This window comes from Salmo salar, chromosome ssa12 (assembly GCF_905237065.1).
Source record: "Salmo salar chromosome ssa12, Ssal_v3.1, whole genome shotgun sequence".
Lineage (NCBI taxonomy): Eukaryota > Metazoa > Chordata > Actinopteri > Salmoniformes > Salmonidae > Salmo > Salmo salar.
In genome coordinates this window covers 30,086,745-30,149,500 of record NC_059453.1, presented here as the reverse complement: position 1 = coordinate 30,149,500, position 62,756 = coordinate 30,086,745, and the positions used below count along the sequence as shown (strand labels likewise).

General features: G+C 44.5%; 6 protein-coding genes across 8 annotated transcripts; 3 read left to right on the top strand and 3 right to left on the bottom strand.

The window, feature by feature from the left end:
• The first annotated feature begins 5,748 nt into the window (after positions 1-5,748).
• Positions 5,749-8,426, top strand: LOC106564731 (rho-related GTP-binding protein RhoU). Of its 2 annotated transcripts, XM_014131026.2 has the most exons (4): positions 5,749-6,372; positions 6,964-7,022; positions 7,159-7,188; positions 7,800-8,426. In XM_014131026.2, exons 1-4 carry the CDS (start codon positions 6,120-6,122, stop codon positions 8,295-8,297), a joined length of 840 nt encoding a protein of 279 aa, XP_013986501.1. In that variant the 5' UTR covers positions 5,749-6,119; the 3' UTR covers positions 8,298-8,426. The 2 variants fall into 2 exon arrangements, with proteins under 2 accessions (XP_013986501.1, XP_013986503.1); XM_014131028.2 differs by lacking the exon at positions 7,159-7,188 and having other exon boundaries at positions 5,752-6,372.
• Positions 8,427-12,078: 3,652 nt separating this feature from the next.
• Positions 12,079-21,965, bottom strand: LOC106564764 (centriole, cilia and spindle-associated protein-like). The gene is made up of 4 exons (XM_014131106.2): positions 21,806-21,965; positions 20,646-21,052; positions 19,339-19,700; positions 12,079-15,622 (listed from the first exon to the last, which is right to left on the bottom strand). Exons 2-4 carry the CDS (start codon positions 21,007-21,009, stop codon positions 15,443-15,445), a joined length of 906 nt encoding a protein of 301 aa, XP_013986581.1. The 5' UTR covers positions 21,010-21,052; positions 21,806-21,965; the 3' UTR covers positions 12,079-15,442.
• Positions 21,966-22,802: 837 nt separating this feature from the next.
• Positions 22,803-27,143, bottom strand: LOC106564730 (actin, alpha skeletal muscle 2). The gene is made up of 7 exons (XM_014131025.2): positions 26,890-27,143; positions 25,003-25,142; positions 24,367-24,691; positions 24,092-24,253; positions 23,768-23,959; positions 23,486-23,667; positions 22,803-23,340 (listed from the first exon to the last, which is right to left on the bottom strand). The coding sequence occupies exons 2-7, from the start codon at positions 25,129-25,131 to the stop codon at positions 23,197-23,199; spliced, it is 1,134 nt and encodes a 377-aa protein (XP_013986500.1). The 5' UTR covers positions 25,132-25,142; positions 26,890-27,143; the 3' UTR covers positions 22,803-23,196.
• Positions 27,144-29,268: 2,125 nt separating this feature from the next.
• Positions 29,269-45,652, bottom strand: LOC106564728 (nuclear pore complex protein Nup133). The gene is made up of 26 exons (XM_014131022.2): positions 45,416-45,652; positions 45,200-45,315; positions 44,972-45,075; positions 44,635-44,739; positions 44,218-44,349; positions 41,723-41,893; positions 41,469-41,624; positions 40,800-40,870; positions 40,524-40,671; positions 40,072-40,222; positions 39,578-39,723; positions 39,264-39,355; positions 38,620-38,783; positions 38,372-38,466; positions 37,125-37,349; positions 36,739-36,861; positions 32,930-33,029; positions 32,453-32,710; positions 32,081-32,214; positions 31,502-31,660; positions 31,193-31,328; positions 30,853-30,971; positions 30,245-30,325; positions 30,087-30,151; positions 29,785-29,873; positions 29,269-29,537 (listed from the first exon to the last, which is right to left on the bottom strand). Exons 1-26 carry the CDS (start codon positions 45,541-45,543, stop codon positions 29,401-29,403), a joined length of 3,405 nt encoding a protein of 1,134 aa, XP_013986497.1. The 5' UTR covers positions 45,544-45,652; the 3' UTR covers positions 29,269-29,400.
• Positions 45,653-45,880: 228 nt separating this feature from the next.
• On the top strand, positions 45,881-49,761 carry LOC106564729 (TAF5-like RNA polymerase II p300/CBP-associated factor-associated factor 65 kDa subunit 5L). 2 transcript variants are annotated; one of them, XM_014131024.2, is made up of 5 exons: positions 45,881-46,072; positions 46,578-46,719; positions 46,954-47,058; positions 47,245-48,023; positions 48,196-49,761. In XM_014131024.2, exons 2-5 carry the CDS (start codon positions 46,581-46,583, stop codon positions 48,991-48,993), a joined length of 1,821 nt encoding a protein of 606 aa, XP_013986499.1. In that variant the 5' UTR covers positions 45,881-46,072; positions 46,578-46,580; the 3' UTR covers positions 48,994-49,761. The 2 variants fall into 2 exon arrangements, with proteins under 2 accessions (XP_013986499.1, XP_013986498.1); XM_014131023.1 differs by having other exon boundaries at positions 45,883-46,072; positions 47,242-48,023.
• Positions 49,762-50,317: 556 nt separating this feature from the next.
• On the top strand, positions 50,318-62,147 carry LOC106564727 (calpain-9). The gene is made up of 19 exons (XM_014131020.2): positions 50,318-50,664; positions 51,708-51,777; positions 52,046-52,164; positions 54,216-54,349; positions 54,621-54,789; positions 55,072-55,241; positions 55,354-55,431; positions 55,605-55,765; positions 56,061-56,218; positions 56,393-56,601; positions 56,817-56,853; positions 56,935-57,015; positions 57,477-57,534; positions 57,785-57,849; positions 59,107-59,175; positions 59,313-59,391; positions 61,219-61,335; positions 61,502-61,560; positions 61,701-62,147. Exons 1-19 carry the CDS (start codon positions 50,494-50,496, stop codon positions 61,725-61,727), a joined length of 2,031 nt encoding a protein of 676 aa, XP_013986495.1. The 5' UTR covers positions 50,318-50,493; the 3' UTR covers positions 61,728-62,147.
• The last annotated feature ends 609 nt before the right edge of the window (positions 62,148-62,756 follow it).

Here is a 62,756-nt window from a genome sequence, read left to right as displayed (position 1 = left end):
GGCCACGACACGCCTTCAGACGCGGCCAGACCCTTACAAGCCATCTGCCACTACCCAAACGTCGTTTTTTCCTCTCCCCCCTCCCTCCTCCCCATCTTCCCTCAAGCGCACGGGTCTATATGCCACTGTCCACTGGCTGGCTCTGTCTACATTGAACTGGAAGTATGTTAAAGAACCTGTAACGGTATGGCTATGCTGGGCCATATGGCGAGGGGAAGCCAGAAGTTTTCGTCCCCGAAGAGTAGACACCACATGGTAGCTCATGGGAACGTAAACACGGCGCGCATCACACGATATCGATCATATTAAGTGGTGTGGAGAAGATGATTAGCTGGAATGGGGTGACTGTTACCAAGTGATCAATCGACATACTATTGATTCTTTCTGAGCATTCAGACTGTTGGCACATTCAAATCGTCTATTTTCTTTTCCAAACTCTCATCTAGGCTATAGCTTCTGTCTCATGAAAAGAAAACGTTGTATGTTCATTTTTCAGCACAAAGAAGATTGGCGACTGAAGGGCAACTTTATATGTCTTATCAGGGCTGAGATAGGCCTAATACCAGCAACTCATCTTCTCTGGTCGGGGTTCTCTCCATTTCCATCATTTCTGACCCCCCTGTTTACCTGCTGAAATCCTTGGACTCTGCAGGAGCAGCGCGGCCTTTGTGTCCAGATCAGATTACTATGGCCAGCTGCTTGAAGGGGGGCACAGGCCAATCCATGGGTGCCCCCTAGTCGTGCTGCTGTCACATTTGCATATGTTGTGGCTGAGGACGTGCTGGGCTTAAGTTTGGGGAAGAGTGCCGCAATAATTACGCGGTGGCCCCTGAAGACGCGCCCGCGCGTGTGTGTGGCGCGAGTGGGATGTGTGGGAGTGTGTGGGACAGAGAGAGAAAGGGAGAGGGACAGAGGAGGGAGGGGGGAGGAGGAGAAGGCGTCGACGTTTTTCAAGGAGCAGTGGCCTGTCGCGTGCCAATGTTTATAAAAACACATCTGCCACGTTCCCCCGGGTAACGCCCATGCGTTGGCGCATTAGAGGATATGCGGTCCCTATGCATAAATCGATAATTCAACATCTGATCATTTGTATGACACATTTCCACACACAACAAATACTCATGGTGATATGTGATAGAATCAGTGCATAATCAATGCAGATATAGTGAAGTGAAGTACATGGAGTAGAAAGTAGTTTTTGATAACCCCAACTCTTTAGTGTTGATAACTCCAACCATGACATGGAAATAGGGGCTGATTAATTATTGTATCATTCTAGTTTAGTTCTAATAGGAATTACCCCATGCATGATCTTTATTGCTTATGAAAAACTGTGTGGAAAGTATGGCCAGTGGCGGTTCTAGACCATTTCAACTGGGGGGCCCAAGCTGGGGCCAGTTGTACTGTTCGAGGGGCCAGTTACATTAGACGTTATTGTTGTCATATCGTTTTCTTCACTGCATTGCAGGCATTAGCAGGCAAAATACCATGTTCATAATCATCATCGTTGCCACTGTCTAATAATGGATGTAAAAAAAACATGATAGCAAAAATGTGTTATGTAAAAATTATTTCATACTCCACATTTAGGAGGGCCATAAGGGGCTCCAAAATTGTTGTCACAGGGGCACTGCCCCCCCCCCCACCCCCAAACCGCTAGTGAGTATGGCCGTAGTTTTGTAAAGATGATCATTTGTAGTACCTTAGAGATTTTTTCAGTCTTTCTCAATTCTGAACCAGTGCAATCTGGATGAAATTGTCTGCCACAATCTATGAATAGAGAGACCTTGTGAATGGGAAAGTGACACCTCTCTCTCTTTCTCTCTCTCTCTCTCTCTCTCTCTCTCTCTCTCTCTCTCTCTCTCTCTCTCTCTCTCTCTCTATTTCTCCCGTCACTCTCTATCTCTCTCCACGACATCTGCCAAGCCATGAACAGATGTAGGCACCTGCGTTGTCGGCCCACATATGCACACATGTCCCTTTCAACCTCTCTGGGACCCGGACCAATCACAATGGGATAGACCAAGGGTGTGGTAACCAAATACTCCCTATCCCCCCAGGACACACGCTCTGTTAGAGGCATTGTCACAAGCAATATCATGTGGCCAGGCCAAACAATCTGTTCTAAGACTGTTCATTTGAGAGATGGGGTTTGTAGCTATGTAATAAAGGGGCTATATAGAGTTTCTTGTTGTTGTTGGAAGTTGAAGTAGTAACACCAAGGCGTTTGATTTTCTCATGTTTTAGAGACTTGAATAGAAAAGCATAGAGAAGCAATGGAGCTGTATTCAGCCTAGTTTATCATGCTGATCTCCTAAGTGGCCGTTTGGGTAATTCTGGAGTGGCCAAGCCAGTGGCAGCAGCAGGCAGGTGTTAGTTGAGGTTCAGTAGAGGAGGCTGATGGGAACAACAAGGAACGGGGTGGGGGGGGGGGGAGCAGGTTAAAGACAGAGGAGGGTTTTGTTTCGTCCCCATTGTGTGTGGATAGCTAGCTAGCGTTAGCACTACACCTCAGGAATGCTCCAGCCCCTTCCCTGCTGCACCACGACCATTAGCCTCTGTCCCAAGAGGAAGGAGGGGAGCTTGGGTGGAAGGTGGAGGGGGGTGAGAGTAAGCTAGGCTACGTGGTGTGGAAACCAGCAGGGTGGCTATAGAAGGGTGTATGGTGAGGGGGGCCAGTTTAGAAGCAGTGTCCTCTTCATAAGGGGTTCCCTCCAGGGTCTGTCCAGAGACCCCTGTCCTAAATCACTGCCCCCAGGGGAAAGGCCCTCCTTTGTGAGGAGATGGGCCTGCAAGCTGGGATGCCAGCTGCCACCTCTGTAGCGTCACAGTCTCCACTATGACAATGCTTCTCTCACTGGACACACTGGCCAGGCCAGCAGAGCCCATTAAATAAAGGACTTGTAGGAACTCCTAGAAGGGCTGCAGGGCCACAACATGTTTTTTGGCTAAACGTTAAGGATGACAAACTACCATGTGGGATATGGTGTATGAAATAATAACCTCTAGTGATATCGATTCTCTCTCTGTGGTGAATAAAATGGAGTGTCTGTAAAGACAGACGAGTCACGATTTGGATGTTATTACATCATGAGATAATCAATAAAACAATGCTATAAAGTGGTTTCTGGAAGCTGTAGTGAACTATAGGGCTGTATTGACTGTTGTCTTATTTCTTGAATTGAATTGAATGGAGTTAAATGATCAAGGACAACATTTAAGTTTGTAAAGTAAACATAACAACACATGAGAAAAGCACAGAACATTTACTTACAGTCAAAACTATATTTTGGAAGGATGGTGTGTATCCCAAAAAGCATCCTCTGATTTGAGACTTTGAGACTAACAGCTGGTGAAGAAACACTGAAAACAAAAGTAATAAAGCGTATCGCATCCACTAAATTATAAGATGACATTGAGTGTACCATAAGTCTTCCTCACTACAATATTAGACGTTATATAGCCTAAAAGTGAACGTGATATAAAGTACAGCAGATCTCCAATCATGCTCATATAAGCATTTAGGCATTTGTGTATGATATTCCCATCCATAGCTCAGGGAGTTTGTCCCCCCATTGTATGGAGCTCTAATGGTGATTCTAATGATGCCTTGTCCATCTTTGATAAAAAACAGCACGCCCCTCATTAAAGACCCAGGGCTGGTTCTCATGGCCCTCTCCCCGTCCCCGGAGCTGGGTGGACAGCAGGCGCGGTAGTCGAGACAACACCGTGGCACACGCCTGTTGACCGAGCCACAAAGCAAAAGCGTGTGACACACCGCCCCAACCCTCTCCCCAACCCCCGCCCTGGCCCCATTGTCCCCCAGGGTCCCGCAGCACAGGCACAGACAACCTACCCCCCACCTTACCCTCTGTCCTAAACCCATACCCCCTCTTCCTTTAGAATCAATTTTACCAATCAGCTGATCCCTAGCTCTCACACCACCAGGAATTTTAAGACACACCCTCCATCCTCCTCCTCCTTTTTCTCCCCCCCCCGCCACCTATTCTAGTAGCCCACCCCACCGGACCCCACCCTACCCGACCGACCCTGGGAACATCAGCTGCTAAGGTGGAAATCCATCATTGTGTGTAAGAAGGTTCCCCCTCTGCACATTGCACAGTCATTACCATACACCATACAGGGGAGGAGGAGGGGTGGGGCTTTAATTCACTGATTCGCATGCAGACAGTATTTCTTGGGAGGGTGGGGCCGGGATAGCTGGCTGAGGATGGAGATGGGGCAGGTTGGTTTGATGGGGATGGAGATGGTGCTGGTGGTGGTGGGGGGGGGGGGGGGGGTACAGAGGGTTTTACGGCTGCCGGGGTCAGTCCTGTCCTGGGAAAGTTGGATTTTCCATTTAAATCAGCACATGTTGTGGCCTTCTGGTGGCTGCGTGAATGCCTCACGCTGACAGATGGCCGCAGCCCATAACTATAGAGTCCGAGCGCCCGGTCCCCGAGGGATACAGAGAGAGATGGAGAGAGAGCGAAAAGGAGAGAGGGAGAGAATGCGTCGCTCAGCTGATCCCATCAAAAAGAGAGAGAGAGAGGGTAGAGCACGAGGGAGGGATAAAGATAGGGAAGGAAGGCAGGAAGGAGGGAGGGCGGGGTTGGGGGGAAGAGTCCCAGAGCCCCTTAATCCCAATCCCTAAAATTGAGTAAATATATTTGCCAGCTCTGTAAACCTTAAAAGGGCGCCTGGCGCTCCCTAAAGGTTCTGATTAGGTGTCTAGTCTATCAGCTTGTAGGTCTTTGGGAAGATTGTTTGTCCACGGGTAGAATAGGGGCTTTGTATGATGATGGTGTTCACAGAGGATCGGTTTATAGTACCATCTAGTAGAACTGGGGTGCTGGCTGGTCATCAGTCCTCATTGTGTGATGCTACCTTTTGTCTTTTCACCATGACTCTTCGTTAATCCTATTAATGAAACGAAGTCATCGCCTGGTTAAAGATCCCACGTCTCTGATTTGCATATTTTAGGAATCTTCTTTGAATAAAAAGTTTAAAAATCACTGGCACTGGTAGACAATGAAGCCCTGAGATGCCCGTCACCATATACGTATATTGTGGAAATGAATAACAAGGGCTTCCTCTACAACTATAATATAATAGATTGAGAATGGATTTTCTATCTACTATAGTTCTTACTTTACAGGATTTTGTAAAGCAGTATATCATTCCCTGTACTCCCACTTGGTCTCACTCCTCACTGTACACCCTGTTTCGCTGTTGCTCTGTGCATACTCTCACGACCACTCACTTCTGCTGTGGCTCTACATGCAAGTTTTCTGTTAATTAAGAAATATGTTCAACTTTGAACAGCATATAAATAGTCTAGTGATAGAAATCCAATTTTTCTATCAATTCTACAGCTAATACTCCAGTCATGATTTCACATCCCTGCCATTCTGCTAGGCCTAAGGTCTACCAAGAGGCACTATGTTATGGTATGCCTGTGTCAGGGTTAAAAGTGATGTGGGAGTCCTCATTGACTTCATGTAAGGATAATGCAACTTTGTTAGAGATAAAAACGTGTTTCGTTTGATGGGCTACAAAATCTTCTTATGTTGTTGCTAAAATTGAACGAAAAAAAATCAAACATATTAATATTCAGTGGACCGTATCCTTAAAAAATAGATAAACAAAAATGTGTAGACCTACATTGGTCTCGATATTCACCATATTTCCTTGTGTAAATGACAAAGTGGATCACATTATTTACGACAGGGGATCAGAGTTTCAAATGATCTTAGTTTGTTTCACTTTGAAAGCCCTTGGACACGCACCGCATCTCATGTGGCGCGCAGTAATCCTCTTACAACTATTAACACACCAGATGCAGAGGATGCCAATCAATAGACCATGCGGCGTGGAGAAATTTAATGGCAGTCTTGTGTTTACTGTATGCTGCACGAGTTCAACTGTAGTTTACCTGAATTATTATTTCTCAAAATGTATATGACTTACTGACAGAAACGGACAGTCAGGTGCGTGCTGGTTCTATCAACTTTGGGAAGGGAACCAACATATGGGATATCAAGGTGCAGAGACCCAGGCGGCTCTGGCATTATTTAAGCGTTATTCCCCGTGGATTAAGCCAGTTATTCGACGGCAAAATGCTTCCACAAGATATAAGAGTGCAGAAACCCCGTCGGATCTCGGATTCGGCTCCACCGGTACCACCACGGCGTGGCAAGAACAGAGACTCTCCTCTTTCAACGCGTGGGTGGTCGGGCTCCGTACCTGGGCGGAACGTGAACTGCGTCCTCGTCGGAGATGGAGCAGTGGGGAAGACAAGTCTTATCGTTAGCTACACCACAAATGGTTATCCGACAGAATACATTCCAACAGCTTTCGATAACTTTGCAGGTAATTTGTGAGAGAAATCGGAAAACCGAAAACGTAATTTATTGTTAATTTGACCGCTTTTGTCACAGATTTTACTCATGAATTGATTTTTCCACATGTTGCATTTTATAAATGTTTTCTTGTTTTTGTTTGTTGCTTTTGTGTGTGTGTATTCTTTTAGATCTCTCTGAATCAATGATAGGTTACTATTTGATATAATTTGATGGTGCAAACAGTGGCGGTTCTAGACCATTTCAACTGGGGGGAAAGCTGGGGCCAGTTGTACTGTTAGAGGGGCCAGTTACATTAGACGTTATTGTTGTCATATCGTTTTCTTCACTGCATTGCAGGCATTAGCAATAATGGATGTAAACAAAGAACAATAGCAAACATTTTATGTAAAAATGATTTCATACTCCACATTTAGGGGGGCCACAAGGGGGTCCAAAATTGTTGTCACATGGGGCACTGGCCCCTCTCCCCCAGAACCGCCCCTGGGTGCAAAGTAAACGTCACTGATGCATAGCGCTATGACAGGTAGGCATTGAACAGGTGTCTGTCTAAATGCTGCACCATCAATAACAAACCTGTGTACACTCTTCTTCTTCTCAGCTATGGTTGTGGTGGACGGGAAACCTGTGAGACTGCAACTCTGTGATATGGCAGGCCAGGTGATTCAAAGTTTTGTTTTTGAATCCAACACTAAATGAGTGTTAGTAACCTATAGACACATTAACAAGGATATCCTACTGTAGTGGTAGAGCTAACACATTATTCTTTCTTCACATGCTCTGCTCAAAATGATAGAAATGGGGGATGGAGGATGACACTATTAATGTAAGCCGTTCTCTATCAGTGGTCAGTAGTTTGTTTAGATTCCACAGCTTCACTTATCCCAACATAGTTTGCCTCCATATTCTACCCCGTGTCTTGGTTTCCCCCTGTAGGGATTCCCCTGCACACCCTCCCCTCTCTGATCCTGTGTCAGTAATTATCACCCCCTGGCAGAATATCTCTCATAGTCGTTGCCTCCCCCTTGATCCTCAGACTTATATCGCCCCCTGTAGGAGGTTCCTGTCCGGGCCCCCAGAATCGATACCTTCTTTTGTCCCCTCTGGCTCTCTGTGCTTTATCGCCCCCTTTTGGACGACTCTCACAGACCTTGCACTTCCTGACTCGTGCCCAATTCCAAGTCAACTCTTCCCTACTCCTTAATAGGCACCTTTGTAGATCTGTTAGGATTGGATAGGTGTAATAATCAATATGCCCTCAACTCAGAGAGGGAAATGGACGTATTAGTGGACCATATTGCTAACCATCCAGTAGTCTTTTCAGAATCAGATATACATGGTATGCCATAAGGTCAGGGCTAAGAATCAATTTGGGATTGGTATCTCTGACCCTTCCACTTCCTCAACTTGAGACTTTTCCATTTCTGTCTCCTATAGGACGAGCTGGACCGGATCCGCCCTCTATGCTACCACAATGCCGATGTCTTCCTGCTCTGCTACAGCGTGGTGCGCCCCTCCTCCTTCCGCAATGCCACCGACCGCTGGGCGCCCGAGATCCGCCATCACTGCCCCGGGGCACCCATGGTCCTGGTGGGGACCCAGCTGGACCTGAGGGAAGACGTCCAGGTGCTGGTCCAGCTGGCCAGGAATCGGGAGCGGCCCGTGGGCACCGAGGAGGCCCAGCAGCTGGCGAAGGATATTGGGGCTGTGTCCTTCGTAGAGTGCTCGGGTCTGACCCAGAAGAACCTGAAGGAGGTGTTTGACCAGGCCATCTTGGCCAGCATCCAGCAAGCGGAGAACGTTCAGCAGCTCCAGCAGAGGCAGAGCCTGAGGAAGAAGACCCCGGATAAGATCAAGAGTCTCTCTGAGACTTGGTGGAAGAAGCTGAGCTGTGTTGTTGTGGCAGGAGAGTGTGTGGGAGGAGAGTTTGTTTGAACCCCGAAGCAGCTGTTTAGGATTTGACATTTTTCTAAGCTTGTGTTTAGTCTTTAGTTTATTTCACTCCATATATAATATCACTCAGGAAAACAGACCTGGATCAATAACATGTTGGAAAATGTACATGTATTATCCAAAGACTCATGGAATTATTTAATATCTAAAAAGGAGAAGCACTAGAAAGAATGATCAATGCTGGCAAGATAATGAAATGCGGAGATTCAGCGTTAGTGATACCTTATGTTAACTACGGGTAGGACAAGGTTTTGTGTTCCAAGGCCTTGACGAGGGCACAACAAGTCTGAATTGATTTGAGTTAGCAAATCCAGTAGCTGGGGAGACTACTAATGAAATGACTGGCTTCACAATGACCTCTGTGTCATTCTGTGTAACCCCCATCAAGGGTCGAAGGTCACCATTGGAGAACGTTGTGGAGGATAACAAGAAACCAGCCAGTAGAAACTGTAACGCCAAACCATAAACTTACTTTGTGTCCGCCATTTTGACAAAGTCTCTCAATGTTATTTACTAACCTATATCGGATCATGTACAATGATCGCTCTTTCAAGTTCAAGTAGTTCCTGTATCAGTTGTTGACATTGCTGGACATCCCAACCAAACACAGCTAAAGGATACTGTAGTTTCCCAGTCAGATTGACTCTAATCTGACTAATCTGCAGATCAATTGGTATGGCTTTCCCCCCTGGTCAGGTCTGTTGTGGAGATGAATCGTAGTGGTTCTCTGGTGGAGGCTGTACACAGCTTTCTAATAGGACGAGACAGGACCACCTGGATTGGATTAGCTGGGCATATGGTGGCTGACCCAGTCCCCTGAATCCCATCACACCTTAGCCCTGCTCTGATGTCAACCAAGACCATCTGCCTTGGAAGACTAAGCAAGACTCAGACCCTGTCACCCTGCTGCTGGAGCTTTACCATAAAGAGAACAGCGATCACTGGGGAACGGGGTTTATATCACTAGAGATGCATTCCAAAGAAGCGAGATAAGTTATTTATTATTGTTAATTGGTAATTTATTATTGTTAATTGGTAATTTATTATTGTTAATTGGTAAATACTATCTGCAAGTGGAGGTATTTCTGAAGCACACTGAAAGAATTTAAAGGATTTAAAATAAAGTATGATAATGATAGAAAACATGAAAGCTTTTACTGATTATTGATATAAAGTTAATGATAAGAATACTGATTTTGTCCGGCCCTAGTGATTGCTATCTTATTTTTTTGTTATAAATTAAATGTTTATTTCTAATGTTTTACATAGTTAATGCCTCCAATATTCTGTAGTACTCTTGATGTTTTATTATTGTACTGTCCCTATTGACTTACTGGCGGAGGAGAGGACAGGTGCATGAACTCACTTAATCCCGTCACCAAGAGTTGAACAGCTTGAGAAAGTTGACATGCTGGTGTGGTTAACTTGTGAGGCATTTGGCAGGGACAGCTGGCAGCTTCAAATTCATATTCACTCATCCATTAGTTGTCTGTTCCAACGTGTACTCTGTTCCAAATATATCAAATATTCTTTGTTTTCTAAGTTATAAGAAAATCATATATGTCCATAATGTAAAACCTGTTCAATTTTGAGGGAGTTTGTGGAGAGAAAACCCTGCCATCTTCTGTTGTTGTGACTGACATTCGCTGCCACTAGAGGTCCCTAAAGCATTACAAATGCTGAGCTGTAGTTCATGCTCCACAAAGCCTCAAGTTGCCGAAGGTCAGCACATCTCTATCACCTCACATATCTTATTAGTGGCAGAGATCTCTTTATTCTGTTTCCAGGTCTGAGTTTAGAGAAGACATTACACAGTGTCTCAGATCTTCACACTATCTGAATTTCAAGACATCAATTCATCATTCAGTTGCCTAATCCGTATAATATAGATATTTACTGCACTGTACTGTAGGTCGACACCTATTCCTCAACTATGTAGCACAACTACATAGTGGCTCCAAACAGCAGGCTTTATAGTATTCTAGATGTACTATTGAGTGCCTCTGCCTAGACGCAACAGGCTGTTTTTAGAGGACCTGGCTGCTCTGGCGAAAGGGGGATATTTCCATCCCCCCTCTTAGCTGTGCTCTTCAACTTGGCATACAGCTCTGACTAGCATTAAAGACCTAAGTCAAAGACCACAGCTCTGTTCTGCCCTCCTGTGGATCAGCGGCTCCATTTCAAGCAACCACTGCATTTATGGACAGACACAACTCACTGTTGTTGACGCTGCAATTCTCTCTCTAATTTACCCAGCTTCGACCATTCAAGCTATTCATACTGCTGCACCACTCCCACTCCCCCATGCAATGTCCCAGAGCCCACTCCTTTTCCCAAGACACATTTTTCAGACACTGTCAATTAGGGAGGGGTCCTTCTCTGCTGGCAAAGGAATATGTGGGGGGGCTATATTTAACACCCAAAGCCCCCCCCCCCTTCAGTCCCAGGCGGCTGGTGGTGTTCCTGAAGGCACCTATTTTGTCCCTATTGCGGTTTGAAATGCCAGGTGGCTTTAAATAGAGCGGGAAGATGTCTGGAGGGTGGAATTCTCAAGTAGAATGTGCTTGGCTCTGATTGAAGGACTCACTGTATGCAGTTGCTTGTCTCTATTACTTTGTAATTCATGTATTACTTTGTTAACGGGGATTTGATTTTATTGACTTCTGACACTCACGCGCACATACAGGAAAAGATAGCCACACTCATAAAGATAAAGGAAGTGTTTGTCTCTTTTAAACAATCAGAAGAGAACCATCACACTCTCCCAAAACCCGCAAATTCAATTTGTTTGTCTCTTTTAAACATCCATGTGCGAGCACACACACACACACTCTGTCTCTCTCCATCAGCTGCTGGAGGTGGGTATGTGTCAGGTTGGTATTTATAGCCAGTGCTAAACCCTTTGTCAGGAGATCTGCATACTAAGAGGCCCTTTGTCTGAACCTAATGATGTATTATGTACCAGAATTCACTCATCATACATAACATCTGAAATGTCCTGTCTAGTCTGTCATTGTGTCAGGCTGACGACTTAATACAAAAGCCTTGTGAGCGCTGTGGTGGTCACCTCACTGGGATCATACAGTACTCCGTATCTTACACTGGGACACATGGGTCATAGAGGACGATAACGTCAGAAGTATTCTAGAGGGAGAATATGATCTGGTATGTGATTCTAACGTTTCACTGAACCTTTCCATTACCATAGAGCGCAGATGACCTTACCAAGCAAGAAGTCATTTAACTAAAAGACAAAAGTGACATAATGGAGTGTCTCGGAATATCACAATACCTCACTAATGAATCAATATGGTAGTAAATTAGAGTACTTGTTTTGACTAAAACAAGTAGTTATATATTTCTCACATTGATGGAGTTTGGTGGGACTATCCATAGATTACCCATAGTAGCAGGATACTATCCATAGATTACCCATAGTAGCAGGATACTATACATAGATTATCCATAGCAGCAGGATACTATCCATATATTATCCACAGTAGCTGGATACTATCCATAGATTACTGTACTCTACCCTTAACCCTGGTGCCAATGCTGGACAGTGACATCAGATAGATCTCAGAGCAGCAGTGTAGAAAGGGCTGTAGGTTGAAATATCCTAAATTAGGAGTGAAATCTAATTAAAACCAATCCTGTATAATATCACTGGTATTAATTGATCAAATGGTGTCCTTAGGGGTCATGCAAAAACAGTGTTGTTGTTTATTAAAATGCCCATATAAACAAAAGCAACCAACTCAACTATGCAAATATGATTTTAATTCACAGCAATGTTTCAAAGTGGATGAAAATATATATAATTGTGCATGTTTTCAAATACAAATACAGTGATCAAAAATGTAAACATCTGTTGAAATAAAACACAAACATGGTTATATGTACCATGGTATGATACACATATCACTTTTGGTCAAATAATATCTTATGCAAATCAAATCCACACATAAAAATAACTCAAATCGTTGTTCAGAGAGCGCAAACAATTAATGTCCTATATAAAACAATCAATTTAGTTTTGAATCAGTGTGTTCCAAACCCATGAAACAGTACATCACATTTCCTCACATTGTAGTTACAGTAAGACTATAGACAAATCATTAGTGTCTCTTATTCCTTCCTGAGAGATGGTTCTTGGAATGAACATATTCATAAAGGAATGTTGTCGAGGACAATGAATACACAGACACTAGTCAAACCTGTGTGTGATATAAGCAGCCACTTCAGATTTCATGACTAGGTCATAACCTGACATTAACTCCTATAACTTCTTATAAATAATGCAATGTTCAAGTAAAGAATGACTCGGATGTTTTGCCAATCCATGATGACATAGGAGGGAAGTGTCACATGACCAGCAATGGATCTTTGACCACTCTGAATAAAGATGACCGTAAGATAATGCCAGTCTAATCTTCTTAACAGTGAGCTCTCTCTGCCCATACAACCACAACCAATCACACACACTAAAGACTCCCCTCTGGCAGACACAAGGGAAATCTCATCAGATTGTACACGCATTAGTCAATTAAAGCCACGCCCATTTCAACACTCCAAAAAACTGCTGGTGTCCTACAATGTTCCCCGTGAGACGGTCTGGAAACGTCGTTCCAACGTTCTTTCAAGGAACCATTCCTAAGCTACGACAAAGGTGAAAGTGAATGATTTGGTGAGTAAAAACATTCTGAGTGAATAGCACGATGAATAAGCATTGTAAAAAATAGGAAAGGTATGTAAACTGAGCATTATTCACAACCGACAAACAACCAAGCTTTCAAATATAACACTTAATTTCTGTCAAAATAGCCCTCAATTTAAATTACAGATACAGAACTTGGTACTGACATCACAATTCAGTATGAATAACTGTCAGATAAGTCAATCTACGTAACCCTGTCAAAGACAAATGTGATGGTGAGTGACATACTCTAAAAAGTGTATTTGGTAATGTAGCACATAAGGAAGGGCATTTCTTTACCACATTACATTGCAATTTCATTCTGTCCACTACAATACTGAGGCGGTGAGTGTTTGTGATTGTAAAATATAAGACGACCCTAAATTAGAGGGCGAAGCTGCCAAGATGTGGCCTCGTACGAACCATCCTGATCTCGCAAGCTCACATTCTGTATCCTTGTAGCGAAACAGAATGTGAGCTCGCGAGATCAGGATGGTTCGTACGAGGCTAGCCAAGATGTAAAGAAAAAACATACAGGTGTGAGCGCAATAACTATGTCATACAATGTCTAACAGTATCTTTCTCCAACTTTACAACAATTTCCATGGTACTGTTGATAAGAGCTTTAATTAAAATATTAATAAAACCATCCTCTGGAATGCACTCTTGATTTAGATTTGCAACAAAATACAATAAAGCTAATGCAGGATATTAGCCCGCTAACAGTTTCTTTCTCTGCAGCTCTATGTCACAACTCCTTGGCTATGGCTTTTAGTAGTTTGTAAATACTGTAATATCTAAAACAATAATTGTTTGGTCCTTTCATCTAACTCAGGGGTTTTCAACCTTGCTCCCGAGTGGCACAGCAGTTTAAGGCACTGCATCTCAATGCAAGAGGTGTCACTACATTCCCTGGTTCAAATCCAGGCTGTATCACATCCGGCCGTGATTGGGAGTCCCATAGGGCGGCGCACAATTGGTTTGGCGGGGTAGGCTGTCATTGTAAATAAGAATTTGTTCTTAACTGACTTGCCTAGTTAAATAAAACATTTAAATTCTTCCCCAGGGACCCCCGCCCAGGTAAACCGGCGACCCAGGGACCCCCATCATACGCTTCCTTTTTCCCCCCGCTTGTCTTGTCTTATCATCAGGTGAATGGCAAGGAGAATTAATCAACATTTTTAAATGAATAGATTTGGTAGATAGTTTTTCATTATTTTGACCTCCCCCCATTTAAATTGGAAGAGGAAGTGTAACATTGCCTATTAGCTAGAAAGGTAACTCGAAAAAAATTAGGGATGAATGTGTTCACAAAATTAAATGTCCAAGACAAGAAAGCTTACCAGCAGTGAGTGTAATTAGCTCCAATGAGTGTAATTAGATCGAATGAGTGTAACTAGCTCAATATTAGGAATAGAGAAATAAAGTTAAAAATACAAATCCAATTGTTAGTAGTTACTGTCTTGTCTCATCGCTACAACTCCCGCACGGACTTGGGAGAGGCGAAGGACGAGAGCCATGTGTCCTCCGAAACACAACCCAACCAAGCCACACTGCTTCTTAACACAGCACGCATCCAACTCGGAAGCCAGCCACACCAATGTGTTGGAGGAAACACCGTACACCTAGCGACCAGGTCAGTGCACACTGCCCGCCACAGGAGTTGCTAGTGCACAATGAGACAAGGATATCCCTGCCGGCCAAACCCTCCCTAACCCGGACAACGCTAGGCCAATTGTGCACCGCCCCATGGGCCTCCCAGTCACATCCGGCTGCGACAGACCCTGGGCTCAAACCCAGAGTCTCTGGTGGCACAGCTAGCACTGCGATGCAGTGCCTTAGACCACTGCGCCACCCAGGAGGCCCCCTATTCTCCTATTTTCTACTGTAGCTTTTTGTATATATATTATTGCGGACCCCCTGCAGTACTCCCGGTTGAATACCCCTGATCTAACTTTTGGATTTCATGCAGCTGCCTTTGTGATATAGCCTGAAATGACATAAGCAACACAGAATGTCAAAGATGCCACCAAAATAAAGCGAAGTGTAAAGACCATCATCATGCTTGGAATGTCTAATAATACAGTACAAATCATACTCTGTGGTCAGCAGCATAAAAATGTACAAACCAGTCCAATTTCTAGAGGCATAACTACATATCTTGCAATATTCTACTATGATTGTGTCATCCCTTGTGGAAGAAAAGTGGCATATCGCCAACTCAGCGATCACCTTAACAAATCAACCATACCTTATGATTAGGGCCCTGAGTTCTTCCTAGTCAGGTTACGTGGCCTCAGGGCCCTAATTGGTGTCTAAACCAATCCAATAATTTTGTTCTGTTAACCAATCCTCAATAAGGAAACATGGTGTTAAAAATAGAATGGTCGACGGGTGGTGGTGGTGGTGGAATACCCATGATCCTTGTGCTCTACCTCAACCGGGCAGAGAAGCAGCGCATGTACTCGGTCATCCAACGGTCATCCACCACGGCCAACTCCGACCGCCGTATCTTCTCCAGGTCGGCGGACCGTGCCCTCCTGCGGTCCACGTTCCAACAGCGTTTATCCGACTCCCGTCTGGTCTGGACGCATGCGTCGGATGTGCGACTCTGTAGAGAGCGAGAGGTGCCCGGGAGGTTAGGGCAATGAGACAGGATAGGCACTTGGCGCTCACTTCTGAAATACATACCACTCTTCTATTATTGATAGTTTCTGGGGGGAGTGTTGGATGATGAGATACGTTTCTCTGGTATCCTTTCCATGAAAATGTGCCAAAAGACTCACAATGCCCTCCTATCTATTTTCCCTGAAATAACTCAATCTTATTTGCAGAATAGATGTTTGACGCACAGTAAGCCTGCATTACATAAGCAACACAGCTTTCAACCAGTATTCCTATAATGTTAGCCTCTTTTGATCATTATACCGTGGCCTAAGAAACAAACAAAAAAAATATATATTTTTTTTATTCCACCTGTATTTAACCAGGTAAGCTAGTTGAAAACAAGTTCTCATTTACAACTGCGACCTGGCCAAGATAAAGCAAAGCAGTGCGACAGAAACAACAACACAGAGTTACATGGAATAAACAAGCATACAGTCAATAACACAATAGAAAAAAAGAAAGTCTATATACAGTGTGTGCAAATGGCATGAGGAGGTATGGCAATAAATAGGCCATAGTAGCAAAGTAATTACAATTTAGCAGATTAACATTGGAGTGATACATGAGCAGATGATGATGAGCAGATGATGGTGTGTAAGTAGTGATACTGGTGTGCAAAAGAGCATTAAAGTAAATAAAAACAATATGGGGATGAGGTAGGTAGATTGGGTGGGCTATTTACAGATGGACTATGTACAGCTGCAGCGATCGGTTAGATGCTCAGATACCTGATGTTTAAAGTTAGTGAGGGAAATGTAAGTCTCCAGCTTCAGCGATTTTTGCAATTTGTTCCAGTCACTGGCAGCAGAGAACTGGAAGGAAAGGCGGCCAAAGGAGTTGTTGGCTTTGGGGATGACCAGTGAGATATACCTGCTGGAGCGTGTGCTACGGGTGGGTGTTGTTATCGTGACCAGTGAGCTGAGATAAGGCGGAGCTTTACCTAGCAAAGACTTGTAGATGACCTGGAGCCAGTGGATCTGGCGACGAATATGTAGCGAGGGCCAGCCGACTAGAGCATACAGGTCGCATTGGTGGGTGCTATAAGGTGTTTTGGTAACAAAACAGATGGCACTGTGATAGACTGCATCCAATTTGTTGAGTAGAGTATTGGAAGCTATTTTGTAGATGACATGGCTGATGTCGAGGATCGGTAGGATAGTCAGTTTTACACGGGTAAGTTTGGCGGCGTGAGTGAAGGAGGCTTTGTTGCGAAATAGAAAGCCGATTCTAGATTTGATTTTGGATTGGAGATGTTTGATATGAGCCTGGAAGGAGAGTGTACAGTCTAGCCAGACACCTAGGTATTTGTAGTTGTCCACGTATTCTAGGTCAGAACCGTCCAGAGTGGTGATGCTAGTCGGGTGGGCGGGTGCGGGCAACGAATGGTTGAAAAGCATGCATTTGGTTTTGCTAGCATTTAAGAGCAGTTGGAGGCCACGGAAGGCCACGGAAGGAGTGTTGTATGGCATTGAAGCTCGTTTGGAGGTTAGTTAACACAGTGTCCAAAGAAGGGCCAGATGTATACAGAATGGTGTCGTCTGCGTAGAGGTGGATCAGGGAATCACCCGCAGTAAGAGCGACATCGTTGATATATACAGAGAAAAGAGTCGGCCCGAGAATTGAACCCTGTGGTACCCCCATAGAGACAGAGATGGGTGGGATTCGAAATGGTCAGTGATCTGTTTATTAACTTGCTTTCAAAGACTTTAGAAAGGCAGGGCAGGATGGATATAGGTCTGTAACAGTTTGGGTCTAGAGTGTCACCCCCTTTGAAGAGGGGGATGACCGCGGCAGCTTTCCAATCTTTAGAGATCTCGGATGAAATGAAAGAGAGGTTGAACAGACTGGTAATAGGGGTTGCAACAATGGCGGCGGATAATTTTAGAAAGAGAGGGTCCAGATTGTCTAGCCCAGCTGATTTGTATGGATCCAGGTTTTCCAGCTCTTTCAGAACATCTGCGATCTGGATTTGGGTGAAGGAGAAGCTGGGGAGGCTCGGGCAAGTAGCTGCGAGGGGTGCGGAGCTGTTGGCCGGGATTGGGGTAGCCAGGAGGAAAGCATGGCCAGCCGTAGAGAAATGCTTATTGAAATTTTAGATTATCATGGATTTATCGGTGGTGACCGTGTCACCTAGCCTCAGTGCAGTGGGCAGCTGGGAGGAGGTGCTCTTGTTCTCCATGGACTTTAAAGTGTCCCAAAACATTTTGGAGTTAGAGCTAAAGGATGCACATTTCTGTTTGAAAAAGCTAGCCTTTGCTTTCCTGACTGACTGTGTGTATTGGTTCCTGACTTCCCTGAACAGCTGCATATCGCGGGGACTATTCGATGCTTATTGCAGTCCGCCACAGGATGTTTTTATGCTGGTCAAGGGTAGTCAGGTCTGGAGTGAACCAAGGGCTATATCTGTTCTTAGTTCTACATTTTTTGAAAGGGGCATGCTTATTTAAGATGGTGAGGAAATTACATTTAAAGAACGACCAGGCATCCTCGACTGACGGGATGAGGTCAATATCCTTCCAGGATACCTGGGCCAGGTCGATTAGAAAGGCCTGCTCGCAGAAGTGTTTTAGGGAGCGTTTGACAGTGATGAGGGGTGGTCGTTTGACCGCGGACCCATAGCGGATGCAGGCAATGAGGCAGTGATCGCTGAAATCCTGATTGAAAACAGCAGAGTTGTATTTGGAGGGCAAGTTGGTCAGGATAATATCTATGAGGGTGCCCATGTTTATGAATTTAGGGTTGTACCTGGTGGTTTCCTTGATAATTTGTGTGAGATTGAGGGCATCTAGCTTAGATTGTAGGACTGCTGGGGTGTTAAGCATATCCCAGTTTAGGTCACCTAACAGAATGAACTCTGAAGATAGATGGGGGGCAATCAATTCACATATGGTGTCCAGGTCACAGCTGGGAGCTGCGGGGGGTCTATAACAGGCGGCAACAGTGAGAGACTTATTTCTGGAGAGATTAATTTTGAAAATTAGAAGCTCAAACTGTTTGGGCATAGACCTGGAAAGTATGACAGAACTTTGCAAGCTATCTCTGCAGTAGATTGCAACTCCTCCCCCTTTGGCAGTTCTATCTTGACGGAAAATGTTGTAGTTGGGTATGGAAATCTCAGAATTATTGGTGGCCTTCCTAAGCCAGGATTCAACACGGCAAGAACATGGCAAGGGTTGGCGGAGTGTGCTAAAGCAGTGAGTAAAACAAACTTAGGGAGGAGGCTTCTGATGTTAACATGCATGAAACCAAGGCTTTTCCGATTACAGAAGTCAACAAATGAGAGTGCCTGGGGACACGCAGGGCCTGGGTTAGCCTCCACATCACCCGAGGAACACAGGAGGAGTAGGATGAGGGTACGGCTAAAGGCTAGCAAAACTGGTCGCCTGGTGCGTTGGGGACAGAGAATAAAAGCAGCAGATTCCTGGGCATGGTAGAATAGATTCAGGGCATAATGTGCAGACAGGGGTATGATGGGGTGCAGGTACAGTGGAGGTAAGCCCAGGCACTGAGTGATGATAAATGCAAGTCTGGTACTGAAATAACATCAAATGGAATGAATAGCAAACATTTTAATAACCTCACATATGCCCAGCCTCTCTCACACACACAGTCACACACACACACACACACACACACACACACACACACACACACTCGTACCTCATTTGTAGACCTCCTAGCAGATGACGCATGTCTCTCTGCCCAGTCGAGCCGGGACGAAGGTTGTCTGTTCTCCTTCTCTGTGGTGATGGCTGGGGGCTGGCTCTTTGCTCTGGAGGGCTTCCTGACAGGCGCAGGCTTGATGTCGTCACAGGAACAGTCCCTTTGACATGGTTCTGGGTGAGGGACACAATGGCGGTGGCGACGCTTAGGCTCAGTCTTCACCGGCTCCTCGTCTGATGACGCCTTGTCTGCTGGTCCCTCATCTGTTGACGTTTCAGCCGCTGGACCATTTTGTACTACTGACCCGTTAACTGTCCCCTCATCTGGTTCGTTTAGGCCCCCGTTCTCTATTACAGACTCTTTGAATGAGCAGAAAGTGATGTAATTTTATTATACACTATACTGAGAAAAAACAAGAAACCCGCACACTGCTCTTGATAGTATCACTGCTTAGTATCACTGCTCTTTAATAAGCTTAACGTATCGGCCTCACGGCCTTTGTCGGAGATTTAATGAAAAGCTCTGACAAAATTCAAAAGGCACTCGCACATCTGAGCTATCTTTTTTGCAGGTGCATGGTAACAGTTGAATAAAATGAGAAAAAAGAAGAAACCCATACACTGCTCTTGATAGTGTCACTACTCTTTTGTCAAAAGCTCTGATGAAGGCCGTGAGGCCAACACGTAAAGCTTATTAAAGAGCAGTGATACTATCAAGAACAGTGTGCGAGTTTCTTCTTTTTTCTCATTTTATTCAACTGTTACCATGCACCTGCAAAAAAAGATAGCTCAGATGTGCGAGTGCCTTTTGAATTTTGAATTATACACAATACCAAACATTAGGAACACTTTCCTAATATTGAGTTGCACCCCTTTTGCCCTCAGAACAGCCTCAAATCATCGGGGCATGGAGGTGTCGAAAGCGTTCACAGGGATGCTGGCTCGTTCAAAGGCACTTAAATATTTTGTCTTGCCCTTTCACCCTCTGAATGGCACACATACACAATCCATGGCTCAATTGTCTCAAGACTTAAAATCCTTCTTTAACCTGTCTTCATCTACACTGATTGAAGTGGATTTAACAAGGGACATCAATAAGGGATCCTACTGTAGCTTTCACCTGGATTCATCTGGTCAGTATGTCATGGGAAGAGCAGGTGTTCCTAATGTTCTGTACACTCAGTGTATAGACCTAACAAATTAAGACCTTTTAACTTTATGTTTGAAGCTCAAAAGCATAGTCTTATTACAATAGGATCAACATGCAGGTGTATAAAAGTATTTGCAATAGTAGAAGATAGATACCTGTGGGTGGTAGTGCATCCAAGAGGGTAAACTCCTTGGCCTCCAATTCTGGTTCCCCATTCACAGAAGGAGGCTTCGGTTCCGGGCTCTCCCTTGATTCTGACTTCACTGGTGGTGTCTGAAGTTTGATGTCTAAAAGCGCCACTTTATTCCTCACCTTGGGGGTCGACCGCCCACTGGCGCTGGAGTCTGACCCGGTTGAGGTATCCCACCCCTCCCAGAACCACAGAGGTTTGTGAGCGTGCTCCATCACCCGCCTTGTCAACCTGTACTTCACTGAGTCCTCGTAGCACTTGGAAAACGTCTCCCATTTCGGCTCTTTGAATTTCTTCATGTACTCCGTACGGATTTTCTTAGTCACCATGATTCCTGTTATTGCTTAGGTCCAATTTTTATTAGCTCACAAACTATGGAGGAGAGGAGAAAAGAGAAGTGTTATCACATACATAGCCCTACAATGCAACAGTAACTAGGCCTACGTTTCTATATTTGGTGTGGAATGTGTTGGTGACAGTCCCGCCACAGATCTAAAGCCTGTAGCAACCCAGAGCAATCCAGTGCACCTGGGCCTTCTAGAATTACCTGTCCGCGTTTCCCTCCCTCGAATACAGTAACCCATGCCGTTTGATGGCTATCTATACGCTGTGCTCCATAACGCCCATCTGACGCTAGAAATATACACATAATCTATATGTAGTAATAGCATCGTTATTACAATGTTATTTATGCCTAGCATACTATAACAGAATAGATGGGGATAGTGTAGGCCCTATGTAGCCTAGTTATATAGTTTATTAAGAGCATTTCCATTCATAAACCAGCCATGGCCTAAATAGTTTCCACGACAAAAATCAGTTTTGTGGTTTATCTGCTGTTTCTGTTGCCCAAATATGGCGCAGCCGAGCCTGCTATTTGATTGAGGCAGACATTGCTGACGCCAATACGGCCGTCTTTATCAAAACACTGTGCATGGGTCTATCAATACAGAAATGTTATTGTTAGTCCACATACCAAAAGTTATTTATTAAATGTAAATACTTAAAGGTAATAGGGTGACGAAAACATGCACAGCTGGTGGCGTCGACGTTTGCTTCTACTTGCGCACTATAGTGGTTGTAAACACGACCAGAACAGGTTATTACCCGTGCATATAAGCTTACCCCTCACCCGGACTTCATTATGGAGAATTACAGAACAACATAATTTTCACTTCAAGTATTCCGCCATTATAACAGTCTGTTGTTGCGCATATCTTGGCATTGAATCGTCGTCAGAATATAGCCCTCTCAACCCTGGCATTAAAGATGTTTCTCCATTAAAAGCTATATGAAGTGCAATGCGCATGCCCAGAACTGCATGGTACTGGCGCGCGTCTCTTCCTAGGACGTATTTTATTCTACAGCGAGTAATTGCTTCAACAAGTGTGTCATTTTTTGTTGTTGTTGAGAAACGAGTACACATGGTAATGCAAATTCTGTGGGGGTTTTTCACCATCAAATGTATTTTTTTCAGTTGTGAAATATCAAATGATTAGCTTGCTCATGTGATTTAAAATCAACATCAGTATTGGTATTGTAGTCGAATGGCCAAATTTGGTGACAAAGACGATCTGCTGTGAGCATGGATTTGCTGTGACTACCTCCTTGGTGAAAGAATGCTATGTCATTGTTTAGTATGAATCTAACACAGAAACTACATTAATTCCCTCTCAGTTCAATAAAATATAGGCAAATGTTTGTTGAATAAATAGTTATGGAGAACAATTCGTATTTTAGGCACATTGATAATATTATTGTAAAATAGAGTTAATATCACAAAAGGAGGTCTGCTCAATGATTTATAACCTTATATCCATGACATTGTTTGTCTTGTCAGGGACCTTTAGAACAATTTCCTTAAACACTTGGCGGCCTACTTGAGCTCATTGTTTGTCCTTCCAGTTCCAGGTAGTCATGTTCTTCAAAACATTGAAAGGCATCCAAATTGAAAGTGTCTCATAATGTTTAGGCTATTTATGTTGCTATGTGCCAAAAATGAATTAATCTTTGCCCTAATGGGTTTTTAATGGTTGCGCATCATAAAACGCACACCAAGGCCTATTTTAAGTGTTGGTTGTGTTGTAATGCACCTCAAAAAGAACAAAATAACAGAAACACGTTTGAAAATAGATGGTTTTTATTTCCTATGTGGATCTCTTGATGGTTAGTAGTTGATAATGTTTGGCTCGAGTACAGATAGCACGTACTTCTGAGCCATTATCGGGTAACCAGAGAAAACAACGTTGTGGTCACCCTCTGTCCCTCTTGCTTGTCCCCAAAACAGACTGTGCTCACCAAAAAATACCAAATGATGGACGATCAATAAATAACATTTATGTACATTTTACATTCACATGTTGGTATTTTTTCCTCACACGTCGTGATATTGACGTCATTCTCTCCGTTTGCTGAGCTTTCGCTGTTACAATGTAACAGTTGTATAAAGTTGTCCCTTGATCGCAAGTCGGTGTGCCGTTGTTGCTTGGATCCTGAGCGAGATGTTGACAATGCATTTAGAAGCACTTGCGATGGACAATGCTGGGACCTGCCTCATCGTATTCCTGCTTGGTGATCCACATTGCCTGGAAAGTGGACAGGGAAGCCAGGATGGAGCCACCGATCCAGACGGAGTATTTACGCTCAGGTGGGGCAATGATCTATGCCAAGTGAGAAAAGGAGTATTAGATACTGGGTACCATAGGTAGCACAGGTAACACAATGACAATGAAACAATTATGCAGACCTATGTCATCACTTTTAACTATTTTACTGTGCGTAAAAGTATTGTTTATTTGTAATTACCTTGATCTTCATGGTGCTGGGGGCCAGGGCAGTGATCTCCTTCTGCATACGATCAGCAATACCAGGGTACATCGTGGTACCGCCGGAAAGCACATTGTTGGCGTACAGGTCCTTACGGATATCAATGTCGCACTTCATGATGCTGTTGTAGGCAGTCTCATGAATACCAGCGGACTCCATACCTGTGCAGTTATACAAAGATCAATATGAATATTCAACTACTCTTTAGGCCGAAGATTTTACGTTGGATTATATTATAGGCCTATAACGGTAAATACGCACCAATGAAGGAAGGCTGGAAGAGGGTCTCTGGGCAACGGAAACGCTCGTTACCGATGGTGATGACCTGACCGTCGGGAAGCTCGTAGCTCTTCTCCAGGGAGGAGGAGGAGGCGGCGGTGGCCATTTCATTCTCGAAGTCCAGGGCGACATAGCACAGCTTCTCCTTAATGTCACGCACGATCTCACGCTCGGCTGAAATGAGACATTTCCGTTAATGCGTAAAAGTATATCCCCGTGCGTCTGCGCTTTTGTGCGTAAAACGTTATAATACTTGGAATTGATCAAACAAGCATTTCTATGCAAAAACACAAAGTTCATGCTCACCGGTTGTGACGAAAGAGTAGCCACGCTCGGTCAGGATCTTCATGAGGTAGTCAGTCAGATCGCGACCAGCCAGATCCAGACGCATGATGGCGTGGGGGAGAGCGTAACCCTCATAGATGGGGACGTTGTGGGTCACACCATCACCGGAGTCCAGCACAATACCTAAACACAGAAAACACCACAATTCAGTAAATCAGACAACCCAACCATCAACAACTTGAAATACAAATAACGAGTTGTGTAAGAAAAAAGGCGCGAGCGGGGAAAGTTCTTACCGGTGGTACGACCAGAAGCGTACAGGGACAGGACAGCCTGGATGGCCACATACATGGCGGGAACGTTGAAGGTCTCGAACATGATCTGTGTCATCTTCTCTCTGTTGGCCTTGGGGTTCAGGGGGGCCTCAGTGAGCAGGGTGGGGTGCTCCTCGGGGGCAACGCGCAGCTCGTTGTAGAAGGTGTGGTGCCAGATCTTCTCCATGTCGTCCCAGTTAGTGATGATACCATGCTCGATGGGGTACTTCAGGGTCAGGATACCCCTCTTGCTCTGAGCTTCATCTCCTACGTAGGAGTCCTTCTGACCCATACCCACCATCACACCCTGGAAGAGACAGAACAAGCCCATTGAGACACCGGCAAGGACATGGCGCACACGCCTAACTACACATTATCATCTAACGGTACACTACACCTTGGACACTAAAACGGCACGTCGCACCTAACACATTACACGTTAGCACTAGTAAACTATCCCTAAATGCATTATTTTTTACTTGAATTCGTATATATTTGCCAATATGCTTTTACGCATATCTTTGTACTTTGGATATCATAGTAGGCTATATCATGAGACAAGGTATGATGCCTTAATTCACATGACTTGCCATAGCTAGGAGTGGTGTTTTTACGTACCTGGTGACGAGGGCGACCGACAATGGATGGGAAGACAGCCCTGGGGGCGTCGTCGCCGGCGAAGCCAGCCTTGACCAGGCCGGAGCCATTGTCGCACACAAGAGCGGTAGTCTCGTCGTCGTCACACATCTTGGTGGGTTCTGAGACAAGGTGCAAAAGGAGCACACATTTATCATACAGTATACTGTAAGTAGCCTACTTACTGCAAGATCTCTCACTGACATTACGCAACTACATTCTATGCGTAAAAACAACATTCTGTGCGTAAAAACGATACTTTCAGATGTATTGCTGATGCATCATGTATACTCACTGAAGATTATCCACTCGTAACAAATTATCAAACAGAATGAATCACATTACACTGAGAGTTGACTAAGAATGCATATTAGGTTACCTACATCAGTGGTTACCAAAGTGGGATCCACAATGTATTTTCTTAACCATTAGATCACAGGTGTCAAACTCATTCTACGGAGGGCCGAGTGTCTGCGGGTTTTCAAACCTCCCTTGTACTTGATTGATGAATCAAGTTAACTCATTAGTAAATAACTCCCCTCACCTGGTTGTCTAGGTCTTAATTGAAAGGAAAAAACAAAACCTGCAGACACTAGGCCCTCCTACCTTAGATGCACTACATGAGCCTGGGATGCTCGCAGGGATATTGGTATCCACAGTCTCCATCAATGATCAATTTTTCACAAAATTATTATTGTATTCACAAAAAAATGTTGTTTTCTCCAAAAATGTTGTTTGCAACATAAATGCAATATTTAAGCTTCATACTGCAGAATTATTTCACTACCCCGTGGCCATGCACTGCAGAAGTCATAGTAAGAGTTGTGCTTGTATGCTATTTTATCGCATTCTAAAGTAAGAGTTGTGTTCACGAGTATGACAAAAATAACGTTTTAGTGTTCTAATTACGTTGTTAACTAGTTTATAATAGCAATAAAGCACCTCTGGGGTGTGTGGTATATAGCCGATATACCACATCTAAGGGCTGTGTCCAGGCACTCCACGTTGCATTGTGCATAAGAACAGTCCTTAGCAATGGTATATTGGCCATATACCACACCCTTCATGCCTTAAGGCTTAAATATGACACCGTAGTCTGACACGGTGGTCTCGGTAATTTTACCAAAGTGATCATAGGCTACACATTACACATTGACCACAAACATTTCAAAGATCGTTTCACTGAGTAATTTTACATTACATATACGTTTTATATTAATACGTATTTCAGATAATGCACATCATCTGGTTAAATAGATTGATAATCAATACACATATTGGGTAACCTATCTTATAGGATAGCTATAAGCATGTAATGCAGTCGTTCCAGGAATTTTTGATTCAATACAAAGTTGTGGATCTCTTTCTCTTCTTGCTCTCACCTGCTGACATAACAGGTTTTCCAATATCCAATAGACCTATTCAATATTTTGTCTGACATTATCTTAATAAATCAAATGAACTACCAAAATATAATTATATATTTTTTTATCTCAAAGACCAATTATAATTTATTAATTAAATCAACATATTTTTTTTACATAGACGCATTTTAGCCTATATTATGCAGGTAGACTAAGGTATCAAATCAAATTAATTTTAATCCAATGTCTTCTATTATTATAATAATAATTTGACAGAGGTGAAATCTGTTTAGTTTACGATAGTAGGCTAAAAGTTAAACTGAGCCGGTGATTGGCTGCCAAGTTTCACTGACTGTCACAATACTGTGTAGATTATCTTTGATTTGTTTAATTCCTTATTCAGAGTCCATGATGTAATGTCCCAGAAAGAGAAAAAAATCCACTCCTCGTATTGACCTCCTCGTGCAGCAGCGTGGTGTAATATTCCACGGACCCGTTCACTTACCTGGTTTTCTTTTAGAAGAAGCTCAGTTGCAGAACTTTACCACTGCTGGTTCCAGCTAAGGACTGATAGCAACTGCCGTCAACCTTATATACCCGACGCCATCCACCTTTTTTCGTCTCCTGACAACCATTAGGAATGTCCATCTATTCCACAGGAATTCTCCCGACCCCTTCATCCATATTTGGTTCTTGGGACGGGTGCGCACTGGACACTCCCGTAGACGAGCGCGAAAGAGCTCAGGGTCGCACTTCGTAATGCGCAGGACGGTCCATATATGGAGAGGTAGTCCCGAATCCAAACTGTAGCGCTCGGCCCGTGTATGGCGAGCGGAGGGGTGTAATCCGTCGGACTCCTGCATGGCATTTTGAACACAGGCGCGCTTCGACGCAGGACTACACACGTCCATACTCCTTGTGCTATGACAGCATGCAATGCCAAATCATTCAATGATGCAAGGATATTGATTGTGGCTTTATTTTTTAAATCTCTTTGCAAATGACTTGCTTTCCGAGCGCACCTCGTCAAGGTAGCCCATGTTCTATTCATGTTATTTTATTGGTTTATGTTGATTCCTTTACAGCTAGAGCAGGTGCGATTTTATAAGGGTTGTTTAATGGAACACTACAAGTTATTAAACAGTGAATATCCCCGTGTATTTTACCCGGTTCTTTGTCAGATGCATGTTATTTTAATTGATAAGAACATGTCAAGTATAGCATTTTTTGGGGCGGGAATTGTCTCTCAAATGGTCTTTGAAATGTGTGTTTATGTGTAGCTGTTAGTCTAGTAATATTTTTTGTACAAAAAGTTTGAAAACCCATTTAAAATTACAATTAAAATCTCTCTCAAACTTTTCACAAGGGTCATGATTTAACATTGACTTTATTCTGCAGCATCAACAACAGCAAATAGAGGGGGGGGGGGGTTGTGTCAAGTTTGAGATGAGGGCGTTTGTGGTAGCTGGTCACTTGTAACTTCCGCATTTACTACAGTGGCCATGGTCTAGTTTCTCTGAACAGGGGGTAGCTCTGAACAGGGGGGCTAGGTGAAAGCAGATAGGACCCTAGCCATGCACAGTCGAACAGCTGCAGCCAGCCACCAAGGCATGGACAATTCCTTTTTTGTAGCCCCAGCGTTTAAAAAAAGCATCTTTATAAACTGATATGTTTGTCCAACTGCTAACTCATCACTGCCAAGGTATCCAACTAAACATACTTGTGGAAAGGTATTTTAGTACAAGAAAACTAAATGTTTAAAATTGCATTATCCAACTTCCATTGGTCCCTATAATTTTTTTTTTAGCTTTGATAGGAATGTTATTGATGGGATAGCCTACTTCAAATACCAATATTAACATTTTTTACATTTGTCATTTAACGGACGCTCTTATCCAGAGCGACTTACAGTAGTGGTTTATTATCGTACTGGTCTCCCGTGGGAATCAAACCCACAACCCTGGCGTTGCAAGCGCCATGCGGGACCAATACTCAGGCTCGTAAATGTAATCTCCATACCAACCATACACAACACCACCATCCACGGAGGCATTCTACAAGCCAGACAGGAAGTCCTGTAATAAAATATTCCAAACCTAGAGCTCCCACACAAACAATCTGTCAAAGATCAGTGAAAGTCTCTACTAAGTAGTGTCAGCATCCATATGACAACTACTCAAAATAGTCATTCAAGACTATTGATAAGGTTTGAAAGAGTATGCTTAGAAGCCTATCAAAAGCACACTTTCTCTGAGGGAGTTCTTTCAATCCCCCCATATAGGGCTACTGAACTTTCAATCCCCCTCCCCCATAACGACAGTGGTGGTAATTTATTGTGTATGTCCCTAATTTAACCTCTATTTTCTATTTTTAGGACAAGACACAGTGGCCATCTGCTTCTGCCATTGGTGAAAGTGGATCAGTTGCAGACTCCTCGAAGGGTTGGAGGAGACACTTGAGGAGTCAGGCCCCGCTATTTAAACAAGAACCCAATACAGTTGGCAATGTAGGCTACAGCACCCAATGGCTTGCTGCAGAAATCCAATAGCCTATTATGGCATGTTAGTCAATGAGTGTGGCTTGTTGTTGAGTTGGATGTTGTGTTAATTTTGAGCGGCTAGTATAGGTATATTTTCCACGAGGTGTGTACTGTTTCATCTATCTGGTCCTAGCCTAATGGCTCCAGTTGAATCCATGACATTTACTCTCCTGACTTTTACTCAAGCAATTATCACAGGAGATATAGGTGTATTGGAGATTCAGGATTTGTAACTACATATGTTGCTTTTTCCCAGGTTATTGAGGTAAGGAAATAAAACAATATATTTTGTTTTTCAAAAACTTAAAGGAGTCTTGTGAATGCCAAAATCAAAAGAAAAGAACATTTACAGAAATATGACTTTTATTTAGAAAATGCAACACGTTATCTTTTTGTCAAACAAACAGTAAAAATGGAAAGTAAGGAACAAACCAAGTGCAACCTGGGAGACACAGTTGTGAAAGGGGTCAGGGGTCATCAGATCTGTGCTTGCAGGTAATGTTCATAGTTGGCCCGCAGTACAAACTCAAAAGTGGGCTTTGATTTCAAAGCCTCCATCTCGTCCAGTTGAAGAAGGTCTTTGAAGTCAGGAAGGTAGGTCTGTAGAGAAACACCTGGAAAACAACAAGAGAAGACATTCTGAATAGGTTGGAATGGTCATAAAGAGGTACATAAACAGAGCAGTGACACTCAATAGCCTTTTCAATATTTTGTAATTAATAACAAAAAATATTACAACAATCTCCTAAATATTTCTTAAGTAACTCTTGAAATGTGTTGTTAACAAACAAATTAACTGATGAGAATACAGTGAAATCCTTTGGTCACACACCGAGACAAAATGGCTACTGCAGTGCTTACCTTCTTGTATGAGCTTGAGGAGGATCTTGACAAAGATGCTGTCCTTGGCTGCCTCCAGAGGGTCATCGTTCCCATCAGCAGACGACCAGCTGTGAGCAACACAGCGGAAAGGAAGCTCAATGCAAACTTACAGTAATAACAATAATGCTTATTAATTCATTGACAGCGTAAATAAATAACAAAAATATAAGATAAGTGTCAAACAGCGTATTTACACCTTTCAAATATAGAATTAGGAAATTAGCAAGAAAGGGAGTAAGAGTGAGATATTAGAAGGATTAGGGCCATTGAGCGGTACTTACTCGTCTTTCTTGAGGGCCTTGCAGAAGATCTCACACTTGAGTCCCTCAATGTCCACAGCGTCCTCCTGCAACAAGAATATGGCCCATATCAGTGAACCCTGACAGACCTGATTAATCAACCCTGAGCTAATGATTCATGCTAGCGACAGTAGGACTACCTCGTCTATGTACTCCAGTAGATCCAGAGCCTTCTTGAAGTCATACTCATTGGCTCGTCGATTGTCATCACAAATATACAGCTGGTGAGAAGAGAGAAAAATGAGGTCAGTCCATTGGTATTTGTGGGAGTTGTATTTTGGGGTTCAGTTGGTGACAGGAGGATAGATGTGTGTGTTGTATTGTCATCGTGTGTCTGTGTGGTGGCAGGTATGTGGATTTATGTAGAGTTGCTGGTTGTGCGACTGTGCGTGTGTGGTCTACATAAGCTATAAGGCATGAGGGGGTGTGGTATATGGCCAATATACCACAGCTAACGGCTGTTCATAAGCATGACACAACGTGGAGTGCCTGGATACAATCCTTAGGTGTGGTATATTGCCCATATATCACAAACCCCTGAGGTGCCTTATTACTATTATAAACTGGTTACCAACGAAATTAGAGCGGTATAAAAACATTGTCATACCCGTATACGGTCTGATATACCATAGCTGTCAGCCAATCAGCATTCAGGGCTCGAACCACCCAGTTTATAATGGTGCATTGATAAGGTTGTCTGTGTTGGGTTATGTGGTAATGTGAGTGGTCCACTGATGTGTGTTCTTACATGAATAAGGTTGTGAGCGCTGAGCAGGGGCATGGTGTCTGGGTTCTGTTGTTTCTCCTCCAGCAGCTGTTTGGGCAGAGTCTCCTGGTGCAGCAAGAACCTCTCCTGCTCTACCATGTCTGTAGGATGACAAGGAAAACACTGGTGATATCCCTGCAGAACTCACCAATTACACAACCCACAGTGAACAGAGGTTTCCTTGCTTCTTTTGCATCAAACAGGGTCTGTTGTCTTAGGGCTAAATACTAACACAGTTTGAAATACATGTTCATAATTCCCATTGACAATAATGTATGATTTAAGTGAGAATTAAGTAGCAGTATCTCAAGTAGCCCCTTACCGTCTACTTGTTTCTTCATCACAGCCTCAGGCATGTCTGATGCCAGGGCAGTCAGTTTACTGAGAGCCAGCAGGGTCTTCTTCTTCACAAAGTAACGCGTCTCCATGTTGGCCTGGCCATACAGGGTTTTGTGGGCCTGGGGAGTGATGGTCAAATAAATATCACAAATGCAACACTGTTTATATTAACATGGGAAACTAAACTATGTCTACTGTAAGTCTTTTCATATGAAGCAGCATGTTCACAAGTTAGCTACTAAGGTCAACTGATGTGTGTGTGTATGTGTGAGAGAGTGTGTGTTCCACTTACACTGCTGAAGTCATGTACGTGGATGTGGTGCAGCCAGCTGAGGTGTTCGTGGGACTGCAGGAAGCTGGCCAGCTGCCGGTGCTGGGCGATGGGCTGGGAGAGCAGCTTGCCCCGCTTTCCCTTCTCCATGTACCAGCGGAACAGGAAGTCCGCAAAGTTCTACAGGAAGTGACATGGAAATTAAATGAAACACGCAGCATTTTTGGAATCCTAATCTAGTCCTAGCTTGAGAAATAACAACATTTTTATCCCATAATGGGTATCAATGTATGATTTACGTGTGCAGTCTTAGTAACGGCAGGTAGGCTAGCGGTTAAGCGCGTTAGGCCAGTAACCAAAAGATTGTTGGTTCGAATCCCCGAGCCGACTAGGTGAAAATTTGTTGATGTGCCCTTGAGCAAGGCACTTAACCCTGATTGCTCCTGTAAGTCGCTCTGGATAAGAGTGTCTGCTAAATAAATAAAAATGTAACATGCAAATATCTGTGTTCTTATTGGACCAGTTCAAGGAGTACCTCCCCATTTCAAAATTTCTCCAACTAATGAACACCACCCAGGTTTTAGAGGATTAGTGTCTAACCTGGTCGGCGAACTTGGCCATGTAGTGCTGCAGTCTATTCTGGTTGTCAGTCTGCTCACACATCTGGACCAGGATGTCAAAGTCACAGTACTTCTCTGCCAGTGCCGCCACCCACTGGTACTGACCCAGCTCCACTGGAACATAAAGAAAAGTTAACACCCTTAATATTATTTAAGTGTACATAATACCTTTATAATGGAAGCAATAAGCAGTCAGGCTTATATTTTTCATAAATTATCAGCTACATTTAGCTATAAAATGTGTAATTCAACTGTAATTCCACTTATTTTGTATTCCAAAATGTCTTGACCCGGTAACCAAACACTCAAGCCAAAATGTCCGCCCGGTATTTTGCGTTCAACCTCCACTCACACAGTGGTGCGAGCAGCTCAGAGCGGCGCTGCGTGTACTCCATCTCCAGGGTGTTGTAGCGGTCCTGCTGGCCCGGCCGGCCTGGTCTCAGTGAGGTCAGCTGGGAAACGTAGCCTCCCAGGAGCACGTCCAGCAGCGCTGCCAGCTGCTCGTTCAGGCCATTGCGCAGCTCCGAGTCGGCGTGAGGGTACACGTCACGCAGGATCACCTCGTGCTGGCGGGCGATGACGGTGCGCACCCCGCCCAGACCGCTAGAGGCTGTGGGGAGAGAAAGAGACAGGTTTAGGGATTAAGGGCGCATCTCAATTGTCTTACATTTGGGAGACTCTAAATTCTTCTCCTTCATCGCAGTGAAAGGGATCTAGCGTATCACTTTCACCTATCCTGTCTTTTCAGATCAGTTGACATTAACAAAAGGAGACAAGGCGTTACAAGAAGTTACTTTAGATTACTATGTGTGTTCAACAGGGAATGTACCGGTCCATGGGATGTATTCTGGCTCAGCAGGGGTGCTCTCTGAGGCTCTGTACAGTGAGGCCTTGGTGTCTCTGTACTGACCAGCAGCCTGCAGCATGTCCTGGAATACAACACACAAACGTACACAAATTACTGACTGTGCCATTACAAGAAATACAACCTCACAAGCAACATGACATACAGATGAAGTCAGAAGTTAACATACACTTTGGTTAGAGTCATTAAAACTTGTTTTTCAACCACTCCACAAATTTCTTGTTAACAAACTATAGTTTTGGCAAGTCTGTTAGGACATCTACTTTGTGCATGACACAAGTACTTTTTCCAACAATTGTTTACAGACAGATTATTTAACCTTTATAACTTACTGTATCACAATTCCAGTGGGTCAGAAGTTTACATACACTAAGTTGACTGTGCCTTTAAACAGCTTGGAAAATTCCAGAAAACGATGTCATGGCTTTAGAAGCTTCTGATAGGCTAATTGACATAATTTGAGTCAATTGGAGGTCTACCTGTGGATGTATTTCAAGGCCTACCTTCGAACTCAATGCCTCTTTGCTTGACATCATGGGAAAATCAAAAGAAATCAGCTAAGACCTCAGAAAAAAAATTGAAGACCTCCACAAGTCTGGTTCATCCTTGGGAGCAATTTCCAAACGCCTGAAGGCACCACGTTCATCTGTACAAACAATAGTACACAAGTATAAACACCATGGGACCACGCAGCTGTCATACCGCTCAGGAAGGAGACGCGTTCTGTCTCCTAGAGATGAACGTACCTTTGTGCGAAAAGTGCAAATCAATCCCAGAAGAACAGCAAAGAACCTTGTGAAGATGCTGGAGGAAACCGGTACAAAAGTATCTATATCCACAGTAAAAAGAGTCCTATATCGACATAACCTGACGGGCCACTCAGCAAGGAAGAAGCCACTGCTCCAAAACCGCCATAAAAATGCCAGACTACGATTTGCAACTGTACATAGGGACAAAGATCGTACTTTTTGGAGAAATGTCCTCTGGTCTGATGAAACAAAAATAGAACTGTTTGGCCATAATGACCATCGTTAGGTTTGGAGGAAATAGGGGGAGGCTTGCAAGCCCGAAGAACACCATCCCAACCGTGAAGCACGGGGGTGGCAGCATCATGTTGTGGGGGTGCTTTGCTGCAGGAGGGACTGGTGCACTTCACAAAATAGATGGCATCATGAGGGAGGAAATTATGTGGATATATTGAAGCAACATCTCAAGACATCAGTCAGGATGTTAAAGCTTGGTCGCAAATGGGTCTTCTAAAATGGACAATGCCCCCAAGCATACTTCCAAAGTTGTGGAAAAATGGCTTAAGGACAACAGAGTCAAGGTATTGGAGTGGCCATCACAAAGCCCTGACCTGAATCCTATAGAAACATTTCCGGGCAGAACTGAAAAAGCGTGTGCGAGCAAGGAGGCCAACAAACCTGACTAATTTACACCAGCTCTGTCAGGAGGAATGGGCTAAAATTCACCCAACTTATTGTGGGAAGCTTGTGGAAGGCTACCTGAAACATTTGAACCAAGTTAAACAATTTAAAGGCAATGCTTCCAAATACTAATTGAGTGTATGTAAACTTCTGACCCACTGAGAATGTGATCAAAGAAATAAAAGCTGAAATAAATCATTCACTCTACTATTATTCTGACATTTCACATTCTTAAAATAAAGTGGTGATCCTAACTGACCTAAGACAGGGAATTTTTACTTGGATTAAATGTCAGGAATTGTGAAGAACTGAGTTTAAATGTATTTGGCTAAGGTGTATGTAAACTTCCGACTTCAACTGTACATATATGAACAAAAATATAAACGCAACAGGCAACAATTTCAATGATTTTACTGAGTTACAGTTCATATAAGGAAATCAGTCAATTGAAATAAATTCATTAGGCCCTAATCTATGGATTTCACATGACTGGGCAGGGGTACAGCCATGGGTGGGCATAGGCCCACCCACTTGGGAGCCAGGTCCAGCAACTGGGGAGCCAGGCCCAGCACGAGGTGCACCTGTGTAATGATCATGCTGTTTAATCAGCTTTTTGATATGCCACACCTGTCAGGTGGATGGATTATCTGGGCAAAGAAGAAATGCTCACTAACAGGAAAGGTAAACAAATTAGAGAGAAATACATTTTTTGTGCGTATGGAACATTTCTGGGATCTTTTATTTCAGCTCATGGACCAACACTTTAAATGTTGCACTTATATTGTTGCTCAGCATATATACAGTGCATTCGGAAAGTATTCAGACTCCTTGACCTTTTCCACACTTTGTAAGGTTACGGCCTTATTCAAAAATGTATTAAAATACATTATTGTTCCTCATTAAATCTACACGCAATACCCCATAATGACAAAGCGAAAACAGGTTAAGACATTTTTGCAAATTTATGACAAATAAATACCTTATTTACATAAGTACTCAGACCCTTTGCTATGAGACTCAAAATTGAGCTCAGGTGCATCCTGTTTCCATTTATAATCCTTGAGATGTTTCTACAACTTGATTGGAGTCCACCTGTGGTCAATTCAATTGATAGGACATGATTTGGAAAGGCACACACCTGTCTATATAAAAGGTCTCACAGTTGACAGTGCATGTCAGAGCAAAACCCAGCCATGAGGTCGAAGGAATTGTCCGTAGCGCTCCGAGACAGGATTGTGTCGAGGCATAGATCTAGGGAAGAGTACCAAAAAATGTCTGCAGCATTGAAGATCCCCAAGAACCCAGTGGCCTCAATCAGTTTGGAACCACCAAGACTCTTCCTAGAGCTGGCCGCCCAGCCAAACTGAGCAATCGGCCTTGGTCAGGGAGGTGACCAAGAACCCGATGGTCACTCTGACAGAGCTCCAGAGTTCCTCTGTGGAGATGGGAGAACCTTCCAGAAGGACAACCATCTCTGTAGCACTCCACCTATCAGGCCTTTATGGTAGAGTGGCTAGACTGAAGCCATTCCTCAGTAAAAGGCACATGACAGCCCACTTGGAGTTTGCCAAAAGGCACCTAAAGGACTCTCAGACCATGAGAAACAAAATTCTCTGGTCTGATGAAACCAAGATTGAACTCTTTGGCCTGAATGCCAAACGTCACATCTGGAGGAAACCTGGCACCACCCCTACGGTGAAGCATGGTGGTGGCAGTATCATGCTGTGGGGATGTTTTCTGCGGCAGGGACTGGGAGACTAGTCATGATCGAAGGAAAGATGAACGGAGCAAAGTACAGAGAGATCCTTGATGAAAGCCTTCTCCAGAGCGTTCAGGACCTCAGAATGGGGCGAAGGTTCACCTTCCAACAGGACAATGACCCTAAGCACACAGCCAAGACAATGCAGGTGTGGCTTCGGGACAAGTCTCTGAATGTCCTTGAGTGGCCCAGCCAGAGCCTGGACTTGAACCCGATCCACCATCTCTGGAGAGACCTGAAAATAGCTGTGCAGTGACGCTCCCCATCCAACCTGACAGAGCTTGAGAGGATCTGCAGAGAAGAATGGGAAAAACTCCCCAAATACAGGTGTGGGTCTGAATACTTAGGTAAATGTGATATTTTTTTGCATATATTTGCAAAAATGTCTAAAAACCTGTTTTTGCTTTGTCATTATGGGGTAGTGTGTGTAGATTGTCAAGGGGTCTGAATACTTTACGAATGCACTGTAGATACACAGTATATATAAGCACACCATATGATCAAAAGGCAACCATACACATGCATGGAAGATACGTGACTAACAATATGGATGTGGATACAGAGCCTGCACTGCCTGTGTTGTGTACCTTGATGATGGTGTTGACACTGAGCACCACTTCAGCCCACTTCACAGAGTCCACAGGGTTCTCCTTCAGAGTCCTCTCCTCCTCTTCTAGTAGACACTCAAAGACTGAGGAGATTTGAGACACCTACACACACACACACACACACACACACACACACACACACACACACACACACACACACACACACACCTCTTAATAACCTCACCTGAGGCATAAGACAGAAGCTTCCCACAATCCCAAAGCTAATGTTTTGACATTGAAAACATGATTTTATGATTTAAATTGGAATCTCAAATCATCTAAATTGTGTGAAGACCCCAACTATTATCTCTGTCATTGTCACCAGACCCCAACTCTGCTGGGGATATTATCTCTGTCATTGTCACCTCTCTGAAGAAGATGTCGGCAGCCGTGAGGCTGGTGGACACGGTTGCGTTGCTCTTCCTCAAGGCAATGAGGATGGCGCGATTGATCAGCTCGCCGTGCTTGGCGTGGTGGTTCTTCAGCGTCATGGCCGCCTGTAGCTTCTCGGCGTGCTCACACAGCAACAGGCGCGTCGCCATGGGAGACGAGCGCACCGCGGTCTGGCCCAGCCGGTCCAGGAGACCCACCTGTGGGGGAAGGGAGGTGTACCAGTATGAGAACAAGTTCTCATTTACAACTGCGACCTGGCCAAGTTAAAGCAAAGCAGTGCGACAAAAACAACAACAGAGTTACACATAAATAAACGTACAGTCAATAACACAGTAGAAAAATCTATGTACAGTGTGTGCAAATGGAGTAAGGAGGTAAGGCAATAAATAGGCCATAGTAGCGAAGTAATTACAATTTAGAAAATTAACACTGGAGTGATAGATGTGCAGATGATGATGTGCAAGTAGAAATAGTGGTGTGTAAAAGAGCAGAAAAGTAAATAAAAACAATATGGGGATGAGGTAGGCAGTTGGGTGGGCTATTTACAGATGGGCTGTGTACAGCTGCAGCAATCAGTAAGCTGCTCAGATAGCTGATGTTTAAAGTTAGTGAGGGAGATATCGCTGAAGTTGGAGACGTATTTTTGCAATTCGTTCCAGTCATTGGCAGCAGAGAACTGGAAGGAAAGGCGGCCAAAGGAGGAATTGGCTTTGGAGATGACCAGTGAGATACCTGCTGGAGTGCGTGCTACAGGTGGGTGCTGTTATGGTGACCAGTGAGCTGAGATAAGGCGGAGCGTTACCTAGCAAAGAAGTAACGGGCAGGTGCGGGCAGCGATACCGATCGCTGCCCGCACCCGCCCGCCCGACTACCATCACTACTTTGGACGGTTCTGACTTAGAATATGTGGAAGAGCATGCATTTAGTTTTACTAGCGTTTAAGAGCAGTTGGAGGCCACGGAAGGAGTGTTGTATGGCATTGAAGCTCGTTTGGAAATCGGGGTGTGGAGTAACGAGATAAGGTTGTTGAACTCAGTCATGACATATCGATCTTTATTCAGAAATCTGTGAGGAGCCCTGTAGTGAAGTCCGATCCCACGGTGACCCATATGATTAGAATTATTCCGGATTAAACGGGATTGAAATGCATTTCTATGCAGGTGGCCCACAGGATTAGAATTATTCAGGACTGAAATAGATTTCTATGCAGGTGACCCACCTGTAGCAGGAAGTCCATGAAGCAGCCGTGGGCCTTCATCTTGTCCTCCAGCTGGTGGAGGATGATGAGGGAGGTCAGGGGGAAGCCAGCACTCTCTGGACACGACAACACAGAAACAAGGTCACTTCTATGTGGAACAATATATTCAATCATTTTGATAGAAAAGAACTACAGGTTTCCATGTCTTCGCCTGTCTACATTTCTCTCCCTCTTTTCCTGTTCTCCCTCCCTCCCTCCCTCTGTCCCACCGTCAGGGACAGACTCGGCCCAGCGGGGGTCTGAGGCTGGGTAGTCGTCCACCAGGTCCAGGTTGATCCGGGTCACCACCAGGTCCAGCTCCCCGCCCACCTCACCGTCCCCCTTCGGGGGGAACAGCTCATCTGTCATGGTCTGGGCCCCCACCAGGTCATTCCTGACAATCACAACAGTTACGTTCTACTCACAACATTGTAAGGTAAACTCAATAGTAACCATGTTTATTGCTTAGATCATTTAACCAGGTCATTCCTGAAAACACATAAAATATTTTCACAGAATTACTTAGTGGTACTCATTACTTAGTGGTACCCCATTCACTCGATGTGTACATGTACTCTCTCACAGTCACTCACAAACACTCCCTCCCTCTTTCTGTAAAAAAAACTCACAGAGCTCTGCATCCTCATTTGGCAGTAACAGCTGCTCGAGCTTACCAACAACAGGGCAGATGCAATCACAGAGAGCAAGTAATTACACAGACCGAAATCCACATCGTCCTCAACACAGGGACATTTTTTTTTAGGGGAGAAACAAACAAATTCCCTTGTTTTACAAAGGGGGTCTGTGTCACTGTGAATAAATCTCAAACTTGAGCAATTGGAGCCAACGACACACAATCATTCTGCAGACTTACCTGCAAAACTGCAGGAACGCTGCTTTTAGGAGTTTGGTTTTGTCCTCTTGCGCTACAGACTCCATCCTAGTTGGAGTCTCCATAGGAGTTGCCTTGAAACCAAAAAGTGTGAATTCATAAATAATGTACGTCATAAAACAATGTGAACTCACTAATTATGTAAAAATTATGAAAATGAAAAAAAAAAAAAAACATTGCTAGTCCACCAATTGAATGTCATCTCATTATTCATACAAGTCAAATGACCCAATTGGTGACCCAGTTCCATATCAGAGACCTAGCACTGCTTTATTTAATCTGACTCTACTCCCTACCTCAGCCAAGGAGAAGCAGAGGGAGTCCTCCATAGTCTCAGGCAGCATGGATGCACTCTCCCTGGCCACCACGGCCACCAGACCACTGTTCTGGGAGAAGAACACTGGCAGGTTGGCACAGCAGCCCCCACCACGCAGACGGTCACCTGGAGAGATGAAGGAGGACGGTGAGAATGGAAACATGGGAGGCGAGTCAAGTCAAATTGACCATTCATGAAAATGGATAATGATCTAAAAAGACAAAAGGTTTGTTGATATTATTATGATAACTATGAATTACTGAGAGCTGTTGTTGTAGCCATCTACACCATTCACTCATCAATACCATTCAGTTTAAAACATTGGGTGCATGTCAACAGTCTCTAAAGGCTTCCTCTTCTTGTCAAATGTATTTTCTTCATTAAGAAAAGGAGATGAGGAAAAAGGGACAATTTTAAACTATTGAGAGGCACCCAATGTCTTCTAACCTTGAGTCCATTATCCATGTCTCTTACCAGGTGTGTTGAAGGGGATCTTCTCCTCAGGTAGACCTCCTCTGCCAGTACCGGTGGAGCAGGCAAACACCAGCTCCTCGTTGTACAGGAAGGCAGCAGGGCTGGAGGCCCGTGGTAACACCAGCCTCATGGCCTGGAGGGCATCCTCACTCTGAGGGGAATAACACATCATATCAACCATTAGACAAATAAACATCGACATTTAAACTGAAGGAAGACCAATATGGTTGATCATTTTCATGTCTGAAAAATAGCATTCTATTTTGTCGAAATGCATGAAATTCATGAAAATGTAGAAAGCCATGAAGCCTTGAGCATATTCATAGCAAGTCTACTTAGGGAACCTATTGCCACTTTGAAACTGATAAAAAAATAAGTTTTTTTAAATAATGAACCATAATACACCATTTCAGTTGAAGCCCAACAGTGACCAGGGTTGAGTGAAAACTGACCTGGAAGGGGGGGTTGAACTTGGTGACCTCCACAGAGAGCTCCTCAGAGATGTTGTTGCCGTTGTCCAGCAGGGTGACCAGGCAGAAGTAGGCCAGGCAGGGGGAGTCTGAGGGGTGCCAGGCTGCTGCCAACACTACCAGGCCATCCCTGGAACACCAAATTATAGTCAGAAGTATGTAGAATCATAAAAAGTCGCAGTCCCCAGCTGACTATTACATCAAATCACGTAGTGAGATAAATACACATCCAGAAACCTAGACGAGAGCTCGACTTACTGGCTCAGCTGCATGTCCATGTAGGTAACGTTCACTCCCTCCTTGATTTCCTCATAGTTGCTCTCTGACCCCTGATTATTGGTGAGAGAAAAAAAAAACAGGTCATGCCTTCAGGACAATCATCCAATCTACTGGTTACTACCAAAATAAAGGAAACACCAACGTAAGTGTCTTAATAGGGTGTTGGGCCACCACGAGTCGCCGGAAAAGCGTTGATGCACCTTGGCATAGATTCTACAAGTGTCTGGAACTCTATTGGAGGGATGCAATACAATTGTTCCACAATAAACTGCATAATTTGGTGTTTTGTTGATGGTGTCTCAGGCGTCGCTCCAGGATCTTACATAAGTGTTCAATTGGGTGGAGATCTGGTGACAGACACACACACGCTTTAAACCCCCTATACTCCTCTGAGACCCCGCTTTCAAAGTAACTGAGATCTCTTCTAGCCATGGTTGCCATAATGGCTAAGCATGATGATATGTTCATTTATTAATTAACTCAGGAAGCACATGCTTTGTGTCCCTCATTTACTCAAGTGTTTCCTTTATTGTTGCAGAGACCTGTACAACCAAGGGGACAGTTCACCTCAAAGTAACGCACCATGATTTAACGCAACCTGACAAAGTAACGCAACACGACATCCATGTAAAGTGTTGTTCTGCTTACCCAGATGGCGTCGGCGACACTCTCCGTCAGAGCGCGGCTGGAGTCCCAGCTGAGGACCTGGCGCTCTGTGACCTCATCCACCTCCCATTTACTGAGCCCACAGGAGGTCAGAGTATACAGGCAGCCCGTCTCTGCCACCCACAAAACACTGTGGAGCTATAGAGGGAGAAGAGGGTATGTGAGCTGTTATCATCATATTACCCACTAATGACTATATTTTGGGGATTCCTAGGACTCCACTAGAAGAAACGTGCATTGTTGTTGGTAAGCGGGGCGAGCATGCCAAAGAGGCTGGAGACGCGGCGTCCGATGCCGGAAAGCACCCCCTGGCCCTGCTGTAGCGCCCTCTGCAGCGGCTTTCCGGAGGGGTCCGCCCCGAGACGCATCAACTGGCCCTTATAGGATGACACGATGAAACTACCCCCCTGAGGGAAGAGAGGGATGGTGGGATGAGGGAGGAGAGGAAAGGGGATGAAATCAACAGCACATAATGTTTAATCAGATAAATATGCTCAAAATGTATCTGTGTGCTACCATTTTAGACAGAATTTGTTGGTAATTCTCAATCCACTAATAATGAGAACCTGCTCTATACATCCTTTATCTGTGATCGCGGAGCAGCGCTGTATTCAAGTGCATTGGAGATGTTGTACCCACTGTGCCTATTAAAACCTACCCTAACCAGACACCGTGGATGGATGGCGGCATTCGCGCAAAACTGAAAGCGCGATCCACCGCATTTAACCATGGAAAGAGGTCTGGGAATATGACTGAATATAAACAGTGTAGTTATTCCATCCGCAAGGTAATCAAACAAGTGAAATGCCAGTACAGGGACATGGTGGAGTCGCAATTCAACGGATACGAGACGTATGTGGCAGGGTCTACTTCAAATCACGGACCACAATAAGAAAACCAGCCACCGACGTCACACTTCCAGACAAACTAAACACCTTCTTTGCCGGCTTTGAGGATAACACAGTGCCAGTGTAGCGGCCCGCTAACAAGGACTGCCCCCCCGTGGCTTAAACATGTTAACCCTCGCAAGGCTGCTGGCCCAGACGGCATCACTAGCCACGTCCTCAGAGCATGCGCAGACCAGCTGGCTGGTGTGTTTACAGACATAGTCAATCGCTCCCTATCCCAGTCTGTTGTCCCCACATGCTTCAAGATGGCTACCATTGTTCCTGTACCCAAGAAGGCAAAGGTAACTGAACTAAATGACTACCGCCCCGTAGCACTCACTTCTATCATCATGAAGTGCTTTGAGAGACTAGTCAAGGATCATATCACCTCCACCTTACCGGCCACCCTAGACCCACTTCAGTTTGCATAACGCCCCAACAGGTCCACAGACGACGCAATCGCCATCACACTGCCCTATCCCATCTGGACAAAATGAATACCTATGTAAGAATGCTGTTCACTGACTACAGCTCAGCATTCAACACCATAGTACCCTCCAAGCTCATCATCAAGCTGGAGGCCCTGGGTCTCAACCCTGCCCTGTGCAATTGGGTCCTGGTCTTTCTGACGGGCCGCCCCCAGGTGGTGAAGGTAGGAAACAACATCTCCACTTCGCTGACCCTCAACACTGGGGCCCCACTTGGGTGCGTGCTCAGCCCCCTCCTGTACTCCCTGTTCACCCACGACTGCGTGGCCATGCACGCCTCCAACTCAATCATCAAGTTTGCAGACGACACAACAGTAGTGGCTTGATTACCAATAACAACGAGAAAGCCTACAGGGAGGAGGTGAGGGCACTCAGAGTGTGGTGTCAGGAAAACAACCTCTCACTCAACGCTAACAAAACAAAGGAGATGATCGTGGACTTCAGGAAACAGCAGAGGGAGCACCCCCCTATCCACATCGATGGGACAGCAGTGGAGAAGATGGAAAGTTTTAAGTTCTTAGGCGTAAACATCACAGACAAACTGAAATGGTCCACCCACACAGACAGTGTGGTGAAGAAGGCACAGTGCCTCTTCAACCTCAGGAGAATGAAGAAATTTGGCTTGTCACCCAAAACCCTGACAAACCTTTTTGATGCACAATCGAGAGCATCCTGTATCACAGCCTGGTACGGCAATAGCACCGCCCTCAACCGCAAGGCTCTCCACGCATCACAGAGGGAAAACTACCTGCCCTCCATGACACCTTCAGCACCCGATGTCACAGGAAGGCCAAAACGATCATCAAGGACATCAACCACCCGAGCCACTGCCTGTTCACACCGCTATTATCCAGAAGGCGAGGTCAGTACAGGTGCATCAAAGCTGGGACCGAGAGACTGAAAAACAGCTTCTATCTCAAGGCCATCAGACTGTTAAACAACAATCACTAACTCAGAGAGGCTGCTGCCTACATTGACACCCAATCACTGCCCAATTTAATAAATGGCTCACTAGTCACTTTAAACAATGCCACTGTAAATAATGCCACTTTTATAATGTTTACATATCTTACATTACTCATATCACATGTATATACTGTATTTTATACCATCTATTGCACCTTGTCTATGCCGCTCGGCCATCGCTCATCCATATACTTATATGTACATATTCTCATTCACCCCTTTAGATTTGTGTGTATTTGGTTGTTGTTGTGGAATTGTTAGATATTACTGCACTGTCGGAACTTGAAGCACAAGCATTTCGCTACACTCGCATTAACATCTACTAACCATGTGTATGTGACAAATAAAATTTGATTTGAAGAACAATGCATCCACAACATATCAACTTACCCTAACAGCCACAACAAAGTTGCAGAGGTTTTTGCCCATGTCGACCACAGTCTCAGCGTAATTCCCCTCGTGGGCCAAACTGGGCCAGAACCGGGCTGTTCCCTCTGGAGCCACCGCCATGACAGAGATAGACTGAGCATTCAAGACAAAGTCCCACAACAGTAAACAACCATGACTGATGGTGAGTTGATTGGAATTTCAGTTCATTTGTTCCTGATTATTAGCCTGGGTGCCAGCTTATTCAGTCAGGAATGCCTTGTCAAGACAACAACAAGTAGGCTAAAGCAGAAAGAGACCGACACTCAGGTTAGCTGCTCAACAGCTAACAGTTAAATCATTAGGCAGACAGGTGAACGCGTCACACATTCGGAGGTTGAATAGTTTACTTTCCTGATTAGTGATATAGTCATTGATTACCTGAACAGTGGCAGTCTCCAGAGGGCTGGGAGATGATATCGAGATGAGATCAGCATAGTAGACAAACTCACTAGTGGGCAGCTGGAGGCCCTTACATACTGACAACTAGGAAACACAACAGAGAAGGTTCACGCATTGGCACTGCATGTTTTTTTATTATAGGACACACTGTATCAATGCGTTGCATATCTCATCATTATCAACCAGGGTTGTGTATCCAGTGTTGAAACGGAGTGACACAAAGTGGTAGGGTTCTACCTGGACTTGCCCAATAAGGAGGGCTCATTTTGTGTTCCGTTTCAAAGCGTTTTGCTACGGTGTGACCTACTGACTGTACCTTTGCAACAGCAGTCTGGCAGATCTTCCAGATGATCAGTCTCTCTCCACACACCATCCATGCCCAGCCACTCTCATCAACCTTCACAGAGATCTGGTCATCATCTGTGGGTCACAAAACACAGAACCCATGGGAGAGGAGAGCATTGATCGGGATGACCTGTACAATGCATTCTACAGCATGTAGAACTCGCAGAGAGATAATGACAGGAAAGAGTCAATGACCCACCATCAGCCATAGTCAAAGCCTCCATGACTTTGACAGGTAGAGAAGACCCAAACGTCTGGACATCGAAGTGGAGTGCTTCTGAAGTTGAGTAGCTCTGCACACGCGTGGGAGTTGATCTGGAAATGAGAGGGCCAGCAGTTGTTTAAAAACACTCCAAGATTGACTGTGCCTGAAGAGACACTGTTGACAATGGCATGATGGAGCATGGACACTCACCTCGCTGCTAACGACGTTCTACGTGGGGAAAAGAGAAGCCCTGTAGGTGTACCGGCGAGACTCTTTCTACCGGTGACCCTTGAGGACTGCCTGCGGCCTGAACAAGGGGTGGAACGAGGGCTAAACATCGTAGCTATGCCCCAAAATGCTCAATATTAATTCAACTTCAGACAGCTCTTCTTATTTTGCGCGCACAATATGAAACTTCAGGCGCATGAAATATACGTCATGAAATACAAAATCAAATTCGCAGTACATAGTTGATCCACTAGATCGTGCCATTGAAAACATTTCTTTGCACACAAATTTTTACGAATAACATTGTCATTGATGAATAAACCCTTCAATTAAAATTGTATTACACTATTACTGATTGTGGATTGATTGGCTTTTGCAAGTAGCTAGTTGTAGTGTTTTGGGTGTCAGTAAACAGAACACAAAATTGATTTCTTGCCATCACATTCAGGCAAGATGAGTCAATCGATCGATGACTGCAAGATGAGAGCGAGCTGCTATTTTTGATGGAAGGGGTGGACATACATGATGGGGTTGCTACGATAGGCAACGGGATATTTGTGATAAAAAACAATCACACTGCATAAATATAATCTCCTTAATAGCTGTAACTGACAACGAAGAATATCAGCACGATATGCAGTGAGTGGCCAAGTTGTTGTTGATGAGATGTTTTTCGTTAATAAACCCGCTTAAAGTTCCCGAAAGGTCCGTGTGGCCCTTCTATCGACTAGCTAGCTTAGCTAACGTTAGCTGCTGGCTAGTTTGCTAATGACAGGACTGCAGTACTCTTTACTTAAACTGTTTGGTGCATCATTTTACCAGTGCATTTGTTGCTCACTTGTACGGACATGTCATTCATGATTCTCCCAAGTTTGCATAGTGACCCTTGTTAACACTGGCTAGCAGTCTTATTGAATGGTTGTTGTTGGAAAGTGTTAGCTACAGCGCTGAAGTGAGTTACTCATGGGTCTATGTAATTCCAGCAAGTTATTAATATAGCTATCTAATTTCTAGCAGTGTTTGTAAGGAGTTAACTCATTTATGGAAATGCAATCCAGTAAGTTACAGCAGCTAAACAACGTCTTAACGCAGGTAAAGCATTTGCTTTTGCCCATGGTGTTAAACTGTTTTAATATTTTCCCAGGTTATGAAGCGGGTACGCACGGAGCAGATCCAGTACACTGTAGCTCAGTACCTGAAGCGGAGGCAGTATGTGGACACTGAAAGTTCCCTGAAGGGGGCTAAACTGTCCCATTCCGCAGAGGAGATGGCTGCCAACCTCACAGGTGAGGCTTTGAAGTGGCAGCTAGCCGGTATCTGGTGCTAAGCTTTATGACCAAATCAAGTTAAACTAGTATCACAGATGTAATGGGTGAATGATGCCAACTATTTTTGCAGACATGATTCAGCAAATCTCACTTATGGAGAAGCTCAAGCATTATCTTTTAGTTTAGGATGAGTAGTACCAGGTGATTACTCATGGACATATACCTAATCTTATTGTCTCTTTCTTTGAGCAGTGCAGACAGAGTTGGGGTGTGCAAACATTGTCTCTGCTGCCCCTTGCCAAGCTGACCCTCAACAGTACGAGACCCAATTTTCCAGACTTCGCAATTTTCTCTCAGGTACTTAACAATTGCATAGAGAATGGAGACTGATGATATGTACGCTGCTATGCAACATTGGGATATGTTCCAGTGTCCATACTAGCTTACCACTTAGTATGAAGCAATGTATTGTAAATGCTATGCTAGTTATTGTTGGCATAGGATCGTGGCCTTACTCTTTGTTTATTTTCTCTGGTCCAGAAGCGGTGTTGCCATGGGGCCAGGAGGTGAGCTGCATCATGTACCCGCTCTTCGTTTACCTCCACCTGGACATGGTGCGCTGCAGCCTGAAGGGGGCGGTGGATGGCTTCTACAGCCGCTTCCACGGCCTCTTCCTGGGGGACGCCGAGCAGCGCTCCACCGTGGAGCAGCTTCGCCATGTCCTCACCCAGCAGGATGTCACCGCCAACCCCAAGCTCCTGGCCTTCCTCGACCACAAGTACGTGGTGAACCTGACGGAGCCGGCCTACAGTTACTTGTTACGCTACCTGCAGAGCGAAGACAACAGTACCCTCTGCAGGGCCCTCAGCACCCACGTCCAGGTAGAGGTCACCTCCTCACCACGCACCGACTACCAGCTGTACGGGACGACGGGTGCGGGAGCTACCGGGGCCGCCACCACGGCCCCCAACTCTACCTCCTCGTGGTCGGGCACGGATGGCCCTGAGCGAGGAGAGGTGGCGGGGGTGGAGGTCCCCACAGGGATCCCGCAGAGCGAGGCGGCCCTGGAGGCACTGCAGGACTGCATTAAGAAGGTGCGTGAGGGGCCGCCGTCACTCACCACCGTGTGCTTCTACGCCTTCCAGCACACGGAGCAGCTACTGAACACGGCAGAGGTGTCGGCCGACAGCAAGCTGCTGGCCGCCGGGTTCGACAGCTCGGCCGTCAAGCTATGGAGTCTTAGGGCCAGGAAACTGAAGGCCAGGCCACACCGGACCGACGTGTCACACATCCGCCTAGCATGCGACGTGCTGGAAGAGGAGGTGAGAGGATTTTCTTTGGTTACGATTTTTACAGAAAAAGTCAGTTGTTAGATAAATGACATGGCGGTTGTTAGTATCTCTGCTGCCAAGTATGGCAAACCTTTACATATCTAGGCAGTACAATGGTGTTTCCTCTGAAAATGTCAATGCGCTCTTTTCCCCCTGTATTCAGGCAGATGAAGAGGATGGCTCGGGCAGCGAGATCAAGACCCTGCGTGGCCACAGCGGTCCGGTGTTCCGCACAGCCTTCCTGACAGACAGCTCGGGCCTGCTATCCTGCTCGGAGGACACGTCCATTCGCTACTGGGACCTGGGCAGCTTCACCAACACGGCCCTCTACCAGGGCCACGCCTACCCCGTCTGGGACGTGGACGTCAGCCCCTGCAGCCTCTACTTTGCCAGCGGCTCTCACGACCGCACTGCCCGCCTCTGGACCTTCTCCAGGACCTACCCCCTGAGGCTCTACGCCGGCCACCTAGCGGACGTGGACTGCGTCAAGTTCCACCCCAATTCAAACTACCTGGCCACAGGCTCAACGGATAAAACCGTCCGCCTCTGGAGTACCCAGCAGGGGGCGTCAGTGCGCCTGTTCACAGGCCACCGCGGCCCTGTGTTGTCCGTAGCCTTCGCGCCCAACGGGAAGTACCTGGCGTCGGCGGGCGAGGACCAGCGGGTGAAGCTGTGGGACCTGGCCTCAGGGGCTCTGGTCAAGGACCTGAGGGGCCACACGGACAGTGTCACCAGCCTGTCGTTCAGCCCCGACAGCAGCCTGGTGGCCTCCTCTTCCATGGACAACTCAGTCAGGGTGTGGGACATCCGAAACTCCCACGGGACGACCCACGTGGATGGCTCATCCAGCGAGCTGGTGGGGCTCTACACAGGCAACACCAGCAACGTGCTCAACGTCCAGTTCATGGCCTGTAACTTGCTCCTGGTGACGGGAACAGCGCAGGAGAAACATGGACAGTAGCCGTTTTGTTTGGCCTGTCTGTTTAGTTTTGTTTAAAAGACTGTTGTGTCCATCTCAAACATGTTCACCATGGAGACATACATGTTTTCTTCCCTAAGCCAATCACAGAGAGGCTTAATTTCAGGTCAAAAGGTCACCTGCTAAAATTGCCCACTCAAGGTTGTTTTTGACAAGATCTCTGAGTAGAATAAGAGCTGTTAATCTGAACATACTGCAAAAAATGACTTGGTTTTATTTTGATGCTTATATCCACAATGCCAAAATGAGAAGTTACATGGAAGAGGGTAGATTCGTAGGAAAGGACTTGTGATTTATGGCATTTTCACTGAGAACTACTTGATGGGTCCTACTAGTGAGACCTCAACTGTTCAGGCTTCCGAAATGTTTCCAATAAATTTACATCAAAGTAGAATGTTAGCTTGGCATGATTACGGATGAGGATTGCATTTTGGGTCTAGTGCCTTGATGGTCAACACCTGTTTTATTCGGTCACGCACAAAATTCACATTGATCTAAAAAATGGGTCTCTGGCTATTCGATTACATGAGTTTTTTAAAATCAGCATCTCCCCAGAATTTGTCCTCATACAGTTGTTAAACATCATCACCGCTAATTGAGAATGGTGGTATGCTATGAAATGCTGAACTGTGATCAATATGAGAGTAGTCACAGGTGAAGAATGACAGCTGTACTTTGTTTCTTACCATTCTGTTAGTGGCATTATTTGTAATATGCTGAGAAGTGTAAATATATTTTTGTAATCTCTGACTGGCTGTACCTGGTTTTTCTTTTTCAAGAGAGTTGGCACCCTGTTGCATGTTTTTCTTTGTGGGTGAAAATGAATTGAGAAAGTTTAGAGAAAGATTTGGACTTGGAGTGTTTATATTGTTTCATATCTATAATGGTAAAGATAAAACAAATGGACACTCTTGTCAGTTGACATACATTTTCTGTTCATATCAGCCTTTTTTTGGTAAACGATCGTTTCTTTTTAAATGGCCTTTTAATAACGTCATAGGATCAACTATTTCTCCACAAATTGATCCTGATCTTTAAGATCTAAATCTTGTGCTGTTCCACTTCAAATATACATAACATGTTAGCAGTGACTTCAAATCTGTCACTACCTAAAAACCTGACATTCTAGAACACATTCTATAGTGAACTCTCATACCAGAGGGCGAGCAGTAACAGCCAGTTGGGCAGGGAAAGTGGGCGAGGTCAGGTGTGTTGCCATGGGAGTGGACAAACCAGTTTATGTCTGGAGGGTGTGTACCTATCTACCCACCTGCTTGACAAGCTTGTCACTCCGTCCAAACCACATACATATCAAAGAAACAGGACAGGCAAAACACCAACGCCCCTCTCTCTCTCTCTCTCTCTCTCTCTCTCTCTCTCCCAGTCTCTGTCACTGCTCACAAACAAGGGACATCTCTCCCACACACACACACCGTCCTTCTCCATCTCTCCCTAGTTTCCCCTTTAGTCTGAGCCCTCAAAATGCCCGCCAAGTCGATCAGCACCCAAGGGGATGGGAAGACATTTGAGCAGCTGAGGCAGGAGTGTCTACAGAAGAAGAAACTCTTTGAGGACCCAGACTTCCCTGCCTGCGACTCATCCCTCTACTACAGCCAGAGTGTGCCCATCAACTTTGAATGGAAGAGGCCTGGGGTATGTAAGCTATAGTACAAATGGTCTACTACGAGGGCGCTAATGTGACAAATACTGTAATTAGTGGTAATTACAGCGTAATTAGAATATTTGTAGTTGACCGTTGAGAAGGAATGGCCTGGACGGGGTCTCTGTCGTAGGTAGATTGTGCTAATTTGATCTGAAGGCAAGACACTATACAATGTTAAAGTATAGAAGACTATAATCCTTATATTTACCTTATTCACATTATATCAAACCTCAAGACCTGGCCAGTTCTCTCTCTGTTGATGACGAGCTTTTATCCAACCATCCCTTTAAAACCAGTACTGCAAGAAAGGAATGTATTAGCCGATACGTTTATCTGGCTAATATCTAATTCCCTTTCTGAAGTGTTCATGTCTTGAAACTTGGAACTATAAAATGTCCTATGTACACAAATTAAGCTGGAGATACTGTACATGCCTGTCTCACGTGTAGGGCACAGTCTTCTGGAATGTAGCCTTGAAGCATGCATTGAATGTTTTCTCTCTGTTGACTTTGCTGGGAGTGGTGGTTGACAGGTTATGTGCTCAGAGAGGTTAGCTAATCTTAAGAGTTTACGCTAGCCAGTTTTCACTCATTGTATATCCACAACAGCATTCACACTGTGCATTTCAATACATACCGCTGACCACACACTGCCATTGAGAGTGAGTGCCTTGCCAAGGTTGACACAGCAATGTGTAACTAATAAGATCTGTGATCAACCATTAAAACTAGCATACCTCAAACCTCCAAGAAAACCATCTCTCCATGTAACATTAGAGACTAAAATGGGAAAGATCCAACTAAGATCCTATTTATGATCCTTACACATTTTTCTCTTGGGTGACCCTTGTGAATGAATACCTGTATCACTCTGTGTTTCTGCGTTCCAGTAACTGGGGACTTTGACTGATTAAGACGCCAGGAATGTGAACACACCTACCCGAGGCGGCAGAGTCACTCCTAACCCCATCTCCATTTAAACCTGTTTCTCCACTGTCACTAAGCCTCTTACACCTGCTCCTATTCTTTTACAGGAACTTTGCGAGAATCCCGAATTCATAGTCGGTGGGGCTGACAGGACAGACATATGTCAAGGAGCACTAGGTTTGTATACATAGTGCTTCTTATATGATACGAATCGTATATCATACATCCATATACAAACACTAGAAATAACAATGAGATATTTGTCTGGGGACCACAAGAAAGCAGATTGCGGGCCTGATGTGGCCCCCGGGCCTTGAATTGAAGACTTAGACTCTATAGCATTACATACGACAGCTAAGATGGGGGGTTATGTCCATGGTTTTCAGTGTGTAGGTCCTGACTCATTAAATCTCTCTCTCTGTCTGTCACTGTCTGTGTCACCCAGGGGACTGCTGGCTCCTGGCAGCCATTGCCTCTCTGACCCTCCATAAGGAGACCCTGGCCAGAGTGGTGCCCAACGACCAGGGCTTTGACCGCAGCTACGCTGGCATCTTCCACTTCCAGGTAGACTCGCCCACTACAAAGCTATCAACTGCCCATCACATTTATTGATAGAACATTGCATTTTATCTATATGACAATATTACATTATTCACAGAATGTTTGAGTCTTAAATGTTAATTGTTAAAGTGGCAAGAAAAAGTATGTGAACCCTTTGGAATTACCTGGATTTATGAATTCATTTGACATACAGTTTGACCTGATCTTCATCTAAGTCACAACAATAGACAAACACAGTCTGCTTAAACTAATAACACACAAATGATTGTATTTTTCTTGTCTGTATTGAATACACCATTTAAACATTCACTGTGTAGGTTGGGAAAAGTATGTGAACCCCTAGGCTAATGACTTCTCCAAAAGCTAATTGGAGTCAGGCGTCAACTAACCTGGAGTTGAATCAATGAGGCGAGATTGGAGATTTTGATTAGAGCTGCCCTGCCCAGTAAAAAACACTCTCAAAATTAGAGTTTGCTATTCACAAGAAGCGTTTCCGGATGTGAACCATGCCACGAACAAAAGAGATCTCAGAAGACCTAAGATTAAGAATTATTGCCTTGCATGAAGTTGGAAAGGGTTACAAAAGTATCTCTAAAAATCAGTCCACAGTAAGACAAACTGTCTATAAATGGAGAAATTTCATCACTGTTGCTACTCTCCCTAGGAGTGGCCGTCCTGCAAAGATGACTGCAAGAGCACAGCGCAGAATGCTCAATGAGGTTAAGAAGAATCCTAGAGTGTCAGCAAAAGACTTACAGAAATCTCTGGAAGATGCTAACATCTGTGTTGATGAGTCTACAATACGTAAAACACTAAACAAGAATGGTGTTCATGGGAGGACACCATGGAAAAGCCACGGCTGTCCAAAAAAAAACATTGCCGCACGTCTGAAGTTCGCAAAAGAGCACCTGGATATTCCAGTGCTACTGGCAAAATATTCTGTGGACAGATGAAACTAAAGTTTTGTTGTTTGGAAGGAATACACAACACTATGTGCGGAGAAGAAAAGGCACAGCACACCAACATCAAAACCTCATCCCAACTGTAAACTATGGTGGAGGGAGCATTGCTATCATCAACAGAAAAATGACTTTTTTTATCAAGACATTTTGCAGGGGAATGTAAGGCTATCTGTCCGCCAATTAAAGCTCAACAGAAGTTAGGTCAGGACAACAGGACAACAACCCAAAAGACAGAAGTAAATCAACAACAGAATGGCTTGAACAGAAGAAAATACGCCTTCTGGAGTGGCCCAGTCAGTCCTGACCTCAACCCGATTGAGATGCTGTGGCATGACCTCGAGCGGTTCACACTAGACATCCCAAGAATAGTGTGGAACTGAAACAGTTTTGTAAAGAGGAATGGTCCAAAATTCCTCCTGACCGTTGTGCAGGTCTGATCCGCAACTACAGAAAACGTTTGGTTGAGGTTATTGCTGCCAAAGGAGGGTCAACCTGTTATTAAATCCAAGGGTTCACACACTTTTCCCAACCTGCACTGTGAATGTTTACACTGTGTGTTCAATAGACATGAACAATTAATTGTTTGCGTGTTATTAGTTTAAGCAGACTGTTTGTCTATTGTTGTGACTTGGATGAAGATCAGATAAAATGTTATGACCAATTTCTGCAGAAATCCAGGTAACAGTAGGGTCCAAAGGGTTCACATACTTTTTCTTCCCACTGCACATAGTACTTACTGTATTGACATCAGTGATTACACAATTCTTTAGTTAAAGGAAGTCATCCGTAATTATAAACTGGGTGGTTCGAGCCCTGAATTCTGATTTGGCTGACAGCCGTGGTATATCAGACCATATACCATGGATATGACAAAATATTTATTTTTACTGCTCTAACTACGTTGGTAACCAGTTTATAATAGCAATAAGGAACCTCAGGGTTTGTGGTATATGGCCAATATATCACGGCTAAGGGCTGTATCTAGGCACTCCGCGTTGCGTCGTGCGTAAGAACAACCCTTAGCTGTGGTATATTGGCCTTACACCACACCGCCTCGGGCCTTATTGCTTAAGTATAGTCTCTCTCCTCCAGTTCTGGCAGCACAACAGATGGCTGGACGTGGTGGTGGATGACCGACTGCCTGCTGTGAGGAATCGCCTGGTGCTGCTCCACTCTGCCTCCAACAACGAGTTTTGGAGCGCACTGCTGGAGAAGGCCTATGCCAAGTATGTGTAACTTGTAAACTTTGAAAAGTACAGATATAACATTTATGCAAACTAAAATAGGTGTTTTGTACAACTATTGTCGGTTCTTATCGTCACGTTTGCTTGATAGTGTGTAGTTCATGTAAAACATGAGTATTGGATGATTGTAACCAATTTTTCACCAAATGCGTGCAGACACTCTGCAAAGCTTGGGTTAATTTTCAGATGCCTGCTATTTGATGCCCGTTATATCCCTAGTTAACCCATTCCATCCCATTCCTTGTCCTGTCAGGTTGAACGGGAGCTATGAGTCCCTGAAGGGAGGCTCTACCCTGGAGGCCATGGAGGACTTCACCGGCGGCGTGGGGGAGACGTACGAGACCAAAAGTGCTCCAACCGACCTCTTCAACATCATGAAGAAGGCCTACGACAGAGGCTCAATGATGGGCTGCTCTATCGACGTAAGGGCCTCCAAACAAGTTTCAATGGAAGACCATTATACATGGGGTCCTTAGACACCAGGTCCCGTATTTCCAAAGCGTCTCAGAATAGGAGTGCTGGTCAGATATAGGATCAGTTTTTGTCTTTTAGATTACAATGAATAAGATAATATAGACAGGATGGACCTGATCCTAGATCTACACTCCTACTACTATGAGACACTTTGTGAATATGGGTACAGGTTTGAGAGACATAGTCCTGGTCTTTGGTGGCTGATACAGTTAGTTTTTTTCTCTCTCCAGATCACCAGCTCTGCTGAGTCAGAGGCCCAGACAGCTTCAGGACTGGTGAAGGGACACGCCTACTCCATCACAGGCCTTGAGGAGGTTAACTACAGAGGAAAAAAGGTCAAGCTGATCCGGATCAGGAACCCTTGGGGACAGGTGGAATGGAACGGTGCCTGGAGTGACGAGTGAGTCCAGTTAATTTCCATCAGGTGTTGCTGAAATGAGTAGGAATAAAAACCAGCATACACTATGCATTATGGGAGAGTGGGTTATTCTGTCATGTTTTCTCTCTTACAGGTCCAGGGAGTGGAATGTGATCGACAGTTCTGAGAAGAAACGCATTCTTCAGAACTCCATGGATGATGGTGAATTCTGGTTAGTAACAACAGCGATTGTAATAGTTTTACATCTGGCACTACATCAAAGTTTCCCGCATGTTCAACAGCAATAGGCTTTCCAGTGGCCCTGAACAGTTACTGGACAAGGTCTGGGGACCACTCGTGTATACAGTGAAGACTTTTCTGAATCAAAAAGGTTGCTTGTTTCAGGATGGAGTTTGAGGACTTCAAGGCCAACTACGACAAGATAGAGATCTGCAACCTGACGCCGGACTCTCTGACGGACGACACCAAGCGGAAGTGGGAGGTGAACATGTTCGAGGGCAACTGGATCCGTGGCTCCACCGCAGGCGGCTGCAGGAACTTCATAGGTGAGAGGACAAGGTTGCAGACATAAATGTAATAAATAGACTTGACATGATTCCCTATTCTACATGAGAGATGAACATATATGTTCTACACAGTACATTTCCATCTGAGCTTTGTAATGTGACAGTCAGCTTGGTTCATACAAATTTGATGACCCAGATAAAAGGAATGCCAATTGTATCTTTATGATGAATCCACTGTGCCAGAAGTGACCAACCTTGATTCTGGAATGCCAGATAGTGTAGGCTTTTGTTCCAGCCCAGCAACAATACAACCATTTAAACCTGTTTTCCCCAGATACATTTTGGACCAACCCTCAGTTCAAGCTGATCCTGAAGCATGCTGACGATAATAATGATAAGTGCAGCGTGGTCATCGCTCTGATGCAGAAGAACCGCCGTGCGCTGAGGAAAGAGGGACTGGACCTGCAAACCATCGGCTTTGCTCTTTACGAGGTTAGAGAGACAACAGGCAAAGAGGCCATATGCACAAACAATAGGAATACATTGGTTTTCAATTTCCTAGTACATGCTACCTATAGTTACAGTTATTGTGGTTCATCACAAATTTCCTCATTAGAATTTGAAGGGTCTCTAAAAACATGTCCCTCCCTCTCTCTTCTCCCTCAGGCCCCTGCAGATGAGGACCACCTGGGGAAAGACTTCTTCCGGTACAATGGGTCCAAGGCTCGCAGTAAGACCTACATCAACGTGAGGGAGATCTCCGAGCGCTTCACCTTGCCCCCAGGGAACTACCTGCTGGTGCCCACCACCTTCCAGCCCCACGACGAGGCCGACTTCCTCATACGCATCTTCTCTGAGAAGGCAGCCGGAACCATGTAGGATATTTACATTTGGGAGTATTGTCTGTGAATCAGTATTAGTTTCAAGCAGATAGGTTGAATGAAAGCCCTTGATGACTGTAGCCAATCTACACTAAGATTTATTTGACTTTTAATATTACATGTAGCCTAAATTGTCATTCAATGTAAGATTTGCTGGACAAGTTAATGTATGTAATAGAAAGCTAATCACAGGATGTTGACATCAACAGGGAGATGGGAAACACAGTAGATGCTGATTTGCCCGATGTAAGTACTCTGCTATTGAATACCACAAAACTGCAATGATTTTTACTTCCTGTTGATGATGTATTGTGATGTATCTCTCAGCCCCCAATGCCCAGTCTACCAGAGGAGGAGACGGATGAGGAGAAGGGACTGAGGAGAATGTTTGAAAAGATTGCTGGTTCGGTAAGAAAGTAAAAATATTATAAGAAATGAGGAGAGCTGTTTCTGATAACTGGCAATGTCACAGATTCAGAGACTATGAGCATGTCGAAAGGAATACAGTAATGTCGTATCCCCTGGTCATAAGACTGTTAAATGGCTAACAACTACTGCTCTCCCTCTTATAATATCCCACTCTGTCAGACGATCCACACACTCTACCCTCTCTGACACACACCTTCACTGTCACTCTTACTCACACGCGCACACACTCGCATACAGCCTTACTCACACACTCATTATTGACGCCACACACTTGCACCACTCCAGTATCCCTGCATTGAATAAGGTACTGGCACTGAAAGAGCTCTCAAAGTAAGAATTTCACTGTACTGTTTTACACCTGTTGTGTCCTGTGGCGAATAAACTTTGAAACGTGTGCATAACCAGAAGGTAATATTTTGTCTATTGTGTCTTCTCCCTAGGACCAGGCCATCTCTGCCAAGGAGCTTCAGCAGGTGTTGAATGGAGTACTTAGCAGGAGTAAGCAGCCCTCCTCTTAAAAGTCCCATGTTTTATTACAACTCAGACGTTAGCATAAAGAGCAATTCAACGAATGTCATTTGAATACACATCCACACGCACATAGGTTGACTCTTGACTCTTTAAAGCTAAAAAAAAAAATTCAAAAAACTTGCACACTCTGAGGTTATACTTTCATGGATTACAGATTTTAGAATATTATCAGTATTATTTTAGGGATTTGTTATGATGTTCCTCTCTTTTCCTTCAGGGAGAGAGATCAAGTTTAATGGTTTGAGTCTCAACACCTGCCACAGCATCATCAACCTGATGGATGTATCCTTTACCTGTCCTAAATGCCTATAATGAGGCTTTGGAAAATGCATTACTGTGATCAATATTGGATTCATGCTTTTACAATATACACTATATTTACAAAAGTATGTGGACACTCCTTCAAATTAGGGGATTTGGCTATTTCAGCCACACAGTCATGCAATCTCCATAGTCAAACATTGGAAGTAGAATGGCCTTACTGAAGAGCTCAGTGACTTTCACTGTCATAGGATGCCACGTTTCCAGCAAGTCAGTTCGTCAAATTTCTGCCCTGTTAGAGCTGCCTTGGTCAACTGTAAGTGCTGTTATTGTGAAGTGGAAACGTCTAGGAGCAACAACGGCTCAACCGTGAAGTGGTAGCCCACACAAGCTCACAGAATGGGATCGCCGAGTGCTGAAGCGTGTAAAAATTCTGGCCTCGGTTGCAACACTCACTACCGAGTTCCAAACTGCCTCTGGAAGCAACGTCAGCACAATAACTGTTCATCGGGAGATTCATTAAATTAATTTCCATGGTTGAGCAGCCAAAGATCACCATGCGCAATGCCAAGCATTGGCTGCAGTGATGTAAAGCTCGCCGCCATTGGACTCTGGAGCAGTGGAAAGGCGTTTTCTAGAATGATGAATCATGCTTCACCATCTGGCAAGTCTGATGGATGAATCTGGTTTGGCGGATGCAAGAAGAACTACCTGACGGAATGCATAGTGCCAACTGTAAAGTTTGGTGGAAGAGGAATAATGGTCTGGGGCTGTTTTTCATGGTTTGGGCTAGGCCTCTTAGTTCCAGTGAAGGGAAATATTAACACTACAGTCTACAATGACATTTTAGACAATTCTGTGTTTCCAACTTTGTGGCAACAGTTTGGGGAAGGACCTTTCCTGCCCCTGTGCACAAAGCAAGGTCCATACAGAAATGTTTTGGTGTGTGGAAGAACTTGACTTGCTTGCACAGAACCCTGACCTCAACCCCATCGAACACCTTTGGGAAGAATTGGAACGCCGACTGCGAGCCAGGCCTTATCGCCCAACATCAGTGTCCGTCCTCACTAATGCTCTTGTAGTTGAATGTAAGCAAGTCCCCACAGCAATGTTACAACATCTAGTGGAAAGCCTTCCCAGAAGAGTGGAAGCTGTTATAGCAGCAAAGTGGGGACCAACTCAATATTAATGCCCATGATTTTGGAATGAGATGTTTGACGAGCATGTGTCCACATACTTTTGGTCATGTAGGTTATTTGCCTTGACAGATCAATCCAGGTTGACAATTCAGGGCAGCTTGAGTTTCAGGAGTTTAAGGTCTTCTGGGAAAAGATGAAGAAATGGATTGTAAGTACAGCATGACTACATGTTGCTGTCATTTACAATATCATATACATTGTTATACAATAGCCTATGATGGCAATTTAATATTGAACATGTGTGTGGATTGGAGGTGATAACGATGTCTATGGTGTTGGTTGCAGATGCTCTTCATTTCTTATGACACGGACCGGTCAGGGAAGATGTCCTCCTATGAGCTCCGCATAGCTCTCAAAGCAGCAGGTGAGAGACTACCGCTTGGTACATTTCGAATCTCACCGTACCTTGTCCGCTATGCAATCTGGTTTCAGAGCTGGTCATGGGTGCACCTCAACCACGCTCAAGGTCCTAAACGATATCATAACCGCCATCGATAAGAGACATTACTGTGCAGCCGTATTCATCGACATGGCTAAGGCTTTCGACTCTGTCAATCACAACATTCTTTTGGCAGACACAACAGCCTTGGTTTCTCAAATGATTGCCTCGCTTGGTTCACCAACTACTTCTCCGATAGAGTTCAGTATGTCAAATCAGAGGGCCTGTTGTCCGGACCTCTGGCAGTCTCTATGGGGGTGCCACAGGGTTCAATTCTCGGGCCGACTCTCTTCTCTGTATACATCAATGATGTCGCTCTCGCTGCTGGTGATTCTTTGATCCACCTCTACGCAGACGACACCATTCTGTATACCTCTGACCCTTCGTTGGACACTGTGTTAACTAACCTCTAGATGAGCTTCAATGCCATACAACTCTCCTTCTGTGGCCTCCAACTGCTCTTAAATGCAAGTAAAACTAAATGCATGCTCTTCAACCGTTCGCTGCCCGCACCTGCCCGCCCGACGGTTCTGACTTAGAATATGTGGACAACTACAAATACCTAGGTGTCTAGTTAGACTGTAAACTCTCCTTCCAGACTCATATTAAACATCTCCAATACAAAATTAAATCTTGAATCGGCTTCCTATTTCGCAACAAAGCATCCTTCACTCATGCTGCCAAACATACCCTCGTAAAACTGACCATCCTACCGATCCTCGACTTCGGCGATGTCATTTCCAAAATAGCCTCCAACACTCTACTCAGAAAATTGGATGCAGTCTATCACAGTGCCATCCGTTTTGTCACCAAAGCCCCATATACTACCCACCACTGCGACCTGTATGATCTCGTTGGCTGGCCCTTGCTTCATACTCGTCGCCAAACCCACTGGCTCCAGGTCATCTACAAGTCTCTGCTAGGTAAAGCCCCGCCTTATCTAGCTCACTGGTCACCATAGCAGCACCCACTCGTAGCACGCGCTCCAGCAGGTATATCTCACAGGTCACCCCCAAAGCCAATTCTTCCTTTGGATGCCTCTCCTTACAGTTCTCTGCTGCCAATGACTGGAACAAACTGCAAACATCTCTGAAGCTGGAGACTCTTACCTCCCTCACCAGCTGTCAGAGCAGCTCACAGATCACTGCATCTGTATTTAGCTCAACTGTAAATAGCCCATTCAATCTACCTCATCCCCATACTGTATTTATTTATCTTGCTCCTTTGCACCCCAGTATCTCTACTTGCACATTCATCTTCTGCACATCTTACCATTCCAGTGTTTAATTGCTATATTGTAATTACTTTGCCACCGTGGCCTATTTATTGCCTTACCTCTCTTATTCTACCTCATTTGCACATGTTGTATATAGATTTTTTTCTACTGTATTATTGATTGTATGTTTGTTTATTCCATGTGTAACTCTGTGTTGTTGTATGTGTCGAACTGCTTTGCTTTATCTTGGCCAGGTCGCAGTTGTAAATGAGAACTTGTTCTCAACTAGCCTACCTGGTTAAATAAAGGTGAAATTAAAAATAGGGTTAGAACAGAATGCCTGCATAGAAGGTCATATCTCAATGGTAGAATGCTAGTGTTGAATCCTGTCTTTGATCTTGAAGGTCTCGTTCTCTGTGAGTACTCCCACGCTTTCTCAAGGAGACATTTCAGGGGGCCAGAAAGACAAAGGCAAAGCTGTGACTTCAGGTGTGAATCAGAGCCTAACTAGTAACATTCTGTCTCCACCATCCAAGGCATGCATCTGAACACCAAGCTCCTCCAGCTGCTTGGCTTGAGGTTCGCTGATGAGAACTACGACATCGACTTTGATGACTACCTCACCTGCATCGTCCGCCTGGAAAATATGTTCAGTGAGTACCAAGGGGACTGTAACACCTTATGGGATGTAGCTGCTCAAATAACTTGTATTTTCGTGGAACAAGTAAACACTCAGAGATGTTTAATGCTTTGGAGTTGTTGGACATACCCAATGTTATATTGGTTGTTGACAAAAAATATATATTTGTCCTCCCCCAGGGGTGTTCCAAGCATTGGACAAAAGCAAGACAGGTCAGGTCAACATGAACATACTGCAGGTATAATAAAAATGTGTATAATATGAACATTACATTTTGTATAATATGTGTATATGTTTCCACTGTAAAGTCCATCCGGTGTGATGTGCCCACCAAGACACGATTTGCTTTTGATTATGAAAAAACTTTTCTCTTTTCAGTTCCTCCTTCTTTCCATGAACGTCTGAAGAGGATCCAGCAGAAGAACAAAGTAAAATAACAGGCTTGGGATGCAATATGTGTTGCTTGCAAATACACTAATCTCGAGTCGTTCCTGCTGGGAACGCGGTTAGCGAATACACTAGTTATAAACCATGCATAAAACAGAGCTATGTTTTAATGTTGTATGCCTTTGTCTCTCTTGAATTCTCTCTTGAATTCACTCTTTTGTTTTAAAACAAAACCAACATACTTGTGCCACAGTTTGGATCTTATGCCCATTGTATTTGACAATCAGGTGAATTTGTGTTAAATTCTGTTTACAGAGATGCTCCAAAAAGAAATAATGCACTGATCAGGTTTTTCAAGTTTCATCATGTTGACACCCTGTATCAGTTGATTTCTCAGTTTGGGATGAAACAAAATTAAAATATATTATGAAAATGTAATATCTGCTGTTTGTGTCTGAGCTTTAGATTTCTCCGTAAATATTAACATGTAGAATACTGTATCTCAGCATGCGTAAGAGGGAATTAAACAAATTGCCCTACTTAAATGACCAAATATTTATGGTGGAGCTCCAATGAGTCGATATTGATTTTGGGCTCTGATATCACCGCTAGCGGTTCTGGGGCCCCGCTAAATGTGGAGTATGAAATAAATTTTACATAGCAAAAATGTATCATTCTTTTTTTTTTTTACATCTGTTATTAGACAGTGGCAACGATGATGATTATGAACATGGTATTTTGCCTGCAATGCAGTGAAGAAAATGATATGACAACAATAACGTCTAATGTAACTGGCCCCTCTAACAGTACAACTGGCCCCAGCTTGGCCCCCCCAGTTGAAATGGTCTAGAACCGCCATTGGATATCACACGCTGCAAGATTCTTCACTTGGTGTTGAGGTTGTCGATACCACGCTGTCTCGAGAAAACTATGAGATTTAATGTAGCTAGAAGGAGCTGTGGCTCAAAGCAGCCTCAAATATTTTCAGTCAGACATTCACGCTTGCCAGAGTTGAAATATCTAGCCAACATTTAGAATTGAATAACA

Coding starts and splice junctions, on each gene's coding strand:
- LOC106564731 (XM_014131026.2), top strand. CDS start 6,120: ATGCTTCCACAAGATATAAGAGTGCAGAAACCCCGTCGGATCTCGGAT. Junction 6,373..6,963: donor AGCTTTCGATAACTTTGCAG/GTAATTTGTGAG, acceptor TCTTCTTCTCAG/CTATGGTTGTGGTGGACGGG. Junction 7,189..7,799: donor TGGAGGATGACACTATTAAT/GTAAGCCGTTCT, acceptor TGTCTCCTATAG/GACGAGCTGGACCGGATCCG.
- LOC106564764 (XM_014131106.2), bottom strand. CDS start 21,009: ATGGTGACTAAGAAAATCCGTACGGAGTACATGAAGAAATTCAAAGAG. Junction 19,701..20,645: donor GGATGCACTACCACCCACAG/GTATCTATCTTC, acceptor GCTCATTCAAAG/AGTCTGTAATAGAGAACGGG. Junction 15,623..19,338: donor CTAGGAGGTCTACAAATGAG/GTACGAGTGTGT, acceptor CGCTCTCTACAG/AGTCGCACATCCGACGCATG.
- LOC106564730 (XM_014131025.2), bottom strand. CDS start 25,131: ATGTGTGACGACGACGAGACTACCGCTCTTGTGTGCGACAATGGCTCC. Junction 24,692..25,002: donor TCGGTCGCCCTCGTCACCAG/GTACGTAAAAAC, acceptor TGTCTCTTCCAG/GGTGTGATGGTGGGTATGGG. Junction 23,341..23,485: donor CCAGCACCATGAAGATCAAG/GTAATTACAAAT, acceptor CACTTGGCATAG/ATCATTGCCCCACCTGAGCG.
- LOC106564728 (XM_014131022.2), bottom strand. CDS start 45,543: ATGTTTAGCCCTCGTTCCACCCCTTGTTCAGGCCGCAGGCAGTCCTCA. Junction 40,871..41,468: donor GTGTCGCCGACGCCATCTGG/GTAAGCAGAACA, acceptor ACCAATAATCAG/GGGTCAGAGAGCAACTATGA. Junction 30,326..30,852: donor GCGCTCACAACCTTATTCAT/GTAAGAACACAC, acceptor TCTTCTCACCAG/CTGTATATTTGTGATGACAA.
- LOC106564729 (XM_014131023.1), top strand. CDS start 46,581: ATGAAGCGGGTACGCACGGAGCAGATCCAGTACACTGTAGCTCAGTAC. Junction 47,059..47,241: donor ACTTCGCAATTTTCTCTCAG/GTACTTAACAAT, acceptor TCTCTGGTCCAG/AAGCGGTGTTGCCATGGGGC. Junction 48,024..48,195: donor GCGACGTGCTGGAAGAGGAG/GTGAGAGGATTT, acceptor CCCTGTATTCAG/GCAGATGAAGAGGATGGCTC.
- LOC106564727 (XM_014131020.2), top strand. CDS start 50,494: ATGCCCGCCAAGTCGATCAGCACCCAAGGGGATGGGAAGACATTTGAG. Junction 52,165..54,215: donor CTGGCATCTTCCACTTCCAG/GTAGACTCGCCC, acceptor TCTCTCCTCCAG/TTCTGGCAGCACAACAGATG. Junction 59,176..59,312: donor AAAAGATGAAGAAATGGATT/GTAAGTACAGCA, acceptor TGTTGGTTGCAG/ATGCTCTTCATTTCTTATGA.